Raw genomic sequence first — 60,000 nt, 5'->3', positions numbered from 1 at the left:
ATCACCACCGTTTCCATAGTAAATGTCGTTGCCATGGCGATCCTTGAGATGGGCTGCAACGGTCATCTTTGTTGCTGCGTTGAACGTTGTTCTGTGAAGAAAAGACAGGAACATTATTTATGAGGCTTAGACATTCTGTTTGCTGTACAAGGCACAATATTGCACTCCATTCCTAGTTGTAAGGCTACCCCCTCTCCCCATCTCTCTCCTCCCTCCATCGCTCTCTCTCTCTCTCTCTCTCTCTCTCTCTCTCTCTCATATATATACTACCCCATCAACACACACGTATGATAAGTCGCGAGCTCGTTCGTTACGCATGTTCCAACCCGAGAACTTGATTCTAATCAAAACGGAACTCACCAGAATAGCAAAGAAACTGAATACAAGTATTCCAGATCATAATCTAAACAACTATGCACAACTGAGCATATACGTCGTGATCATGGCAAGACAGAACGGCATTTGTCCGTGCAATGAATGAAAGTCCTGACAGGATTCCCGTCATGTTACATCATGAACTGGCCAATAAATGTGTCAATAAAATATTGAAGTCGTGATTCCACGCTAAAGGCAAAATAAACAAGTAAGTAATGTATGGGTTAAATCGTACGTCATGTATCAATTATCAATAATATCTTTAGCAAATCTTTAGCAAGTTCATTCATGAACAGAGAACAAAGTCAAGGGCTTGTAATCTCACCTTGTTCTAGAAATCCTAGTTCCACAGAGTACTCAAGCCTTTACTGTTTTATACTTATCTAAAAGGAAAACGAGACACCACAAAGAGGACGACAGGCAGATAGAATGAGAGAGTCAGACAGACAGACTGAGAGACAGATAGAGGGAGAGAGAGATACTGAGAGAGACAGATACTGAGAGACCGAAAGACAGAGAGAGAGAGAGACGCTGAAAGACACACAGAGAGAAAGGGGGAGAGACACACACACACACACACACACACAGAGAGAGAGAGAGAGAGAGAGAGAGAGAGAGAGAGAGAGAGAGAGAGAGAGAGAGAAAATTGAATCAGAATGACCAACAAACCAACTGACCTGTACATAAAGTCAGAAGGGTACATTAGGCATTACCCACACACACACACACACACACACCACCACCACCACCACCACCACCCCAGTCGAAGGACCATACACTCACTAAAAAAATACAACAACAACAAAAACAACAACAGTTAAACGAATTTATTTCTATTTGGTAGCTTTCAAATTTTGGAATCTTCATTCGTTGGCGTGACAAAACGAAATTACTCACCGCAAAGTCTTTGTCCTGTCTGCCTCAGTAGGAGTCAGGACAGAGAGCCCTGGTGCCCTGAATGAGAGTGAAGGGACGACTGGGCGAAACTGGTGAAACTGATTCGAGAGGTAAACAGTCACACTGGTAACTGGTGCCTCTGTGCCGTTGCAGCAAACAATATGCACTGACCTGCATTGTTTGGGTGGTTGCAGCAATGCTTTTTATCATCGCATAAGTGTTTTATCAGTGGTGAGGGTCAGAGATCACTGGGACGAGTTGTAAAGTGTTCTTCTTGGTGAGCATACGGTTTACATATCATGCACACACACACATGCTTACACGCACAAACACACATAGACATAAGGCACAGACACAGACACACACACACACACACACACACACACACACACACACACACATGCACATGCACATGCACATGCAAACACATAGACACACACACTACTCACAGTGGAGTAGAATGGAGTGGTACCGAGTATGCCAAGAAAGCGAGAAATTTGAGCGAGAAATACTCGCCAATATTTACTCCCCATTCACTTGACTTTGGCTGGTGGTCTGGACGCTAGTCATTCGGGTGAGATGGTAACCAAAGTCCCGTGTGTAGGATGCTCTTAGCGTACCTAAAGACCCCGCTCACTGCAATGAAAGGGTTGTCCCTGGCAAAATTCTACAGAAATACGCCACTTTCATGGGCAATCATATATCCTTGCAAGCAGAAACACAGAGAGGCAAGGCCTTCAAGACTAACTTGTGATATGCACTTAATCCAACAAAGGAATAAAGGGGGAAAGGATTTATCAAAAAAAAGAAGGATAATCTGGCAAACACACACACACACACACACACACACACACAGAGAGAGAGAGAGAGAGAGAGAGAGAGAGAGAGTTAGCAATGGTCAGAGTTGCCTTCCTTCGTGCATGCAGAATGCGACGTGATGGAACTGAAATTGTGCTTGGAAAATCGATTTTTTGTATTTGTATGATTGTTGGAGACATTTATGCAGTGATTATTTTTTCTTTTTGTTTGTTTGTTTTTGTTTTTTACCTGTGCACAAATATATGCAGTGAGTTTTTTTCTTTTTGTTTGCTTGTTTTTGTTTTTTTGTTTTTTTTACTTGTGCACAAATCTCTCTGAATAAAAACTCAGCTGCCTTCTTCGCTTTCTGTCAAATATATGTCATCACGAATTATTGAGTGAATAAGGCACACTGTAATCCAAGATGTCCGCCTCCATCGATTAGTGTGGGGTCAAGTACAATTTATGTAATGCTTAATCTGATTAATGTAGTAACATCTATAAAATATTCGTATGCAGTAAGCACGTCGATATTGTTGTAAGCATCATTCTTAAATGTAAATAGTGCAAGACCTTCCCACTGAGTATAAAACACAAAAGCCTTTTTATGCCTTGAGTCGTGTTTTAAAATGTTATGTTTTTGATGAGTGAGATCGGTAATAAGAAAATTATCTCCCTTGTTAAGAATTAGTTTTCATCCTATAAGTATAACGTCCTATTAACAAGCACATTCAAAGATGCGTGTGTAAATGTAACTTCCACACTGAGCAAATGAAGTTTCCTTTTCAGCAGTAAACATATTAATGAACTGCTATTGTTCTGTGTGTCACATAAAAAATGATAAGTTTTGTGTATGAAAAAAGAAAAATGTAACTTTTTTGTGAAAATATCTAAATCTATCTAGTGCCCTTCCCACAGATGCAATATGATTATGGGTAGAATGTATGGAAAGAACTGATCATTTGCAATTGTTGTGCCAAACTGATGTCATTGGTGTCGAAGCAATGATTATTTGCGTCATGATACATATATATTGATGGAGGAGGGTTAGGGGGTGCACGGGAGGGGTAGTACCTCTAGAGGGGGGGGGGGGGCTTGTCACGCTCTTCCGGGAGTGGTTCGTCCTCTGTTGGTCCCCACCAGCACCCATCTCTCACCTATGGGTCCTAGAAGCTGCTAGCATGCGGCAGCGCTCAACCCCCGGGCAACGGCTTTGACAGGTTGGCTAAACTAGGTGAGGGTAGCTGACGGGTCTCAAACCCTCGGTGAGTTAGGGCTTGTCTACCCAAGCATGTGAAGACTGGATCCGGCGGACTCTGCGGAAGAAACCTTCATGGTTCAACGGAGAGGAAGGCGGTTGCAGCAAAGCACTGTGGAGTGCTGAGGGCAGGATGAGGCACATAGGACATCCTGGTCATCCACTGCATCCGTTTCCATCTCCAGTCGTCTTGACCTCGTCTTGCCACTGGATACAGACGGTCTCGGACAAGAGAGTGAGGTCGACGGTGCGCAACTCCTCCTCACTATAAACAAAGTCATCGCGCAAGTCATCAGTCATCCTTCATCCCATACCATCATTTTCCCAAAGCCCTGTGGCGACAGGCGAGCGACGAAGCGACAGGTGTGGGTACATTGGCAGTCGTAGCTGCGGACCTGCACACAGGCGGCTAAGGCCATAGGGTCGTTTTTCACCGACTGGAGCAGCGGTGGAGATCGGCAGCCCCCTGAGCGACTGAGCAGCCCTTTTCAGGACAGCACTGCTCACCTCCATGGCATGAGGAAGGGGCTAGAAAAGGTGCCCTAAACATTGCCTGCTCCACACCACCCTAGTCAGCATACCGCGTCTGACGGGGACCCTACTCAAGCGGTCGACACACAAAGGAAAGAAAGAAGAAAACAAGGAGCACCCCATTGACCATTGCCACATGGAACGTGCGTACGCTTCTGGACAGAGGCGACTCAGACAGACCACAGAGACGCACAGCACTCATTGCGAGTGAACTAGCCAGGTACACCATCGACATCGCTGCCTTAAGTGAGACCAGACTGGCAGAAGAAGGCGAACTCTGTGAGCGAGGCGCAGGCTACACCTTTTGGAGCGGTCGCGGACCTGAAGAGAGACGTGAGGCTGGAGATGGCTTTGCAGTGAAGACAACCCTCGTTGGCAAGCTGGCTGGCCCCCCGAAAGGAGTGAACGATCGCCTGATGACGATGAAACTCCCTATATGCAACGGGAAGAAGTTTACCACCATTGTCAGCGCCTACGCGCCCACCATGACCAACCCGGATGAGACCAAGGACAAGTTCTACGAGGACCTGAACGCTGTCATCACCACAGTTCCCAACGCAGACAAGCTCATCATTCTTGGTGACTTTAACGCGAAAGTTGGTTGTGACAGCACCTCCTGGGAAGGCGTGATTGGGAAGCATGGGGTGGTAACTGTAACAGCAATGGCCGGCTACTTCTCCAGACATGTGCCGAGCATGACCTTCTTATCACAAACACCCTCTTCTGCCTCCCTACCCGTAACAGGACGTCATGGATGCATCCTCGCTCTGGGCATTGGCATCTCATCGACTTTGTCATCGTCAGGAAGAGGGACAGGCAGGACGTACGAGTCACGAGGGCCATGTGCGGCACTGAGTGCTGGACAGACCACCGCCTTATCGTCTCCAAGCTCAACCTCCGCATCCAGCCCAAGAGACGGCCTCAGGGCATGAAAGCACTCAAAAGCCTGAATGTCAACAAGCTGGAGCTAGGCAACATCAAGCAGAGCTTTGCTGACACCCTGGAGGAACGCCTTGAGTCCACCGTGCTGGACAACCAGAATGTGGAGGCAGCATGGGGCGCACTGCATGAGACGGTGTACAACACTGCCATGGAGTGCCTGGGGCCTTCTGCCAGGAAGCACAAAGACTGGTTTGATGAGAACTGCACTGAGATCAAGCAGCTGCTAGAAGACAAACGCCAAGCCTACAGAGCCCACATTGAAGATCCCAAGTCACAGTCAAAGAAAGACATACTCAAGAGCGCACGCAGCACCATCCAGCTGAAGCTGCGGCAGATGCAGGATTCCTGGTTGAGCAACAAAGCTGATGAGATCCAGGGCTTTGCAGACAGGAACGACATGAAGAACTTCTATAACGGCCTGAAAGAAGTCTACGGTCCCACCACCTCCGGATCTGCTCCACTCCTCAGTGCTGATGGTTCTACCCTGATCACTGACAAGGACGGGATCCTTGAGAGATGGGCTGAACACTTTGACAGCGTACTGAACCGCCCCTCCACCATCAATGATGAAGCCATCGACCGACTCCCCCAGGTGCCAGTCAGTGAGTCGTTGGATGCCATTCCAACTTTGGAGGAGACCCAGAAAGCTATCCGTCTGCTATCCAATGGCAAAGTCCCTGGCTCAGACTCCATTCCAGCTGAGGTCTACAAAGGTGGTATGGCGCTGACTGAGAAGCTTCATCAGCTGTTCCAGCTCATCTGGCAGCATGAGGCAGTTCCACAAGACTTCAAAGACGCTTCCATCATACACCTGTACAAGCACAAAGGAAGTCGTCAGGCCTGTGACAACCATCGTGGAATATCCCTGCTGTCCGTCGCAGGCAAGACTCTGGCCAGAGTGCTACTCAACCGTCTCATAGCGCACTTTGAGCAAGGTCTCCTACCAGAGAGCCAGTGTGGCTTCCGGAAAGAACGTGGGACTATCGACATGGTGTTTGCTGCCAGGCAGCTCCAGGAGAAGTGTCAGGAACAGAACGCCGACCTTTACTCCACGTATGTCGATCTGACCAAGGCCTTCGATACTGTTAGCAGAGATGGCCTTTGGAGAATCATGGCGAAGTACGGGTGTCCCAGAAAGTTCATCACCATCATACGGCAACTACACGATGGGATGCTGGCCCGAATCCAAGACAACGGAGAGACTTCAGAACCATTCCCTGTCTCCAATGGAGTCAAGCAAGGGTGTGTTCTTGCCCCCACCCTGTTCAGTCTCATGTTTTCAGCCATGCTGACAGATGCCTTCAGAGACGCTGACGTAGGCATTGGCATCAGGTACCGCACAGATGGCTCACTCTTTAACCTCAGGAGGCTTCAAGCAAAAACCAAGGTGAGGACAGACACCGTCAACGACTTCCTGTTTGCTGATGACTGCGCTCTCAACGCTGCCTCCGAAGTTGACATGCAACACAGTGTCGACAAGTTCTCAGCACAAAGAAGACTGAGGTGATGCACCAGCCAGCTCCAGGAAAGCCTTACGTTGAACCAAACATCTTCATCAACGGGCAGCGACTGAACGCGGTGGACAAGTTCACATACCTGGGCAGTACACTCTCTCGCACAGTTGTCATCGACGACGAGGTGAATGCCAGACTCGCCAAAGCCAGCGCTGACTTCGGCAGACTCCATAAGAACGTTTGGAACAGGAGAGGCATCACCCTGGAGACGAAGCTCAAAGTATACGAGGCCATAGTTCTCACCACACTGCTCTATGGATGTGAATCATGGACGGTCTACAAACGCCACGCCAAAAAGCTGAACCACTTCCACACCACCAGCCTCACAAAACTTCTCGGCAAGAGAAGATCCCTGACACAGAGGTGCTCACTCGTGCAAACTTGCCCAGCATTTACACCATCTTTATGCAGGCCCAGCTGCGCTGGGCAGGCCATGTAGTTCGCATGCCAGACCACCGGTTCACCAAGAAACTGCTGTACGGCGAACTCCAACATGGCAAACGCTCCCATGGAGGCCAAAAGAAGCGCTTCAAAGACACTCTGAAAGCTTCTCTGAAGGCCTTCAACATCAGCCACGACACATGGGAGCTGAATGCATTGGACAGACCAAAGTGGCGTTCAGCTGTCCACAAAGGCGCCAAATTCTGTGAGTCCAACAGAATCGCTGCAGCAGAGCAACGCAGACAGGCCAGGAAAAGCAGTGCCAGCAAGTCCCCGACAGCTGCCACCATCCCCTGTCCACACTGCGTCAGAACCTTTCGGGTGCGGATTGGCCTGATCAGTCATCTGCGCACCCACAGAGCCCAACCCACCCACCCCCAGGATGACTAGATGGTCCTCGTCGATCCCAACGGACGAACCACACATTGATGGAGTCTCCCGTCGGTCCGACGGATGAGTAGGCAGGCAGGCTTATCTATAGGTGTGTGTCCTCATATGGGAGAAGAGACCGATTCTGGATGCGCAGCACTTCCCACTGGTGTTGCAAGGGAAAACGTCTCCCTGCTTCCTCCACTCACGCTTCTCTTGTTTTCAAACGTCTTTATGCCACTAGAGCACAGGATTCTCCAGCGACAGCGGTCAACGGCATCAGTTTCCCAGGAAGCGATGTCTATGTCACGGGCTTTGAGGTTTGTCTTCAAGGTGTCCTTGAAACGCTTGCAGGGTCTTCCAAGTTCACGGTGGCCTTCCTTCAGCTGGCCATACAAAAGCATCTTCGGGATCCTGCTGTCTGTCATGCGGACAACGTGTCCTGTCCAGCGTAGCTGACACTGGATCAGCAGGCTTTCGATGCTGGGCAGGCCGCTCCTCTCTAGGACCTGGAGGTTGGAGACCCTGTCTTGCCACTTTATGCCCAGGATCTTTCGTAGGCATCTCTGGTGAAACTGCTCAAGTTGTTGAATGTGACGGCGATACGTCGTCCATGTTTCACAGCAGTACAACAAGGTGGTCAGCACAACAGCTCTGTAGGTTTTCATCTTGGTGCTGAGCCTGATGCCTTTGTTGTTCCACAGCCTGTTGTTGAGTCTGCCAAAGACGGAGCTGGCCTTGGCGATGCGCAGCGTCACTTCTGCACCAAGGGCTCCGTTGCTGCATAGGGTGCTGCCCAGGTAGCAAAACTTGTCGACTGACTTGATCTCTGTGTCACTGATCTTGATTGCAGGTGGGGGGAGGCACTGGCATTCTGTGAGCTAGCCGGTTGGTACATAGACTCGGTCTTGCTGAGGCTGGTGGTGAGTGCAAAGCGCCTGCAGGAGGCTGAGAACATGTCCATAATGAACTGCATGTCCTCATGGGTGTGTGCTGCAAGCGCACAGTCATCAGCGAAGAGGAACTCTCTCATCAGTGCCTCAAACACCCTGGACCTGGCATGGACTCGCCGCAAGTTGAAAAGTTTGCCATCTGTGCGAAACTGAATGTAGATGCCCCGGTCACAGTCTTGGAAGGCGTCAATCAGCATGGCAGAGTAGAGAATGGAGAACAGTGTGGGTGCCAAGACGCAGCCCTGCTTCACTCCATTTACCACAGGGAACGGATCTTACATGTCAGTATTTTCCTGTACTCTCGCTTGCATGCCATCGTGGAAAGATGCAACCAGCTGGATTAGGCTCTCTGGGCAGCCGAACTTTAGGAGGATCTTCCACAGACCATGGCGGTTCACCGTGTCAAAGGCCTACAAAGACCATGTGGAGCTCCTTGTTCTGCTCACGGCACTTCTCTTGCATCTGGCGTACAGCAAACACCATGTCACATGTTCCCCTGCCTGAGCGGAAGCCGCACTGTGCTTCAGGGATGACTGTGTTGGAGACATGGTCAACCAGTCTGTTCAGTATGATGCGGGCGAAGATCTTGCCGGCGATGCAGAGGAGAGAGATTCCACGGTGGTTATCGCAGGATGTTTTGTCTCCCTTCCGTTTGTAAATGTGGACAATAGAAGCATCCTTGAAATCCTGGGGGACCTCTTTCCCAGATAGACAGGAACAGGGCGGTCAGTTTGTCTGTAAGCACCTCGCCTCCATACTTGTAGATGTCAGCCTGGATTCCATCCGCTCCTGGTGCTTTTCCTGACGTTGTCAGCTTCAGGGTCTTCTGGGTCTCGACCTTGGTGGGAGGGGCAGCTAGCGAGTCATTGACTGGTAGCTGTGGGAGGGCTGCAATTGCCTCGTCAGATACGGACGAGTCCCTGTTGAGGGGGGTGTTGAAGTGCTCTACCCAGCGGGCAAGGATGTCTTTCTTGTCTGTCAGGAGGGTGGTCTGGTCCGAGGCTCTGACAGGGGTTGGTCCTGTGACTCTCGGCCCATACACAGCTTGGAGACCATCATGGAAGGTCTTCATGTCGTGAGCATCAGCAGCGGACTGAAGTTCTTCGGACTTTCTATCCCACCAGGTGTTCTTCATCTCATGCAGCCTCTTCTGTACGAGTTGCTTGGTTTGCAAGAACTGGTTCTCCTTCCTCTGGCAGTCTTTATCGGAAATGTGATCCTGATGCCGTATATGCAGTGTGTTCAGGAGCTTGGAGATTCCAGGGTCGTTCTCGTCAAACCAGTCTTTGTGGCTCCTCTGTACAAAGCCGAGTGTGTCAGCTGCTGCTGTGTACACAGCATCTCTAAAGGTGCTCCATACCTCTTCTACATCAGTTGATGCAGGAATTTCTTGGAGAGCTACTTGGATTTGCTGCTGCAGCACGTCCTTGGTGATAGGGAGGCGGTGGATGTTCAGCTTCCTAGGGGGTTTCTGCCTGGCTGGTTGGAGCTTGCGTGCAAGTCTGATGTTCATCTTGCTGCGCACCAGGCGATGGTCCGACCAACAGACTGCTCCTCTCATGCAGCGTGTAGTTGAAACATCACCTCTGTCCCTCTGCCGGACAATCACATAGTCCAGCATGTGCCATTGCTTGGAGCGGGGTTGCATCCATGTGTTCTTGTTCTTGTTCTTGTCCGCTTGTTGGAAGAGGATGTTGGCGATGGTCAGTCCATGCTGCGCACAGAGCGAGGGCAAAAGCAGTCCGTTGGAGTTGCACTTGCCAGTGCCGTGCTGTCCTAGGACTTTTGGCCACGAGGAGAAGTCCACGCCGATGCGGGCATATATAAAGGCAACCACCATTGGGACCATTATGTTTACACACATGTGCACAAGCATCCACTCACGCGTGCTGACACATAATGACACAATCATGCACGCACACACACATAAGCACACGTTCAGGCACATACACAGATACTAACAGTCAAACTCAGTAGAAATATAATATTTCACTTTCTCGAAAAAAAGGATATGAAAACGACGCACCGGTATGGGGGAAAAAACCAAAGGAAAAAAAACAATGGTGTAGTTTTATAACGAAGGTACAAACAGTTGTCAGAGGGAAATTATGGTATCAAAACATTTCAGATAACCTAGTATTAGCACTGGAGAGGGTTTATGTAGTTTCTGTTCAAAATGATAATTATGTAAATGAACAAATGCTCATAAAAAATGGCTGACGTTAGTTCTATTTCGTAGAGATCGATGACTGTTTATTACTTTGTGCATGCTATATGTGTAAATGGTATTCGAGTAATAATGAAATCATTGAACAAAAAGAAAATAGCCTAATCAAATATCGTACAGATTTTAAATATTATGTCCTTTTTACTTCTTTTTGTTGTTGCGTTTGTGACAAACCTGAACTGTGAGGGCTACACAGATGATTGGCACAGGTAGAATAGTTGTTTTACATCAGAACTAATAAAGCACCCTTTTAGACAGAAGAACACATTTTCTCAAGTCAGTTCGTTCGTGAAAACACACAGTAAATGAAAAAAATCACATGCAAATCAAATGTAAAAGGGTCAAAAGAATATGACACTCTGCCTCTGGTAATACAAATGCAGGCGGTCTCGTAAAACCCTCGAAAATATGTGTGTTTATACTATGCAAGGTTTGTAGCCTATGCTCGTACACATATCAGAACAAGAAGCAACCTGAGCTCTTGAAATCTCAAACAAAAAGAATTGTTCTGCAGGTGACGTCATTCGAAGAAGAAGGGGAGCTTACTCTCTGACATCCGTTTCTTGAAGACAGCGTCAAGTTGTTCACTCTGTGCCACCGTGAACCAGTTCTTCCAGTCTGCGATCTCCCCTGTGGAGTGGACCATACAGATGGCATTGAGAGAGACAGAGAGAGAGAGAGAGAGAGAGAGAGAGAGGAGGGGGTGCATACAGAAAGGAAAAAGATTCAATGCAAGTATGAGGACGGGGTGGACCTGTCACGTGCAAGATTCAGGGCTGCGCCGTCTGTCACCGTGAGACCATACGATGAGTCAAAAGATGACCTAGAAGATTATTTGAGACATTTCGAGCAAGCATAACGTCGTCAATGAAGTCGTGGAAAATTTTTTATTTCAGTCGCTCCAGCAACCTCTTCATTATGGATGTACAGCTTGCACCTGCGTTCATGAGTCCGAACGGCATGGTTCGCCACTGAAACTGACCTGAGAGAGTGGAAAAGGCGGTCCTGAGGCAGTCCTCTTTCCTGACAAGAATCTGCCAGTAACCCTTTGTGTGCACCATGTTTTCCACACCAAACAGGTTCAGAAGTTAATTCATTGCTACAACGACAGAATAGGGCAGGGCTGCATAACACGTCACATAGTCTCTCACCAGATGCACATTGAATATATTTCTATAGTCATATAACCTCTACATCTAACCCGAGCTTTTATACATTTAAATGTGATCATGATACATTTTAGCAGATTTCAACAAACAAAAACATTGTTTAAGAGGTTAGACCAAAGCATGGATATGTTTTTAAAATCTATCAACGCGACATGCAATTTACAGTCGAGAGAAAAGTGTTCTGTATAAAAGCTGTCAAAGTAAATGTATTACCTCTTGTAGAATACCTACGCGTAATTTCTGTCTGATATTCGTCAATAAAATTATTTTTCTTCAACCCGTTCGTGCCATCTATGGTTTATGATAACGTATGTAAACGTACTGCTTACATAACAAAAACAACTCATCTGTAGTTATTGGGGTTGTTCATATCACCTTTTTATGAAGAGGCAGTGGAATACATTCTGCCCAGTCATCAGAATAAACTCCTCTGTCAAAAAGAGAATTGAAAAAGTCACCAAAGAATTCGAAATCGACTCTGTTTTACATGTATACTACAGTTCTCCAATAATGCCATCTTGCCATGCAGCTTTACGATATATATATATATATATATATATATATATATATATATATATATATATATATATATATATTCAAGCAATACCTCTTCTTTTGCAAGAGAGAGGGTGGGAGAGAAACACAGACACAGTGAGGGAGAGAGAGAGAGATACAACAGAGAGATGCAGTCGTATATCACCCTTCCATTCTTTCAGAATAGCGTCACTGTATCTGTGGTGAAAAGAGTTATCTAACCTTTCCGGTAAAGTCCGCCTGACTCTTTCTTCCACATCTTCTCTCCGTGGACCTCTGGGTTCTGAGGTTCTTTCGCTGCCTTCAGTTTGGAGAACTTACAGGCTTCAGCGATTTGTTCACATAGTTGTCTGCCCCTGTTGAGGCCCAGGAACTGGTCTATCTTCATGATCTGTCCCACAGGATCCTGCAACAGGCACAGCTTTAGTTCAGAGGGTGCGGACAGATCCGTATACGCTACACCACGTCAGCTGAAAAAGGTGCAGTTGCCTGACCTTCACGTGACCCAACGCGCCGATCAGGCCTTGAGAGCCTATCCTAGGTACGAAAAAAAGAGAGAAAAAATACAATACATTGTCTGGAACTTCCGACCATTTTACCCCAGGAAAAAATAACTGAATTTTCAAAGAGAACCTATAGACCCACGTCTATGAATTTCACCTCTCCTTATGCATGGAAGTATGGTTCTCGACGCTGATCTACATTCTGTATATGGTTCATGTTTCACTCAAGGGATTCATCATTTTTGGTTGTACTTCTTCACTGCCTGCCAGTCCATAAATATCATCAGAACACGGAGATTTGTGATGGTACATCCTCCGATGTTGATGATGCCAAAGTTGTCTTCAAGGGCATCAATCGTTATACATTCCAGGAAAATGTTGAAGAATGTAGGAGATAGAATCCTACCTTGACGGACCCAACTGACGTGTGGAACCAATCGTTGACGGTTTCTCGAACTTTGTGAAATATGTAACTGATTTAAATCATTGGATTTTTTTGTATTATTATTATATGTTTTTAAGTATTACCTTGAATACTAGTGTTAAGTATTGTGATATGAGATGTGTGATGTTTCGATTTCGTCGTGTGTGTGTGTGTGTGTGTGTTGTGTGTGTGTGTGTGTGTGTGTGTGTGTGTGTGTGTGTGTGTGTGTGTGTGTGTGTGAATTGATTTTTGAGTGTTTATTACATGTCTATGCAGTTATTCTTTTGCGTTTTCGTTTGAGTGTTTAACTTCATGTTTTACGCATCGGTTTTCACATTGTGCAGCGTGACTGTGATTATTTCACACACACACACACACACACACACACACACACACACACACACACACACATATATATATATATATATATATATATATATATATATATATTGTGTGTGTGTATGTATATGTGTGTTGAATTATCATCATCATAATCATCATCATCATTCTTAGCTCGGACACTGTCCGAACAGAATGATATCCCTTGAACTAGTGCTGTCGATAGAAAAAATAAATGAAAGCAGCGCAGCCACGATTTGAAGTTGTGTGCTTTTATCTTCCCAAGAGTTATTGATAGTACTTATTTGTTGTTTGGTATCCACGGTTGCCACCCGCAACCGTCTATTGGCCAAAATTTCACTTTTTCAGTGTTTATCACGTACATATTTGGTGTTTCATAAATGTCTCCAACTTACGAATGATATACGACTGAAGACTTTTTCAAAGAATTGTCGACCTTATTTATTGATCAGTTTACTGACTCATTTCCTGTGAGATACACAGCACTGAGTCATTTCCTGTGAGATATACAGCACTGACTCATTTCCTGTGAGATACACAGCACTGAGTCATTTCCTGTGAGATATACAGCACTGAGTCATTTCTTGTTTCCTTGTCCTGCTAAAACTGTAATCCGGAGAATAAACTGATCTCGCAATCAAAAGTTTATCGGTAAATTTATGTCAGTGGTAAACTATGCTGTTTATTACTAACAATACGGCCATGTCTGGCACTCACATCTTCTTATCAGACTCGCACTTTTTGGGATTGCCGAATTTGAACATCTGACACTAATGTAAAATTAATGGGAATTAGACGAAACAACAAGTTTCCATAGCTAAGGAAATCTGAAATGCATACATTTACTAAATAGCTTTCACGAAATAAAAGCAAATAGTTCTCAGAACACAAAGTTGTAGTCTTATACAAAATTCTGACGATTTCCTTTTCAAATCACCCTCAAACTGAATAGCCACCTTTCGCAGGAAACTCTCCTTTTTTTTTCTTTGTCTCACATATTTCCAAATCAAACTAAAGGAGTTCTTGTAGACATTTATTTATTTTCCACGTGTGTTCTTCACGTTTATCATCTTTCTCCTTTGAATGAGGCGGTTCAGCCCACTTGTCAAACCAGCACATCATCCATCACAGCATCACAGTCTTTACCCTCTTCATCAGCTCATAGCAGGAGAAGAAGATATCATCCGGATGATCGCTCTTTGCTTTCTCCCAGTCCAACACGTGATCAAACCAGTCCCCGTACCAGTCTGGAAACACACACACACACACACACACACACACACACACACACACACACACACACACACATATATATATATATATATATATATATATATATATATATATATACCGATAGTTTTGATATAACCAGATTTGTGAGGTGGTGGCTTAACTCCCGAACCGTGACAGTCCACTGATGGCGGCTGCCCGGAGTCAGTTTCTAGAATTTCAATCCAAGTTCCAGCTGTCAATATTTTTCTCTCAGTAGTAAGTATAATTCTTGTTCAAATGTTATGAATGATCTTTTTTTTGAATGATAATCAAATCAAAAACACTGTATTCGTCAAGATCTTTACTCGCCTGGGACGGTCTGTTAAAGACTGGATTTAAACAGACTGATAAAAGAATATTTTGTCAGAGGTGATGTGTCTTCAATCAGTTATGCACCTTTTACAGTTTTCTTACTGAAGCTTACTTTGTCGAGACATAAACTTTAATTCTTTCAAATCTGTCACAAGTTATCATTGGAACATGGATACAGATGGTTTGACGAGTTTGAAGCTGAAGGGTTTCAGCTAAAAGTAAAAACAGCATGGTCTAAAATACCCCACACTCTACAAAAGATACTGTCTTCTTCCAAAACCACCATCGCAACTCCCACCACACCCAACAATACACTCCATTTTACCACCGTTGACCTGCCATTATCATTAACTTGATGATGATAGTACTGGCATGATTCATGAGGCAACAGTATAAGAATACCTAGTGATAGTGATGGCAGAAGCAACACTCAAAGGAATATCAGGAGCAGACTCAACAGTAGATGTAACAGAATCAACAGTCAGGGAGAAACATATGTAAAGATCAGAAGTGCCAGCAGCAGTAATAGTAATAAAATTGTACTGGATTGGACTGCATTGTATTGCAAAACACAAGACCACACTGCACACCATTCAATAGTATTGTGTTGTATATTATTCCATTACATCGTATTCAACTTAAAGTGAATTAATATGTGTGATATTCGGGCTGTTTCCCCCAGGGATGAGGACATGAGTATAGCACTAACATTTCCGCATGTGTAACTCTGTTTTATTTTGTAGCATTTTCAATACACATCCCATGTGAAAGACTACCATCCGTACCATTATTCACAACGTAGTAAAGATAGCAATAAGGGGCTGGAGGTGGGGGTGTTAGAAAGGTGTAGTTTTCACGTGACTGGAAACCTAAACTACTAAGTACTGTCCACCAACACTCACATCCATTTTCGATCATGAGATCGAAGAAGTGGGACCACGTGCCCTCATAGGATGGTATGATTTGTATGCCACGGGCGATGTTGTAGAGAGACACCCAACAGTCCTTGGGGTTTCGGTAACAGTAGATGACCTTCACCTTCTTCTCTCTTGCTTGCTGGGGTAGATGGTGATACCTGACACATATAAGGACCCATCATCCATCCATCCATCCACTGATCCACATATTCATTCATCGACCCATCTGTCCATCCACGATAACAGTGTTAATCGATGCGGGATGCATCTATCCAAAAGATAGGTAGATATGTGTGGATACACACACACACACACACACACACACACACACACACACACACACACACACACACACATATATATATATATATATATATATATATGTATGTATATACATGGGTTATTTTACATTTTTAGTCACAACGGATTTATATGAACAGGACGCATCATACTAATTCCAGCTCATGCATTCATCATCCTCGTGCATGTGCGTGAATATCACTGTGGTTTATCCTACTGTTGTTTGTTTAGAAGGTTAGTTTAACATGTACATTTCAGTAATCATTTTACTGCCTGCCTTTGTAAAGCTGTGCAGTCCATGGAGTAAGTCACTGGTGTGCTAAGTTATTCATCCGTTTCCTGGGTTGCACATGCACACACAGAACCATGTTTTCCATGTGGCCAGATTGGCGTAATGTGGAACAATGTTCGTTAATCATGGCCAACGAATCTGACTGCATAGCTTGATAAAGAAAAAGACCAAACAGATCCGACAGGTATATGAACGACTGGTTCTCTCTTATTTTTCAGCTGTTGATATTGTATAGCATCGGAGAGCAGTACTGATTTGAATTACAAGTCACCACTGCCTACATGCCAAGAAATCAAGAAAATTTCATCCTTTTACCCAATTTGGGGCATGAAAAATGGACATTAACAACAGATACATTGCTTTAATTAAAAAAAACAACAACAACATTAAAAGCCAACTGAGCAAATTCAATTGGTGATTTAACAAACAGTAATGCAATTTCTTAACAGTCATCCTGTTTCATTAAATTGGTTATGATGACATGAATGAAAGAACATCTCACATATCAATTTTTCCCTTTTGGTTCTTTTACATTTGATGGATTTGGATTACTAGTCACCACTGCTTACTCGCCAAGAAATCCAGAAAATTAAATCCTCTGACCCCTGATGTGGCATGGAGGATAGGCGGAAACAACACATACATTGATTTAGCTTTAGAAATAATAAGTCAACTAAGCACATTCCTTTTGTCATTTAATGTACTTTTTAGGAATAAATCTTTTTCCTGGATCACCAAATTTTAGACATTCCATAACAAAATGAACCCCATCTCCAATCACACCCATTTTCAGGGGAATCTAGTGCCTGTCAACTTCATTTGGTACTTTAAACTGAAGTGAAGGTGTGACGCATACATTGATCGGTGAAAAATAGTTGTATATTTCTCTTTTCCAAAGCCAATTTGAAATATTCATAAAATAAACATTTACTGCTATACTCTTGTGATTCACGCCAATTTCGAAAAAAAGCACCTTGCATTCCTTGTCTGGCACATTGGCATAACTATTTTTCATTTACACATGATTGCGATTTCCAGTCAAAATACAATCGTGTATTAACCAAAAGGCTTTTAATACAGTTAAAGGGTGAAAATCCCTTTTCATATACAAATCGTGCAAAATGGTGCACATTTTATTGGAGTATATTTCTGATGCCAGTCACAGTAAGTGTAGGGCCAGTCAAGGAGGCAGAGTCCTTCATGTACCGAGTCTTTGTAAAATGGTTTTCCTTACCATGACAATTTTGTCAGTCCATCGTGTTTTTCTGTTTTCCTCTACGTCTCACTCCCTCAACAGTTCCTTGTAGGATTGTTTTACCGAGGCCATTGGATCTTGCTGTGTGACCATACCAGCTTAGCCTTCTTTTCTGAACTGATGTCAGCAAATTATCATGAGGTCCTATGTGCTGCTTGATGGTTCGGCACACCTGTTTATTGGTTATGCGGTCATTTATGTGATCAATGTATCTAAGGGCTAGCATCTTGCGATAGCATCTGATTTCCAGGGCTTGAATTCTTCTTTTTCATATCCACCATGAGGGTCCATGCCTCACATGCAATTAGAAAGATGTTTCAATTAGAAAGATGTTTCACGAAACGTTTGCTGTCCTTCCATATAGGGTTCAGTCTGGACAGTGCTGATTTTGTATTTGCTACCGTTGACAGGATTTCTGGTGTGCACCATCCATTTCTGATGATGGATCCCGGTTAGGTAAATTTGAACAGTTCATTACTCCTGTCGCTTGACAGTTAAATCAGCGGTGATGGTGGTGTTGTAGTTGGTCATCAACTAGTTCTTTTCGGTGCTGATTTTCATGCTATAACTTGTCGATGCTTTATCCAGTCTTTTAACAAAGTAGACGAGTTTCTGCTCACAACCTGTCAAGCCGTCGATGTCGTTTGCTCAGTGAAAGCCTAATTTTGAAGAACATCTGGGCCTCTAGAGAAATCACCATGGCCACCAAAAAGGCAATGTCAAATCAGTCCTGCCCACGAATGATAACCACGTCGATGTAGTAGGAGATGCAAACCTTCATTAATGAAAACCCGTTTTAGTTTAAGCATTCAATGATGGGACAAAAAAAAGAGTCTTTGTGGTTCAGGGCGGGACAGGTCCCAGTCAGCAGATCCTGGGGAAGGGGAGGAGCTGGACTGGACACTCCTGTAGAAAGTCAATATCCAGCAACATCCACCAGGCTCTTACGTTCAACCCTTAGGGGAAATGAAAGAGAAGATTGCCCAGAAACAGCTGGAGGCCAGACAGTAAGTCGGAGCTGAATAGGGGATCAATTGAGCAGAAGCAGAAAGGACGACCTAGAGTCGAGTCTGATGGAATATCGCTGATGGCTTGTGCTCCTACAGGGGAGAAGAGCCTACGTAGTAAGTGCGACACTTTACGTTGTCTTTGTTTTTCTTCTATTGATTTGTGCTACACTTAATGACACCACGCTGCACCCTCCTGCTTACCTCAGATGGGTGGCGTAGGCCTGTGGCCCCTCAGGTCTGGACAGCTTTTCAAATTCTGTCCACTCAAAATGGTCCTGCTCCATTCGACCCACATAGTCCGTGTTATTATGCAACAGCATGTAAAGGATCTGGTGATGCCAGATTGTACCTGAAACAAATCCATATGTCAAGGGAATGTGATGTGGACAAAGTGGGAGTGAGGATGTGATGAAGTTTTCCAGACTGAAGTTACTGCCTACCACCTTTTCGTTGTCTTTTTAGTTGTCTGTTTGAAATATAGTATCTTTAAAATACTTTTGTTGTACTTTCAAAAAACGAACCTGAAGACCATTGATTATTATCAGCCTAGCCAGAACTTATGTTTCTGACTAAGAGCCCCATCCTCAGCAGGCACCACCATCAGAAAAAACAAAAAAAAAACAAACAAACAAAAAACAAAACCAAAGAAAACAACAAAAAACCCGTTGGCAATGAGACTTAACACGAACAAAAATGTAGAATAAGGCGATTGTCTTTGTTTGCTTAGTACTCATCTGTTTGATGCTTCCATGAAGCCATCTACGTAGATTATGATATGAGGAAGAAATTCTTGTTTCTCAAATTTCAACAAAGATAACATGCATTCAAAAATGGATACAGGAAAGGAATAATATATATATATATATATATATATATATATGAATATATATATATCTGTAATTACCTCTATCTACATTTATAACTTTGTATTTTTCTGTTTACCAAACATTATATATAAAAGCAAATAACTAGTACTGGAGGAAATAAGGGAATGTAGGGAACTCTTTCGCCGTCAGTAGTGACTTTGTGTACATACTTGAAGTGAAAAAATATGTGTATATATATCAAGCAATTGATATATATATATATATATATATATATATATATATAGAGAGAGAGAGAGAGAGAGAGAGAGAGAGAGAGAACCAAATGCCTAATACTGAGGGAAACCAATGGATGGTAAAGAAATCTCTCGCTTGTAGTCAGTTTGAAAATGACTTTGTGTATATGTTTGAAATGAAAACAAAAGTGTGTGTGTGTGTGTGTGTGTGTGTGTGTGTGTGTGTGTGTGTGTGTTTGCGCGTGCGTGCGTGCGTGTGTGTATATATGTGTGTGCGTGCATGTGTGTGTGCAACTGTCTGTCTGTCTGATTGTCAGTCTGTCTGTCTATTTGCCTGTTAGTCTGTGTGTGAATTTAAACTCATAGAAGACAGCAACAAGCGTCCTTAAATTCGTCACGAAAGTATAAACAAACAAACAAAAAAATGTCATGCCAAATACGATTCAGCTTTCGTCTCCTCTACACTAGTCCTTTATCTGAGCAGTGGCAGTGACCCCTTTTCACATGATATATGGCTGAAAGACTTAACGTATAATGGAACATGCTGTCAACATGAAGGTTAGCAGATTATCTATATGTCAGTCTGTCTCAGCACTTATCTTTGTTTCTATCGGCTTGTGCTTTTTCCGTCTATAATATTTGTTCGTATTAAATCCTATTTTTTATGATAATGATTGCGGGTAGTTACATTCACGTTATTGGAAAGAAAAGAGAGAAAATCAAAATAACATCAAAACAAAAGCGTTTGACAATATACGCCTGCGATGTCTACATGTAGAGGCAAAAATAACTGAATAAAAAAGAAAACAAAACAAAACATATGTAAATCAAACTAACCAAGCAAAACACACCAGTATAAACGACCGTGAATATTTTCATACAGACAACTACCAGGATAGTAAGCTTTTCTTTTCTTTTCTTTTTTTTTTTCGCCATGGTGATAATCATAAGAACTTATCTGAATCAAAGTCTGACAGAGTAGTCGCTTTGCTTTGCTGTCATTTCGTTTCCACGTCATTCTTGCATTCTGTGGGGTTTTTTGTTGTTTGTTTGCTTGTTTTTTGTTGTTGTTTTTTGTGGTGGTGATCAAATTTTCAAGGGAAGGTAAATGTTGCATGCACATTTCGATTTTACGCCTGTACATTTTGAAATGGAGTATCTAAAAGCAAACACTGTGTGTGTGTGTGTGTGTGTGTGTGTTATGTGTTAATGTGCGCGTGTGTGTGCATTTGCAGGCGAACGAGTTCATATGTATGTACGTGTGTGTGATAATGCACGTGCACGTGTGCGCGTATGAGTGTTTGTGTGTGTGTGTCTGCGTGCGTGCGTGCGTGCGTGTGTGTGTGTGTGTGTGTGTGTGTGTGTGTGTGTGTGTGTGTGTGTGTGTGTGTGTGTGTGTGTGAACATTAGTGTAGACATTAGAATGGAATATAGAAAAGAATATGTCTTATTACAAAGTGTACCGGGGTCACAAGGAATATTGTGGGGGACAGTACATAACAAGATACGAACATAAATCGAAAATCATACACAAACATAGATACAGTAGAAATAAGATACATACAAGTGCATATCAATATAAAAACGTGTGCATACTCACGCTTGCAGGCACTGCACACACACACATGAACGCACGCACGCACGCACACACACACACACACACACACACACACACACACACACACACACACGTTTGAACAGAAGCTGCATATTACATGTGGATGGGGCTGATGACTAGATATTCAGGTAGATGGTTGTAGCGGGAAAATGTAAGCGAAATCGCAACCACTGCAATGTAGGCAGTACACATGATGAATCACAGAATAGAGATCGGGATGGGGAGGAAAAGGACAAGAAAGATTGAGAGCAGAATGAAAATGATGATCAGAAGATCTCACCACTTCTAGGAAATGACGCAAGAATGACATCATCATCCCGCAGTTCCATATGACGTATCTTCTTCAGGTGTTCCCTGTAGTCCTTAATGTGCGTGGATGGGATGAACCATGTATCACCGCCGTTTCCATAGTAAATGTCGTTGCCATGGCGATCCTTGAGATGGGCTGCGACGGTCATCTTTGTTGCTGCGTTGAACGTTGTTCTGTGAAGAAAAGACAGGAGCTTTATTCATGAGGCTTAGACATTCTGTTTGTTGTACAAGGCACAATATTGCACTCCAATCCTATTTGCAAGGCTACCCCCTCTCCCCTTCTTATCTAAAAGGAAAACGAGACACCACAAAGAGGACGACAGGCAGATAGAATGAGAGAGTCAGACAGACAGACTGAGAGACCGACAGACAGAGATATATATATATATATATACTGAGAGAGAGAGATACTGAGAGAGACCAAGAGACAGAGAGAGAGAGAGAGAGAGAGAGAGAGAGAGAGAGAGAGAGAGAGAGAAAATTGAATCAGAATGACCAACAAACCAACTGACCTGTAGATATAGTCAGAAGGGTACATTAGGCATTACCCCCCCCACACACACACACACACACACACACACCACCACCACCACCACCACCACCACCACCCCAGTCGAAGGACCATACACTCACTAAAAAAAATACAACAACAAAAACAACAACAGTTAAACGAATTTATTTCTATTTGGTAGCTTTCAAATTTTGGAATCTTCATTCGTTGGCGTGACAAAACGAAATTACTCACCGCAAAGTCTTTGTCCTGTCTGCCTCAGTAGGAGTCAGGACAGAGAGCCCTGGTGCCCTGAATGAGAGTGAAGGGACGACTGGGCGAAACTGGTGAAACTGATTCGAGAGGTAAACAGTCACACTGGTAACTGGTGCCTCTGTGCCGTTGCAGCAAACAATATGCACTGACCTGCATTGTTTGGGTGGTTGCAGCAATGCATTTTATCATCGCATAAGTGTTTTATCAGTGGTGAGGGTCAGAGTTCACTGGGACGAGTTGAAAAGTGTTCTCCTTGGTGAGCATGTGGTTCACATATCATGCACACACACACACATGCTTACACGCACAAACACACATAGACATAAGGCACAGACACAGACAGACAGACAGACAGACAGACACACACACACACACACACACACACACACACACACATGCACATGCACATGCACATGCAAACACATAGACACACACACTACTCACAGTGGAGTAGAATGGAGTGGTAACGAGTATGCCAAGAAAGCGAGAAATTTGAGCGAGAAATACTCGCCAATATTTACTCCCCATCCACTTGACTTTGGCTGGTGGTCTGGACGCTAGTCATTCGGGTGAGATGGTAACCAAAGTCCCGTGTGTAGGATGCTCTTAGCGTACCTAAAGACCCCGCTCACTGCAATGAAAGGGTTGTCCCTGGCAAAATTCTACAGAAATACGCCACTTTCATGGGCAATCATATATCCTTGCAAGCAGAAACACAGAGAGGCAAGGCCTTCAAGACTAACTTGTGATATGCACTTAATCCAACAAAGGAATAAAGGGGGAAAGGATTTATCAAAAAAAAGAAGGATAATCTGGCAAACACACACACACACACACACACACACACACACACACACACACACACACACACACACACACACACACACACACAGAGAGAGAGAGAGAGAGAGAGAGAGAGAGAGTTAGCAATGGTCAGAGTTGCCTTCCTTCGTGCATGCAGAATGCGACGTGATGGAACTGAAATTGTGCTTGGAAAATCGATTTTTTGTATTTGTATGATTGTTGGAGACATTTATGCAGTGATTATTTTTTCTTTTTGTTTGTTTGTTTTTGTTTTTGTTTTTTACCTGTGCACAAATATATGCAGTGAGTTTTTTTCTTTTTGTTTGTTTGTTTTTGTTTTTTTGTTTTTTTTACTTGTGCACAAATCTCTCTGAATAAAAACTCAGCTGCCTTCTTCGCTTTCTGTCAAATATATGTCATCACGAATTATTGAGTGAATAAGGCACACTGTAATCCAAGATGTCCGCCTCCATCGATTAGTGTGGGGTCAAGTACAATTTATGTAATGCTTAATCTGATTAATGTAGTAACATCTATAAAATATTCGTATGCAGTAAGCACGTCGATATTGTTGTAAGCATCATTCTTAAATGTAAATAGTGCAAGACCTTCCCACTGAGTATAAAACACAAAAGCCTTTTTATGCCTTGAGTCGTGTTTTAAAATGTTATGTTTTTGATGAGTGAGATCTGTAATAAGAAAATTATCTCCCTTGTTAAGAATTAGTTTTCATCCTATAAGTATAACGTCCTATTAACAAGCACATTCAAAGATGCGTGTGTAAATGTAACTTCCACACTGAGCAAATGAAGTTTCCTTTTCAGCAGTAAACATATTAATGAACTGCTATTGTTCTGTGTGTCACATAAAAAATGATAAGTTTTGTGTATGAAAAAAGAAAAATGTAACTTTTTTGTGAAAATATCTAAATCTATCTAGTGCCCTTCCCACAGATGCGATATGATTATGGGTAGAATGTATGGAAAGAACTGATCATTTGCAATTGTTGTGCCAAACTGATGTCATTGGTGTCGAAGCAATGATTATTTGCGTCATGATACATATATATTGATGGATGAGGGTTAGGGGGTGCACGGGAGGGGTAGTACCTCTAGGGGGGGGGGGGGGGGGGCTTGTCACGCTCTTCCGGGAGTGGTTCGTCCTCTGTTGGTCCCCACCGGCACCCAGCTCTCACCTATGGGTCCTAGAAGCTGCTAGCATGCGGCAGCGCCCAACCCCCGGGCAACGGCTTTGACAGGTTGGCTAAACTAGGTGAGGGTAGCCGACGGGTCTCAAACCCTCGGTGAGTTAGGGCTTGTCTACCCAAGCATGTGAAGACTGGATCCGGCGGACTCTGCGGAAGAAACCTTCATGGTTCAACGGAGAGGAAGGCGGTTGCAGCAGAGCACTGTGGAGTGCTGAGGGCAGGATGAGGCACATAGGACATCCTGGTCATCCACTGCATCCGTTTCCATCTCCAGTCGTCTTGACCTCGTCTTGCCACTGGATACAGACGGTCTCGGACAAGAGAGTGAGGTCGACGGTGCGCAACTCCTCCTCACTATAAACAAAGTCATCGCGCAAGTCATCAGTCATCCTTCATCCCATACCATCATTTTCCCCAAGCCCTGTGGCGACAGGCGAGCGACGAAGCGACAGGTGTGGGTACACTGGCAGTCGTAGCCGCGGACCTGCACACAGGCGGCTCAGGCCATAGGGTCGTTTTTCACCGACTGGAGCAGCGGTGGAGATCGGCAGCCCCCTGAGCGACTGAGCAGCCCTCTTCAGGACAGCACTGCTCACCTCCATGGCATGAGGAAGGGGCTAGAAAAGGTGCCCTAAACATTGCCTGCTCCACACCACCCTAGTCAGCATACCGCGGCTGACGGGGACCCTACTCAAGCGGTCGACACACAAAGGAAAGAAAGAAGAAAACAAGGAGCACCCCATTGACCATTGCCACATGGAACGTGCGTACGCTTCTGGACAGAGGCGACTCAGACAGACCACAGAGACGCACAGCACTCATTGCGAGTGAACTAGCCAGGTACAACATCGACATCGCTGCCTTAAGTGAGACCAGACTGGCAGAAGAAGGCGAACTCTGTGAGCGAGGCGCAGGCTACACCTTCTTTTGGAGTGGTCGCGGACCTGAAGAGAGACGTGAGGCTGGAGTTGGCTTTGCAGTGAAGACAACCCTCGTTGGCAAGCTGGCTGGCCCCCCGAAAGGAGTGAACGATCGCCTGATGACGATGAAACTCCCTATATGCAACGGGAAGAAGTTTACCACCATTGTCAGCGCCTACGCGCCCACCATGACCAACCCGGATGAGATCAAGGACAAGTTCTACGAGGACCTGAACGCTGTCATCACCACTGTTCCCAACGCAGACAAGCTCATCATTCTTGGTGACTTTAACGCGAGAGTTGGTTGTGACAGCACCTCCTGGGAAGGCGTGATTGGGAAGCATGGGGTTGGTAACTGTAACAGCAATGGCCAACTACTTCTCCAGACATGTGCCGAGCACGACCTTCTTATCACAAACACCCTCTTCTGCCTCCCTACCCGTAACAGGACGTCATGGATGCATCCTCGCTCTGGGCATTGGCATCTCATCGACTTTGTCATCGTCAGGAAGAGGGACAGGCAGGACGTACGAGTCACGAGGGCCATGTGCGGCGCCGAGTGCTGGACAGACCACCGCCTTATCGTCTCCAAGCTCAACCTCCGCATCCAGCCCAAGAGACGGCCTCAGGGCATGAAAGCACTCAAACGCCTGAATGTCAACAAGCTGGAGCTAGGCAACATCAAGCAGAGCTTTGCTGACACCCTGGAGGAACGCCTTGAGTCCACCGTGCTGGACAACCAGAATGTGGAGGCAGCATGGGGCGCACTGCATGAGACGGTGTACAACACTGCCATGGAGTGCCTGGGGCCTTCTGCCAGGAAGCACAAAGACTGGTTTGATGAGAACTGCACTGAGATCAAGCAGCTGCTAGAAGACAAACGCCAAGCCTACAGAGCCCACATTGAAGATCCCAAGTCACAGTCAAAGAAAGACATACTGAAGAGCGCACGCAGCACCATCCAGCTGAAGCTGCGGCAGATGCAGGATTCCTGGTTGAGCAACAAAGCTGATGAGATCCAGGGCTTTGCAGACAGGAACGACATGAAGAACTTCTATAACGGCCTGAAAGAAGTCTACGGTCCCACCACCTCCGGATCTGCTCCACTCCTCAGTGCTGATGGTTCTACCCTGATCACTGACAAGGACGGGATCCTTGAGAGATGGGCTGAACACTTTGACAGCGTACTGAACCGCCCCTCCACCATCAATGATGAAGCCATCGACCGACTCCCCCAGGTGCCAGTCAGTGAGTCGTTGGATGCCATTCCAACTTTGGAGGAGACCCAGAAAGCTATCCGTCTGCTATCCAATGGCAAAGCCCCTGGCTCAGACTCCATTCCAGCTGAGGTCTACAAAGAAGGTGGTATGGCGCTGACTGAGAAGCTTCATCAGCTGTTCCAGCTCATCTGGCAGCATGAGGCAGTTCCACAGGACTTCAAAGACGCTTCCATCATACACCTGTACAAGCGCAAAGGAAATCGTCAGGCCTGTGACAACCATCGTGGAATATCCCTGCTGTCCGTCGCAGGCAAGACTCTGGCCAGAGTGCTACTCAACCGTCTCATAGCGCACCTTGAGCAAGGTCTCCTACCAGAGAGCCAGTGTGGCTTCCGGAAAGAACGCGGGACTATCGACATGGTGTTTGCTGCCAGGCAGCTCCAGGAGAAGTGTCAGGAACAGAACGCCGACCTTTACTCCACCTATGTCGATCTGACCAAGGCCTTCGATACTGTTAGCAGAGATGGCCTTTGGAGAATCATGGCGAAGTACGGGTGTCCCAGAAAGTTCATCACCATCATACGGCAACTACACGATGGGATGCTGGCCCGAGTCCAAGACAACGGAGAGACTTCAGAACCATTCCCTGTCTCCAACGGAGTCAAGCAAGGGTGTGTTCTTGCCCCCACCCTGTTCAGTCTCATGTTTTCAGCCATGCTGACAGATGCCTTCAGAGACGCTGACGTAGGCATTGGCATCAGGTACCGCACAGATGGCTCACTCTTCAACCTCAGGAGGCTTCAAGCAAAAACCAAGGTGAGGACAGACACCGTCAACGACTTCCTGTTTGCTGATGACTGCGCTCTCAACGCTGCCTCCGAAGCTGACATGCAACACAGTGTCGACAAGTTCTCTGCTGCCTGTGACAACTTTGGCCTCACAATCAGCACAAAGAAGACTGAGGTGATGCACCAGCCAGCTCCAGGAAAGCCTTACGTTGAACCAAACATCTTCATCAACGGGCAACGACTGAACGCGGTGGACAAGTTCACATACCTGGGCAGTACACTCTCTCGCACAGTTGTCATCGACGACGAGGTGAATGCCAGACTCGCCAAAGCCAGCGCTGCCTTCGGCAGACTCCATAAGAACGTTTGGAACAGGAGAGGCATCACCCTGGAGACGAAGCTCAAAGTATACAAGGCCATAGTTCTCACCACACTGCTCTATGGATGTGAATCATGGACGGTCTACAAACGCCACGCCAAAAAGCTGAACCACTTCCACACCACCAGCCTCAGAAAACTTCTCGGCATAAAGTGGCAAGAGAAGATCCCTGACACAGAGGTGCTCACTCGTGCAAACTTGCCCAGCATCTACACCATCTTGATGCAGGCCCAGCTGCGCTGGGCAGGCCATGTAGTTCGCATGCCAGACCACCGGCTCCCCAAGAAACTGCTGTACGGCGAACTCCAACATGGCAAGCGCTCCCATGGAGGCCAAAAGAAGCGCTTCAAAGACACTCTGAAAGCTTCTCTGAAGGCCTTCAACATCAGCCACGACACATGGGAGCTGAATGCAATGGACAGACCAAAGTGGCGTTCAGCTGTCCACAAAGGCGCCAAATCCTGTGAGGCCAACAGAATCGCTGCAGCAGAGCAACGCAGACAGGCCAGGAAAAGCAGTGCCAGCAAGTCCCCGACAGCCGCCACCATCCCCTGTCCACACTGCGTCAGAACCTTCCGGGCGCGGATTGGCCTGACCAGTCATCTGCGCACCCACAGAGCCCAACCCACCCACCCCCAGGATGACTAGATGGTCCTCGTCGATCCCGACGGACGAAACATTTCCAAGGCAGAAGTTGCAGCCCTTAACAGAATCGTAAAAAACTGCCACCAAGATTACCGGGGCTGATCTGCCTTCTCTATTGATGATGGAGTCTCCTGTCGGTCCGACGGATGAGTAGGCAGGCAGGCTTATCTGTCGGTGTGTGTCCTCATATGGGAAAAGAGGCCGATTCTGGATGCGCAGCACTTCCCACAGGTGTTGCAAGGGAAAACGTCTCCAGAAGTTGAGCCCTGCTTCCTTCGCTCACGCTTCTCCTTAATGGCCAACGTCTTTATGCCACTAGAGCACAGCATCTTCCAGCGACAGCGGTCAAGGGCATCAGTTTCCCAGGAAGCGATGTCTATGTCACAGGCTTTGAGGTTTGTCTTCAATGTGTCCTTGCAGGGTCTTCCAAGTTTACGGTGGCCTTCCTTCAGCTGGCCATACAAAAGCATCTTCGGGATCCTGCTGTCTGTCATGTGGACAACGTGTCCTGTCCAGCGTAGCTGGCACTGGATCAGCAGGCTTTCGATGCTTGGCAGGCCGCTCCTCTCTAGGACCTGGAGGTTGGAGACCCTGTCTTGCCACTTTATGCCGAGGATCTTTCGTAGGCATCTCTGGTGAAACTGCTCAAGTTGTTGAATGTGACGGCGATACGTCGTCCATGTTTCACAGCAGTACAACAAGGTGGTCAGCACAACAGCTCTGTAGGTTTTCATCTTGGTGCTGAGCCTGATGCCTTTGTTGTTCCACAGCCTGTTGTTGAGTCTGCCAAAGGCGGAGCTGGCCTTGGCGATGCGCAGCGTCACTTCTGCATCAAGGGCTCCGTTGCTGCATAGGGTGCTGCCCAGGTAGCAAAACTTGTCGACTGACTTGATCTCTGTGTCATTGATCTTGATTGCAGGTGGGGGGGAGGCACTGGCGTTCTGTGAGCTAGCCGGTTGGTACATGGACTCGGTCTTGCTGAGGCTGATGGTGAGTCCAAAGCGCCTGCAGGAGGTTGAGAACCTGTCCATAATGAACTGCATGTCCTCATGGGTGTGTGCAGCAAGCGCGCAGTCATCAGCGAAGAGGAACTCTCTCATCAGTGCCTCAAACACCCTGGACCTGGCATGGAGTCGCCGCAAGTTGAAAAGTTTGCCATCTGTGCGAAACTGAATGTAGATGCCCCGGTCACAGTCTTGGAAGGCGTCAATCAGCATGGCAGAGAAGAGAATGGAGAACAGTGTGGGTGCCAAGACGCAGCCCTGCTTCACTCCATTTACCACAGGGAACGGATCTGACATGTCAGTATTTTCCTGTACTCTCGCTTGCATGCCATCGTGGAAAGACGCAATCAGCTGGATTAGGCTCTCTGGGCAGCCGAACTTTAGGAGGATCTTCCACAGACCATGGCGGTTCACCGTGTCAAAGGCCTTAGTCAGGTCTACAAAGACCATGTGGAGCTCCTTGTTCTGCTCACGGCACTTCTCTTGCATCTGGCGTACAGCAAACACCATGTCACATGTTCCCCTGCCTGAGCGGAAGCCGCACTGTGCTTCAGGGATGACTGTGTTGGAGACATGGTCAACCAGTCTGTTCAGTATGATGCGGGCGAAGATCTTGCCGGCGATGCAGAGGAGAGAGATTCCACGGTGGTTATCGCAGGATGTTTTGTCTCCCTTCCGTTTGTAAATGTGGACAATAGAAGCATCCTTGAAATCCTGGGGGACCTCCCTCTCTCCCAGATAGACTGGAACAGGGCGGTCAGCTTGTCTGTCAGCACCTCGCCTCCATACTTGTAGATGTCAGCCTGGATTCCATCCGCTCCTGGTGCTTTTCCTGACGTTGTCAGCTTCAGGGCCTTCTGGGTCTCGACCTTGGTGGGAGGGGCAGCTAGCGAGTCATTGACTGGTAGCTGTGGGAGGGCTGCAATTGCCTCGTCAGATACGGACGAGTCCCTGTTGAGGAGGGTGTTGAAGTGCTCTGCCCAGCGGGCAAGGATGTCTTTCTTGTCTGTCAGGAGGGTGGTCTGGTCCGAGGCTCGGACAGGGGTTGATCCTGTGACTCTCGGCCCATACACAGCTCGGAGACCATCATGGAAGGTCTTCATGTCGTGAGCATCAGCAGCGGACTGAAGCTCTTCGGACTTTCTATCCCACCAGGTGTTCTTCATCTCATGCAGCCTCTTCTGTACGAGTTGCTTGGTTTGCAAGAACTGGTTCTCCTTCCTCTGGCAGTCTTTATCGGAAATGTGATCCTGATGCCGTATATGCAGTGTGTTCAGGAGCTTGGAGATTCCAGAGTCGTTCTCGTCAAACCAGTCTTTGTGGCTCCTCTGTACAAAGCCGAGTGTGTCAGCTGCTGCTGTGTACACAGCATCTCTAAAGGTGCTCCATACCTCTTCTACATCAGTTGATGCAGGAATTTCTTGGAGAGCTACTTGGATTTGCTGCTGCAGCACGTCCTTGGTGATAGGGAGGCGGTGGATGTTCAGCTTCCTAGGGGGTTTCTGCCTGGCTGGTTGGAGCTTGCGTGCAAGTCTGATGTTCATCTTGCTGCGCACCAGGCGATGGTCCGACCAACAGACTGCTCCTCTCATGCAGCGTGTAGTTGAAACATCACCTCTGTCCCTCTGCCGGACAATCACATAGTCCAGCATGTGCCATTGCTTGGAGCGAGGGTGCATCCATGTGTTCTTGTTCTTGTTCTTGTCCGCTTGTTGGAAGAGGATGTTGGCGATGGTCAGTCCATGCTGCGCACAGAGCGAGGGCAAAAGCAGTCCGTTGGAGTTGCACTTGCCAGTTCCGTGCTGTCCTAGGACTTTTGTCCACGCCGATGCGGGCATATATAAAGGCAACCACCATTGGGACCATTATGTTTACACACATGTGCACAAGCCTCCTACGCACGCGTGCTGACACATAATGACACAATCATGCACGCATACACACATAAGCACACGATCAGGCACATACACAGATACTGACAGTCAAACTCAGTAGAAATATAATATTTCACTTTCTCGAAAAAAAGGATATGAAAACGACGCACCGGTATGGGGGAAAAAAACCAAAGGAAAAAAACAATGGTGTAGTTTTATAACGAAGGTACAAACAGTTGTCAGAGGGAAATTATGGTATCAAAACATTTCAGATAACCTAGTATTAGCACTGGAGATGGTTTTTGTAGTTTCTGTTCAAAATGATAATTATGTAAATGAACAAATGCTCATAAAAAATGGCTGACGTTAGTTCTATTTCGTAGAGATCGATGACTGTTTATTACTTTGTGCATGCTATATGTGTAAATGATATTCGAGTAATAATGAAATCATTGAACAAAAAGAAAATAGCCTAATCAAATATCGTACAGATTTTAAATATTATGTCCTTTTTACTTCTTTTTGTTGTTGCGTTTGTGACAAACCTGAACTGTGAGGGCTACACAGATGATTGGCACAGGTAGAATAGTTGTTTTACATCAGAACTAATAAAGCACCCTTTTAGACAGAAGAACACATTTTCTCAAGTCAGTTCGTTCGTGAAAACACACAGTAAATGAAAAAAAATCACATGCAAATCAAATGTAAAAGGGTCAAAAGAATATGACACTCTGCCTCTGGTAATATAAATGCAGGCGGTCTCGTAAAACCCTCGAAAATATGTGTGTTTATACCATACAAGGTTTGTAGCCTATGCTCGTACACATATCAGAACAAGAAGCAACCTGAGCTCTTGAAATCTCAAACAAAATGAATTGTTCTGCAGGTGATTCATTCGAAGAAGAAGGGGAGCTTACTCTCTGACATCCGTTTCTTGAAGACAGCGTCAAGTTGTTCACTCTGTGCCACCGTGAACCAGTTCTTCCAGTCTGCGATCTCCCCTGTGGAGTGACAGTACAGATGGCATTGAGAGAGACAGAGAGAGAGAGAGAGAGAGAGAGAGAGAGAGAGAGAGAGAGAGAGAGAGAGAGAGAGAGGAGGGGTGCATACAGAAAGGAAGAAGATTCAATGCAAGTATGAGGACGGGGTGGACCTGTCACGTGCAAGATTCAGGGCTGCGCCGTCATTCACCTTGAGACCATACGATGAGTCAAAAGATGACCTAGAAGATTATTTGAGACATTTCGAGCAAGCATAACGTCGTCAATGAAGTCGTGGAAAAATTTTTATTTCAGTCGCTCCAGCAACCTCTTCATTATGGATGTACAGCTTGCACCTGCGTTCATGATTCCGAACGGCATGGTTCGCCACTGAAACTGACCTGAGGGAGTGGAAAAGGCGGTCCTGAGGCAGTCCTCTTTCCTGACAAGAATCTGCCAGTAACCCTTTGTGTGCACCATGTTTTCCACACCAAACAGGTTCAGAAGTTAATTCATTGCTACAACGACAGAATAGGGCAGGGCTGCATAACACGTCACATAGTCTCTCACCAGATGCACATTGAATATATTTCTATAGTCATAACCTCTACATCTAACCCGAGATTTTATACATTTAAATGTGATCATTATACATTTTAGCAGATTTCAACAAACAAAAACATTGTTTAAGAGGTTAGGCCAAAGCATGGATATGTTTTTAAAATCTATCAACGCGACATGCAATTTACAGTCGAGAGAAAAGTGTTCTGTATAAAAGCTGTCAAAGTAAATGTATTACCTCTTGTAGAATACCTACGCGTAATTTCTGTTTGATATTCGTCAATAAAATTATTTTTCTTCAACCCGTTCGTGCCATCTATGGTTTATGATAAACGTATGTAAACGTACTGCTTACATAACAAAAACAACTCATCTGTAGTTATTGGGGTTGTTCATATCACCTTTTTATGAAGAGGCAGTGGAATACATTCTGCCCAGTCATCAGAATAAACTCCTCTGTCAAAAAGAGAATTGAAAAAAGTCACCAAAGAATTCGAAATCGACTCTGTTTTACATGTATACTACAGTTCTCCAATAATGCCATCTTGCCATGCAGCTTTACGATATATATATATATATATATATATATATATATATATATATATATATATATATATATATATATATATTCAAGCAATACCTCTTCTTTTGCAAGAGAGAGGGTGGGAGAGAAACACAGACACAGTGAGGGAGAGAGAGAGAGATACAACAGAGAGATGCAGTCGTATATCACCCTTCCATTCTTTCAGAATAGCGTCACTGTATCTGTGGTGAAAAGAGTTATCTAACCTTTCCGGTAAAGTCCGCCTGACTCTTTCTTCCACATCTTCTCTCCGTAGATCTCTGGGTTCTGAGGTTCTTTCGCTGCCTTCAGTTTGGAGAACTTACAGGCTTCAGCGATTTGTTCACACAGTTGTCTGCCCCTGTTGAGGCCCAGGAACTGGTCTATCTTCATGATCTGTCCCACAGGATCCTGCAACAGGCACAGCTTTAGTTCAGAGGGTGCGGACAGATCCGTATACGCTACACCACGTCAGCTGAAAAAGGTGCAGTTGCCTGACCTTCACGTGACCCAACGCGCCGATCAGGCCTTGAGAGCCTATCCTAGGTACGAAAAAAAAGAGAAAAAATACAATACATTGTCTGGAACTTCCGACCATTTTACCCCAGGAAAAAATAACTGAATTTTCAAAGAGAACCTATAGACCCACGTCTATGAATTTCACCTCTCCTTATGCATGGAAGTATGGTTCTCGACGCTGATCTACATTCTGTATATGGTTCATGTTTCACTCAAGGGATTCATCATTTTTGGTTGTACTTCTTCACTGCCTGCCAGTCCATACATATCATCAGAACACGGAGATTTGTGACGGTACATCCTCCGATGTTGATGATGCCAAAGTTGTCTTCAAGGGCATCAATCGTTATACATTCCAGGAAAATGTTGAAGAATGTAGGAGATAGAATCCTACCTTGACGGACCCAACTGACGTGTGGAACCAATCGTTGACGGTTTCTCGAACTTTGTGAAATATGTAACTGATTTAAATCATTGGAATTTTTTGTATTATTATGATATGTTTTTAAGTATTACCTTGAATACTAGTGTTAAGTATTGTGATATGAGATGTGTGATGTTTCGATTTCGTCGTGTGTGTGTGTGTGTGTGTGTTGTGTGTGTGTGTGTGTGTGTGTGTGTGTGTGTGTGTGTGTGTGTGAATTGATTTTTGAGTGTTTATTACATGTCTATGCAGTTATTCTTTTGCGTTTTCGTTTGAGTGTTTAACTTCATGTTTTACGCATCGGTTTTCACATTGTGCAGCGTGACTGTGATTATTTCACACACACACACACACACACACACACACACACACACACACACACACACACACACACACATATATATATATATATATATATATATATATTGTGTGTGTATGTATATGTGTGTTGAATTATCATCATCATAATCATCATCATCATTCTTAGCTCGGACACTGTCCGAACAGAATGATATCCCTTGAACTCGTGCTGTCGATAGAAAAAATAAATGAAAGCAGCGCAGCCACGATTTGAAGTTGTGTGCTTTTATCTTCCCAAGAGTTATTGATAGTACTTATTTGTTGTTTGGTATCCACGGTTGCCACCCGCAACCGTCTATTGGCCAAAATTTCACTTTTTCAGTGTTTATCACGTACATATTTGGTGTTTCATAAATGTCTCCAACTTACGAATGATATACGACTTAAGACTTTTTCAAAGAATTGTCGACCTTATTTATTGATCAGTTTACTGACTCATTTTCTGTGAGATATACAGCACTGACTCATTTCCTGTGAGATACACAGCACTGAGTCATTTCCTGTGAGATATACAGCACTGAGTCATTTCTTGTTTCCTTGTCCTGCTAAAACTGTAATCCGGAGAATAAACTGATCTCGCAATCAAAAGTTTATCGGTAAATTTCTGTGAGTGGTAAACTATGCTGTTTATTACTAACAATACGGCCATGTCTGGCACTCACATCTTCTTATCAGACTCGCACTTTTTGGGATTGCCGAATTTGAACATCTGACACTAATGTAAAATTAATGGGAATTAGACGAAACAACAAGTTTCCATAGCTAAGGAAATCTGAAATGCATACATTTACTAAGTAGCTTTCACGAAATAAAAGCAAATAGTTCTCAGAACACAAAGTTGTAGTCTTATACAAAATTCTGACGATTTCCTTTTTAAATCACCCTCAAACTGAATAGTCACCTTTCGCAGGAAACTCTCCTTTTTTTTTCTTTGTCTCACATATTTCCAAATCAAACTAAAGGAGTTCTTGTAGACATTTATTTATTTTCCACGTGTGTTCTTCACGTTTATCATCTTTCTCCTTTGAATGAGGCGGTTCAGCCCACTTGTCAAACCAGCACATCATCCATCACAGCATCACAGTCTTTACCCTCTTCATCAGCCCATAGCAGGAGAAGAAGATATCATCCGGATGATCGCTCTTTGCTTTCTCCCAGTCCAACACGTGATCAAACCAGTCCCCGTACCAGTCTGAAAACACACACACACACACACACACACACACACACACATACACACACACACACACACACACACACACACACACACACACACATATATATATATATATATATATATATATATATATGTGTGTGTGTGTGTGTATGTATGTATACATACCGATAGTTTTGATATAACCAGATTTGTGAGGTGGTGGCTTAACTCCCGAACCGTGACAGTCCACTGATGGCGGCTGCCCGGAGTCAGTTTCTAGAATTTCAATCCAAGTTCCAGCTGTCAATATTTTTCTCTCAGTAGTAAGTATAATTCTTGTTCAAATGTTATGAATGATTTTTTTTTTTGAATGATAATCAAATCAAAAACACTGTATTCGTCAAGATCTTTACTCGCCTGGGACGGTCTGTTAAAGACTGGATTTAAACAGACTGATAAAAAAATATTTTGTCAGAGGTGATGTGTCTTCAATCAGTTATGCACCTTTTACAGTTTTCTTACTGAAGCTTACTTTGTCGAGACATAAACTTTAATTCTTTCAAATCTGTCACAAGTTATCATTGGAACATGGATACAGATGGTTTGACGAGTTTGAAACTTAACGGTTTCAGCTAAAAGTAAAAACAGCATGGTCTAAAATACCCCACACTCTACAAAAGATACTGTCTTCTTCCAAAACCACCATCGCAACTCCCACCACACCCAACAATACACTCCATTTTACCACCGTTGACCTGCCATTATCATTAACTTGATGATGATAGTACTGGCATGATTCATGAGGCAACAGTATAAGAATACCTAGTGATAGTGATGGCAGAAGCAACACTCAAAGGAATATCAGGAGCAGACTCAACAGTAGATGTAACAGAATCAACAGTCAGGGAGAAACATATGTAAAGATCAGAAGTGCCAGCAGCAGTAATAGTAATAAAATTGTACTGGATTGGACTGCATTGTATTGCAAAACACAAGACCACACTGCACACCATTCAATAGTATTGTGTTGTATATTATTCCATTACATCGCATTCAACTTAAAGTGAATTAATATGTGTGATATTCGGGCTGTTTCCCCCAGGGATGAGGACATGAGTATAGCACTAACATTTCCGCATGTGTAACTCTGTTTTATTTTGTAGCATTTTCAATACACATCCCATGTGAAAGACTACCATCCGTACCATTATTCACAACGTAGTAAAGATAGCAATAAGGGGCTGGAGGTGGGGGTGTTAGAAAGGTGTAGTTTTCACGTGACTGGAAACCTAAACTACTAAGTACTGTCCACCAACACTCACATCCATTTTCGATCATGAGATCGAAGAAGTGGGACCACGTGCCCTCATAGGATGGTATGATTTGTATGCCACGGACGATGTTGTAGAGAGACACCCAACAGTCCTTGGGGTTTCGGTAACAGTAGATGACCTTCACCTTCTTCTCTCTTGCTTGCTGGGGTAGATGGTGATACCTGACACATATAAGGACCCATCATCCATCCATCCATCCACTGATCCACATATTCATTCATCGACCCATCTGTCCATCCACGATAACAGTGTTAATCGATGCGGGATGCATCTATCCAAAAGATAGGTAGATATGTGTGGATACACACACACATACATACACACACACACACACACACACACACACACACACACACACACACACACACACACACACACACATATATATATATATATATATATATATATATATATATATATATATATATATACATGGGTTATTTTACATTTTTAGTCACAACGGATTTATATGAGCAGGACGCATCATACTAATTCCAGCTCATGCATTCATCATCCTCGTGCATGTGCGTGAATATCACTGTGGTTTATCCTACTGTTGTTTGTTTAGAAGGTTAGTTTAACATGTACATTTCAGTAATCATTTTACTGCCTGCCTTTGTAAAGCTGTGCAGTCCATGGAGTAAGTCACTGGTGTGCTAAGTTATTCATCCGTTTCCTGGGTTGCATATGCACACACAGAACCATGTTTTCCATGTGGCCAGATTGGCGTAATGTGGAACAATGTTCGTTAATCATGGCCAACGAATCTGACTGCATAGCTTGATAAAGAAAAAGACCAAACAGATCCGACAGGTATATGAACGACTGGTTCTCTCTTATTTTTCAGCTGTTGATATTGTATAGCATCGGAGAGCAGTACTGATTTGAATTACAAGTCACCACTGCCTACATGCCAAGAAATCAAGAAAATTTCATCCTTTTACCCAATTTGGGGCATGAAAAATGGACATTAACAACAGATGCATTGCTTTAATTTTAAAAAAAAACCCAAAAAACATTAAAAGCCAACTGAGCAAATTCAATTGGTGATTTAACAAACAGTAATGCAATTTCTGAACAGTCATCCTGTTTCATTAAATTGGTTATGATGACATGACTGAAAGAACATCTCACATATCAATTTTTCCCTTTTGGTTCTTTTACATTTAGTGGGTTTGGATTGCTAGTCACCACTGCTTACTCGCCAAGAAATCCAGAAAATTAAATCCTCTGACCCCTGATGTGGCATGGAGGATAGGCGGAAACAGCACATACATTGATTTAGCTTTATAAACAGTAAGTCAACTGAGCACAGTCCTTTTGTTATTTAATGTACTTTTTAGGAATAAATCTTTTTCCGGGATCACCAAATTTTAGACATTCCATAACAAAATGAACCCCATCTCCAATCACACCCATTTTCAGGGGAATCTAGTGCCTGCCAACTTCATTTAGTAATTTAAACTGAAGTGAAGGTGTGACGCATACATTGATCGGTGAAAAATAGATGTATATTTCTCTTTTCCAAAGCCAATTTGAAATATTCATAGAATAAATATTTACTGGTATACTCTTCACGATTCACGCCAATTTCGAAAAAAAGCACCTTGCATTCCTTGTCTGGCACATTGGCATAACTATTTTTCATTGACACATGATTGCGATTTCCAGTCAAAATACAATCGTGTATTAACCAAAAGGCTTTTAATACAGTTAAAGGGTGAAAATCCCTTTTTATATACAAATCGTACAAAATGGTGCACATTTTATTGGAGTATATTTCTGATGCCAGTCACAGTAAGTGTAGGGCCAGTCAAGGAGGCAGAGTCCTTCATGTACCGAGTCTCTGTAAAATGGTTTTCCTTACCATTGTGCAATGTTGTCAGTCCATCGTGTTTTTCTGATTTCCTCTACGTCTCACTCCCTCAACAGTTCCTTGTAGGATTGTTTTTGCGAGGCCATTGGATCTTGCTGTGTGGCCATACCAGCTTAGCCATCTTTTCTGAACTGATGTCAGCAGATCATCATGAGGTCTTATGTGCTGCTTGATGGTTCGGCACACATGTTTATTGGTTATGCGGTCAGTTATGTGATCAATGTATCTGATGGGTAGCATCTTGCGATAGCATCTAATTTCCAGGGCTTGAATTCTTCTTTTTCATATCCACCGTGAGGGTCCATGCCTCATATGCAATTAGAAAGATGTTTCAATTAGAAAGATGTTTCACGAAAAGTTTGCTGTCCTTCCATATAGGGTTTAGTCTGGACTGTGCTGATTTTGTCTTTGCTACCGTCGACAGGATTTCTGGTGTGCACCATCCATTTCTGATGATGGATCCCGGTTAGGTAAACTGTTGAACAGTTCATTACTCCTGTCGCTTGACAGTTAAATCAGCGGTGATGGTGGTGTTGTAGTTGGTCATCAACTTGTTCTTTTCGGCGCTGATTTTCATGCTGCTTGTCGATGTTTCATTCAATCTTTTAACAAAGTAGGCGAGTTTCTACTCATTACCTGTCAAGCCGTCGATGTCGTTTCCCAAGTGAAGGTTCGTGATGTTTTGTTTTTCTCCAATGCTGACTGTGCCGACATGATCAAGCCTTATAATGCTGAAGAACATCTGGGCCTCCAGGGAAATCACCACGGCCACAAAGGTGTCAATGTCAAATCGGTCCTGCCCCATGGCTCATTAATTAACACCCGTTTTAGGTAGTTTTAGCATTCAGTGGTGGGACAAAAAAAGTCTTTGTGGTTCAGGGCGGGACAGGTCCCAGTCAGCAGATCCTGGGGAAGGGGAGGGGCTGGACTGGACACTCCTGTAAAAAGTCAATATCCAGCAACATCCACCAGGCTCTTACGTTCAACCCTTAGGGGAAATGAAAGAGAAGATTGCCCAGAAACAGCTGGAGGCCAGACAGTAAGTCGGAGCTGAATAGGGGATCAATTGAGTAGAAGCAGAAAGGACGACCTAGAGTCGAGTCTGATGGAATATCGCTGATGGCTTGTGCTCCGACAGGGGAGAAGAGCCTACGTATTAAGTGCGACACTTTATGTTGTCTTTGTTTTTCTTCTATTGATTTGTGCTACACGCTGCACCCTCCTGCTTACCTCAGATGGGTGGCGTAGGTCTGTGGCCCCTCAGGTCTGGGCAGCTTTTCAAATTCTGACCACTCAAAATGGTCCTGCTCCATTCGACCCACATAGTCCGTGGTATTATGCAACAGCATGTAAAGGATCTGGTGATGCCAGAAGGTACCTGAAACAAATCCATATGACAAGGGAATGTGGTGTGGACAAAGTGGCTTTTCGTTGTCTTTCTAGATGTTTGAAAATTAGTACCTTCAAAGTACTTTTATAACACTTTCAAAAACCAATCCTGAAGAAACTATTGATTTCTGTCACGTGTTTCTGACTGTGAGCCCCATCCTCAGCAGGCACCATCATCAGAAAAAAACCCAAAACGTGGGCAATGAGACATCACACAAACAAATAGGAAGAATAAGGCGATTGTCTTCGCTTGCTTAGAAATTATGTTTGATTCTTCCGTGAACGCATCCACGTAAATTGTGATATGAAGGTAAACTATTCTTTTTTTTCTCAAATTTCAACAAAGATAACATGCATTCAAAAATGGATATAGGAAAGGAATATATATATATATATATATATATATATATATATATATATATATATATAATTATATATCTGTAATTAACTCTATCTACATTAAAAACTGTGTATTTTCTGTTCACCAAACATTATGTATAAAACCAAATAACTAGTACTGTGGGAAACCAGGGAATGTAGGGAACTCTTTCGCCGTCAGCAATGTACTTGCTTGAAGTGAAAAAAGTATGTATATTTATCAAACAATTGCGTGTGTGTGTGTGTGTGTGTGTGTGTGTGTGTGTGTGTGTGTGTGTGTGTGTGTGTGTGTGTGTGTGTGTGTGTGTGTGTGTGCGTGTGTGTGTGCGTGTGTGTGTGTGTGTGTGTGAATTAGTGTAGGCATGTGTGGTAAAATGTAAGCGAAATCGCAACCACTGCAATGTAGGCCGTATACATGATGAATCGCAGAATTAGTTCGGGAGGTGGAGGAAAAAGAAAAGAAAGGTTGAGAGCAGAATGAAAATGATGATCAGAAGATCTCACCACTTCTAGGAAACGACGCAAGAATGACATCATCATCCCACAGTTCCATATGACGTATCTTCTTCAGGTGTTCCCTGTAGTCCTGAATGTGCAGGGATGGGGCGAACCATGTATCACCACCGTTTCCATAGTAAATGTCGTTGCCATGGCGATCCTTGAGTTGGGCTGCTACGATCATCTTTGCTGCTGAATGTTTTTTTCGGAGAAGACAAAATATTTCCGAGGTTTAAACATTTTGATTATTGTAGCAGGCCCTTTGTCCCAATACAAAATTTCACACCATTCATATTTTAGAATATCCCCATCTCTATTTCACTCCCTCTCCCTCCATACCTCTCCCTTTCTCTCTTGTCTCCCCCAACCACACACACACACACACACACACGCACGCACGCACGCACGCACGCACGCACACCCACGCGCACACGCACAAACACACACGCATGTACAGATGAAAACTCATTCGTTACATATACTCGAACTCGTGCGCATAATTCACATCAAAACAGAAATCGTCAGATTTGCAAATCAACCAAATACAAAGGCTCAATCGCCCAGTGTTTAAAGCAATTGAAAGTCAATCTGAGGGTCCCGGGTTTGAATCACGGAAGCTGTGCCTGGTGGGTAAAGGGTGGGGAATTTTTGCGATCTCCCACGTCAATATATGTGCAGCCTGCTTGTGCCTAAACCCCCTTCGTGTGTATATGCAAACAGATGATCAAATACGTACGTTAAAGATCATGTATTCCATGTCAACGTTCGGTGGGTTATGGAAACAAGAACATACCCAGCATGTACAACCCCGAAAACGGAGTATGGCTACCTACATGGTGGCGATAAAAATGGTCATACACGTAAAAGCCCACTCGTGTACAAACAAGTGAACGTGGGAGTTGCAGCCCAAGAACGAGGAAGAAGAAGAATCAAATACATGTATTCGAGATTAATATCAAAACAAACTATACACAACTGCACACATACGCTGTGATGATGGCAAAGTAAAATGCCATTTGTCCATGCAATAAATGAAAGTCCTGACAGGATTCCCGTCATCTTGTGTCATGATTTTCAGGGTAACATCAGAAGGGTGCTGGATGAATCGAGATAGAATGTATTTTTGCTGCAGATCTGAATACGTATTGCTTAAACTCTTTTTAGAATGCACGCATATTTTCTGCACCTTGATTTTCCTAAACGAAATGCAATCCAAGTTTGCACATGGTATCTCGTACACGTCTTACCGTTTCACTTTACCTTTACCTTGTTTTATATTGTTTTATACACATTCTGAAGAGGGGGAGACAGAGTGATAGACAGACAGATAGAGAGAGAGAGACAGAGACAGAGGCAGAGACAGAGGCAGAAAGAGTGATAGAGATATCTACACACAGAGAGGAAGACATATAATTATATCAGAATAACAAACAAACTTGTACAAAAATCAGTTGCGTAAACCAAGAGTTATTCTCTCCAAGTCTACAAAAGGACTATACTTACACTGGAAAAAAAAGTTGATAAGATCTATTTCTGTTGGCATATTACGGAAATTTGCATCTTCTTTTGATGTGATGAAAGGAAACTACTCACCGCAGTCTCTGTTCTCAGTGTCAGCAGGTCTCCGAAGAGCAACAGTGGACTGAAGAGCAAAGGGACCGGGCACAAGTGGTGAAAACCGAGAAGTAACAAACACAGTCACTCTCATGTGGCGTCTTTATACTGCTGCAGTGAGAGATAAAATGTAAATGTGTCATGGCCAGCGTTGTGGAGGTGGGTACACGTACTTTGGGTTTTGTCCCCAAAACATGTGTGACTTGTTGCACAGGTCACAGTTCACAGTTATATTCAATGGACAAGTTGTAGACTGTTTCCCTCGAGTGAAAAACGACATCCATGCATTTAATTCAAAACAAAAAAAGTTTCCCTTTACTTCCTTATGCTTAGCAAACCTATTTTGTAAGTTGCAAATGAGAAGATGTAAGATGGAATAGGAGGAGGGGAAGGTCAGAGATAATTGTAGTTTAGCTGACATTGTGAATTAGTTAGCATCAACTGGGAAGGTGAACAGGTTGTTTTGTTTTTCAGCCTATGGCTCCTACCCTGAGTTCAGTGTGTCATGGGCTCAAAGGGAAAATTTTTGGACTACACACTCGAGAGTCAACTACTTCACAGTGTCTCACTATGAATGCAGAAGCTGATACACATCCAGCGATCCTCATTCAAACAACATGAGCCAGTACTATGGTCAAATCCCTTGTTCCTGCTGTCCATCAATGTTGTTGTTCGTACATTGTCGTCAATCAGGATCCCAGCATGGCTAACTGGACGTGGAGTCCAAAGATGGACTGGAATGACGTAGCACATGTTGTGCAGACATCATCATCAGTTTGTGCACTGGCTGCGCAAAGCTTGCAGAGTTCCCTCACACGCTGTGCCTCAGGAGTTCTCCTTGGTATGGAAACCATTGACGATGAGGTGTGGTTCGTCCGTCGGGACCGACGACGACCATCTAGTCATCCTGGGGGTGGGTGGGCTGGGCTCTGTGGGTGCGCAGATGACTGGTCAGGCCGATCCGCGCCCGGAAGGTTCTGATGCAGTGTGGACAGGGGATGGTGGCGGCTGTCGGGGACTTGCTGGCACTGCTTTTCCAGGCCTGTCTGCGTTGCTCTGCTGCAGCGATTCTGTTGGCCTCACAGGATGTGGCGCCACTTTGGTCTGTCCATTGCATTCAGCTCCCATGTGTCGTGGCTGATGTTGAAGGCCTTCAGAGAAGCTTTCAGAGTGTCTTTGAAGCGCTTCTTTTGGCCTCCATGGGAGCGCTTGCCATGTTGGAGTTCGCCGTACAGCAGTTTCTTGGGGAGCCGGTGGTCTGGCATGCGAACTACATGGCCTGCCCAGCGCAAGATGGTGTAGATGCTGGGCAAGTTTGCACGAGTGAGCGCCTCTGTGTCAGGAATCTTCTCTTGCCACTTTATGCCGAGAAGTTTTCTGAGGCTTGTGGTGTGGAAGTGGTTCAGCTTTTTGGCGTGGCGTTTGCAGACCGTCCATGATTCACATCCATAGAGCAGTGTGGTGAGAACTATGGCCTTGTATACTTTGAGCTTCGTCTCCAGGGTGATGCCTCTCCTGTTCCAAACGTTCTTATGGAGTCTGCCGAAGGCAGCGCTGGCTTTGGCGAGTCTGGCATTCACCTCGTCGTCGATGACAACTGTGCGAGAGAGTGTACTGCCCAGGTGTGTGAACTTGTCCACCGCATTCAGTCGTTGCCCGTTGATGAAGATGTTTGGTTCAACGTAAGGCTTTCCTGGCGATGAGGTAGTGTGATGCTAAATGGTCCTGTGCGAGGATTTCCCTAGCAGTGATGTCAACGTCAAGAGACATCAGTGAGTCCTTCAGAGTGTCATTGAAATGCTTTTTCAGTCCTCCAATAGCAAGCTTTCCTTCTGACAGTTCGCCATAGAGGAGTTTGTATTTTGTCCTCCTATTTGATCCTCAAGATCGTTCGATGATAGATCATGTGGAAGTGGTTGAGCCGCCAATTGTCCTTGTACTGCTGCTGTTCAGGATGATAGGAAGCAATGATGACTAAAAAATTTAATTCTCGACTCTAAGCTTTGTTTGCAAGCTGATCCCTCAACATTTCCATAAATGGTTTTCAGACCTGACTTAGGAAATCTTACAGTATCAGCTCGAGTTGATAGTGCTTGAGAGAAGATGTTGTCCTGATATGCTGTGAACACGAGGCAATACCACAGTTAAACCCTTTGTTCCTGCTATCCACATGTATGCAATGAGTGGCAGGTAATGCGAGCAGGAACCCAGAAGCATTGACACGTGTCATGCATACACACATGGGAGCACGTGGACTGTTGGTCAGTGTAGTGGAGAGACAGTATGGTGCACAGACACACAGGCACAAAGACATACAAGCACACACAGATACAGATGCACACACACACACACACACACACACACACACACACACACACACACGCACACGCACACATGTATGCACGCACTCATGTATGCAAGCACACGCGCTCGCACGTTAACACACACACACACACCTGCACGGCAAACAGTGAGAGAGACAGACAGACACAAATTCAGACTCAGGTTCAGATTATTTATTCAAATTTAGACCAGAGGCTCAGATGAATATGGAAACTGACAGGTGCCCTGAATTAAAAAAAAAAAGTAATGAAAACAAACGAACAAAAAACAACAACAGCAACCAACCCCCGCACCCCCCAAAATAAAGAAAAGAAAAAAAAGGATACTAGCCCAAAATGTAAACTAATAGCTGATTTGAAGCCTTCAGATTATTTGTGCATAATACACATGTAAACAAAACAATCACAAGTCTGTATTGCAGGTAGTGTATAGATGATTGTGAAAGGGGTAGTGGGCGGGGGAGAGGGGGGGGGTTGTTGTTGTTCTTTTTCTTGTCCCGGACTTTCTTGGGTCGACCACCGTTTTATTTTGTATATAAATTCATTATGACAATTCAGAATAGATGGAAAAGAAAAGAAAAAAAAATCTGAATACAGTGAACATTAACAATGACAGATGTAAGTCATTATACTTGGATATATATATAGTCCATTACACAAATCAACTGAAAACGAGACAATAATCATGACCAATACCCGGCGTTCCATAACTATGTCATTGTAATCAATAGCAATAATGGAATAAATCACTTATACAAGAAAAAGCATACAACTTTTCATTTACTGAATCAGGGAAAGAAAAGAAAGAAGAAAAAAAGACTCAAGACAATAACATGGAAGGAAGTTGTATAAATTATACAATAACGTGTACAAAAGTTAAAATCAATAATAAAGAGAGTCAGGTGGTTGGCCTGGTAAACAGGCAGACAGACAGACACATATGGACATGCAGACACCCCCCCTCCAACCCCCAACCCCTATCTACCAACCCTATCTTGCTCTTCCCAAAAAAGTCCAATGAATGGGAGTTTTTCTTCTTCTTTTTTTTTTTTTATTTTTTTTTACATAACAGATGGTGACAGCATTTATCATGACTTCTGTGGATTAGCATAAAAACATTAATGGATAATACAGAGCATTGAGAGTGTCCCCAACCTTGATTTACTTGTCATGTATAAAAGTATACAAATAATAATCCCCAGTAGGTCACTGCTCTTTCGCCACACTGGTTCGTGTTATTATTTATGAGAAGATCGCTGAATAAATGAAGCAGGTGTCTTTTCACATTACTGATAGTACAGTTTCATTTTAGCATTTCTCTGTTACTGATGTTGAAGCGGAATCATGATCAGAGGAAAAGGCTTGGTCTGTTGACTCGCTGGTTGCTCCTGGTCCCGCCATGTTGTCTTCTCGCGATTGAAAAGCAAACCGCGACGGAGTTTCTTGAACTGAATTTTGAGCGCTGGCTGCTTTCATGTTTTTTTTCGGTGCGTTGTTGTTGCCTCTTGTTTTGTCACCACCGCTTGCTGATTCGGCGAACGATGTTTCCGATGCACTGTAGCCCGATATAGAACTTGACTGGATGTTTTTTTGTCTGCGCTTCCGTCCCATCGATCCAATTTCAAAGTGATTTGTCCTCGATTTTGACTTAAATGTTCGTTAATCAAGATAAATTTTATATCAAAATGCGCGTGGGGGGTAACAGTTGTCGACACTGTTAATCAAAACGCGCTATTTTTTGTTGATCGGCGATAATTAACAAATAAAAGCCTTAATTAGCCCGGACTGCTGAAGAAACATCCGCTCTCGACAGTTAACAGTATTCACCCCGCCAGGAATAAGTTATTTTACATTACAACTAACAAAGCATCATTTCACACAGTCGAGTATATATGCATGCTACATTTGTATTGTCATCACGTAAAAAGACTATCAAATTGTTCAGACAAGGACGTGCATAGCGGATCAAAAGACAGCAAAAATCACATGCACATTAAAGGTAAAGTATCTAACGAACAAAATTTGCAGAGAGGCTTCTGGTAATATAAAAATTAAAAATGGCTTGTAGAACCCCCCCATGTATTGCAGGTGACGTCATTCGAAGAAGAAGGGGAGCTTACTCTCCGACATCCGTTTCTTGAAGACAGCGTCAAGTTGTTCACTCTGTGCCACCGTGAACCAGTTCTTCCAGTCTGCGATCTCCCCTGTGGAGTGACAATACAGATGGGAATTTACAGAACCTGTCTGTCTATCGGCCTCTCGTCCTGTCTCCCTCTTTTTCTATTATATGTAAGTAAGTATGCAAGTATTTGTATTTAGTAAGGACATATGAATGTATCTGACTACCAAGTTAAAAAAAAAAAATTAAAAAAAAAAAAAAAAACTTTGGTGAAGTGGTTAGCGCATAGCGTCATGGGTTTACGGCAAGGAGGACGCGTGTTCAATTCCCAGCGAAGGTGGGTTTTCTGGCCCGCGGCCGGCTCTTTCCTGGGGTTGAGTGTGACTTGGACCACACAATCGAGTATCATCCACTTCTTGGAAGCATCTTTTGGTTTGTTGCTCAAATTTCCTGACTAACACTGCATGTGTATGCATCTCTCGTTCCCGGTTAACGCCAGGATATCTTTATGACAGGGAGCGTATAGTACAGCCCTGTCCCAAACTTAAATGAACGCTCATAGTAACATTGTCTTATTCGTCCTCCTCCATCGTTATTAATTAAATCGAAATGTCCCATATTCTCTGCTCTTTCATGCCCTACTCTCGTGGTGACCTCAATTTCGATCCCCCTTCACTTCCGTGCTTGGAGTGAGTACTGTCAAGGTCTTTGGGGTCGGTCGGTTCAAGGGGGACTGACGTTGGAGGATTGTGGTTGTGGTTTCCATTCCAAGAGGGTCGCTCACTCAGTCTGGCTATGCGACTTAGCTATTATTGTCATCAGTAGGGGGTTTGTAGGTGGTGTTCTGAGTATGTTTAATCAAAACAGGCACTACTGAATACCATCGAAGTGACTCAGTAGCAGTGCAGGGTCTCCTCCGGTGTGTGGCTTCCTGGTGACTTAACACTGATAGTTCCCTGTGGACTGCCGACGCTGGGACTGCAAAAGAACCCTGGTGTGGCTGTGTGGGAGGACTCGGACTCAGAGTGAGCGGCGTGGAGTAGTGCCACTAAAATGGTGTAGATGATGGGATAGCAAAAAGAATTACAAAGAACAACAAATTATTTTAGTAAACTATAATCATCATTATATAATGAGGAAGAAAAATACATTCTGCCCAGTCTTCAGAATGAATTCCTGTAAATATATATATATATATATATATATATATATATATATATTTAAGTGATTTACCCCCTATCCAAAATTGAGTCTGTTTTGCATGCAATCTTTCAACAGTTCTCCAATAATGCCATCTGTCCCTGCAGCTTTTCGATTTTTTGAAAATCATCTGAAAGCAAGCAATACCTCTTTTTACTGAGTTAGAGAGAGAGAGAGACAGAGACAGATAGGCAGATACAATGGGAGACATCAACAGTGAGATACAATCACAGAACACCCTTTCACACAGTATCACTGCATCAGTAATTGAGAGTTGTCTGACCTTTCCGATACAATCCGGCATTTCCTTTCTTCCACGCCTCCTCTCCGTGGATCTCTGGGTTCTGAAGTTCTTTCGCTGCCTTCAGTTTGGAGAACTCACAGGCTTCAGCGATTTGTTCACACAGTTGTCTGCCCCTGTTGAGACCCAGGAACTGGTCTATCTTCATGATCTGTCCCACAGGATCCTGTAACAGGCGGCAGAGGGTGGTTTAGATTACTCCTCTTGGATTGGTACCGTCAACGAAAGAAGCAGGAATTGAATTGTGTTCCAACACAATGATCTCCCTTAAACTGTCTGTGGGAAAATCAGTGAAGTCAAAGCAGACGCAAGTGCCATTATTTTACCAAGAGCAACATCACTTATTTGTTGCTTGACATCGAAGATTCTGCTCACTCCCCACGTCCCCACATCGGAGCTGTGAAGTGGTCAAATTTTCACTTTTTTGAGTTTTGTATTTTTACAAATTCTACTAGTCATAACCTCATCTACCATTTTGATGATATATGTATTTAAGAGAGACAGTGATAACATGTAACAAGTTCTATCAGATTGTTGACTCCGTCCATTAAATTGATCCAGAGATCCGAAAAATTTCTTGTTCTGTTAAAACAGCCAGCCAGAGATGAAGTTGGTCTCACATTCAGAGCTACGAAGCCATCTTTTTGTGCGTGGTTTGCTGTTTATGGCCCTTTCAGAATGGTCAACACTGGCACTCTCATCTTCTCATACGACTGGCACTAATAGGGTGTGTCAGAGCTGACCGACTACCACTCATGTTCAATCCAAGGCAGCTAGATGAAAAGGAAAAGAAAAATAACTTGGTTTTCATTGCTTAGAATATTTGAATTGATACATTTGCCAAAAGCACCTTTCACAACATTGAACTAAATAGTTTCTGAAACACAAAGTAATAGTGTTATAAACATTGTTTTTCTTTCAAAACTGGATAGTGAGTTTGGGTAGGCAACCCTCGATGTTTCTGTGCGCCTCAACTATTTCCTAATCAAACTGGAGGAGGGTGTTACTTTGTTCCAGAGGACTTTCCGGTCTTCTCCATTAGAGTGTTTGACCCTCATTCTGTATATCTCTTTGAAGAAGGTGGTACAGCACCATCCATAATTGAAAAGAGATTATTTTCCATGCTGTTCGTGGGATGATAATTCTATGCGTTTAATGGTATAAACCCATTCGAAAGAAAGGTGACTGTTTGCACATCTCGCACATTGTAGGATTTCCAGACGGTGTTTGAGACATTTAATGAAACGGATTCATTTGATAATTCAGATAAAAACAACTGAAAAGAAAGGACAACAATTAAACTACAGTGAAAACTAAACTGTCACTGTCCAGCTCGCCTTATAATACTTAATTCTGGATTAAAAACTGACGTCTGCAAGGACTATAATCTCTCTGCGGGTTTTTAATTTTGAATATACCTAAGGCCAGTGGTCAGATTCTGAATCAAAACAGATATATCTTTCAGGGTATATATGAAGTTCCTTTTGGTTAAATGATTTGAATCAACACACCAACCATTAAAACATTACCATATTTACCCTCTTCATCAGCTCATAGCAGGAGAAGAAGATATCATCCGGATGATCGCTCTTTGCTTTCTCCCAGTCCAACACGTGATCAAACCAGTTCCCGTGCCAGTCTGAAAACACACACACACACACACACACACACACACACACACACACACACACACACACACACAAACACACACACACACACACACACACACACACACACACACACACGCGCGCGCGCGCACGCATGCATGCATGCACACACATCTAATAAAGGCTTTAAAATTATTAGAACTGCGAGATGATGGCTCCGCTCACAAAGTGTCAAAGTTCACTAACGGCGTGTGTGTGAATTAAGAAGTTTCTGGAATTTCAGCGGAGCTCCAAGTATCATCATTCTCTTCCACGTCATATGGTTCATTCACGTTTAACAAAATGGAATGACTATCAAATTCAAATGTTGTATTTGCCTTTGGTGTATACACTCCTGGGGTAGTCGATTAAAGACTAGATTGAAACAGACTGATAAAAGTTGATGTACCATCAGTCAGTCATGACCCTTTAACAGTTTGGATGCTGGGGCTTTTGAAATATAAAAAAAGATAGACTTGTCACACAAATCGTTATTGGAACATATTAGAGAGTTTGATACTGAAGAGTTTCAGTTTGAAGTATAAACAGTATTGTCTAGAATATATCTCACGTTCTACATAGTCTTTCTATTGGACCTTATTATCTATAAGTTATGATATTTCTCAGTTGATGGTTTCATGATAGCCAACAAGGCCACTCCCACCATATATATATATATATATATATATATATATATATATATATATCACAACCACCACAGTCACTTTACAAACGTTGACCTGTCCATCGTTTTTATATTGATGGTGGTAGTAGTGGCATTAGTAATTAAGCAATGGTATGAATAAATCAAGTAATGGTGATTGTTCTGATAGCAGCACCAGAAGGGATATCAGGAGCGGATCCAGCAGTAGATGAAATGAAATAACTGGCCAGGAAGAAGCCATCAGACACGACAGCAGCATTTGCAGTAACAATGCTGTATTGAATTGAATCATACTTATGGTACTGGACAAGACCACACTGCATTCCGTTGTATTGATTGAAAATGTATTACAAATAATTGCATTGCTTCATATTGTTCATAACATTTGTGACGTCTCAGCGTTGAAATCGGGTTGTATGTACACGGGTGAGCACGATGCTTGAGTACAGCACGTGCAAGTGTGCTTTGTTTTCGTATCCTTTTTCAACAAAGAATTTGTACAAATATAGTGTCGTTCATTGTTCATTTCCTCACGTGACACGCATGTTGGGACCTCAGAAATATTTCAGGTATAAACTTAAAGACTACCATCCGCACCAGTGTTCAAGGTGTATTATACGTGGGCTGAGGGAACTGGGGGATGCAGTAGAGGAGGGTGTGGCTTTCACATGATTCGAAACCAGGACCATACAGTACTGTCCACCAACACTCACATCCTGTGTCCATCATGAGTTCAAAGAAGTGGGACCACGTGCCGTCATAGGATGGCAGGAATCTCGATGCCATTGACGAGGTGGTAGAACGACACCCAGCAGTCCTTGGGATTCCGGTAACAGTAGATGACCTTCACCTTCTTCTCTCTTGCCTGCTGGGGTAGATTGTGATACCTGTCAAACATAAAATAGTCATCAGTCCGTCCTTTCGTCCACAAATAATTCATCTGTTCAACAATGAATGAATCCATGAGTTTTCATCACACAATAATTTGATATACATACATACACACATGTTGTTCGTCCATCGGAGCCGAAGATGCAAACTACTTGATATAATGTTTGTTTGTTTGTATGTATGTATGTATGTATGTCAGTCAGTCGTGTCCGACAAAGATCACCAAGCCAACAGGGGAGACAAGTACTATCCCGGCTATCAGGACTAGAATTTAATTACGGTCTTGACCAAATTACTTCCCCTCCCCAATCTCTCAGCCATGAGAGTTTTGTGACAGCCGGCGTTGGGATTGCATACGCATACATAAATAGATGCATACATACACAGAAAGGTACAAAGACATGTGCTGTGCTGGTCGTGCCACAACATTGCCAATTCATGGTTTCATATTCTCCATAATTCATTTCAATGACATGTGGATTATGTTGCTGTAATTTGTTTAGAAAGTTTATACAAAGTGTACATTTCAGCCACGTTATTCGTGACCTTACTGTCTGCTTTGTTAAGCTGTGCAGTACATGCATGGTGTATTAGTGCGTACTGCTGTTTATTATGGTTGTGTCCTGAATTGTACAGGCATGCACGTAGACATTGGGTGGCTTTCCCGTTTAATGTGGCCAGACTTGTGAAATGTGCAACAATGTTTCATAGTCATGCACAACGAATCTGTTGTGTTTCTTAATCTTCTTTCCTTGGTTTGTGCAACATGTTACGTCATACCACACTCTCTTTATTACCTCAGATGGGTGACGCAGATCTGTGCCCCTCCAGGTCTGGGCAGCTTTTCTAATTCTATCCAGTCCAAATTATCTTGTTCCATTCGACCCAAATAGTCCGTGGTATTATGCAACAGCATGTAAAGGATCTCGTGATGCCAGAAAGTACCTGAAACAAGTCAACATCAAAGGAATTTGGTGCGGACAAAGTGGGAATGAGGATGTGAAGATGCTTTCCAGACTGAATTCATTGCCTGCTGCCTGTCTTTGTAGATGCTGGACTTTGAAATCCTTCAGGATTGAAAGTCTCATCCTAAAGAAACCATTGTTTTTTTGTCAGTCTAGCTTGGACATATGTTTCAGAGTTCGAGTCCAAAACAGATGTCAATGAGACCCAACACAAATAAGCATTAAGAACATGATGATTGCCTTTGTTAACTGGGAACTCATGTCTGTTTGAACAAATGAAAAAAGTATTTAAAGCAGTTAAACATAAATTTTGAAGAATCTAAAATGAACAACAAAATCTGTGCACACTTGCGGATCTAAAAAATGTGTGCAGGAAAGGGAGACCAGTCGTGGCTGGCACTAGGGTCTTCATGAAGTGGGTAGTTTGACTGAGGTTCATACACACACACACACACACACTTAATGATGTTGTCAATTTCATTGAGGTTCAAACACACACACACACACACACACACACACACACACACACACACACACATGCAAATATATGTATTTTTATGGTGTGTGTGTGTGTGTGTGTGTGTGTGTGTGTGTGTGTGTGTGACTGAATTCAAACCCTTGGAAGACAGCAGATATGGTCTTCACACTGTTCACCAAAGAAAAAGAGACATTTGTCATGCTTGACACGACTCGACTGTTATCTCCTGTACACACGTGCGGTTATCTCTCTGTGAAAGTAGAGCTGCTCGCCTTGGGGGTCACCCTCATCTGTCTGCAAGGGTGGTGGTTTTACTATCAAGTGGATTTTGCAAGGGGCATCTCTCTTGTTCAGTTGTCTGTGTTCTTCTCTTTCTGTGCACTAGTCCATGTTTAATTTGTCCACTTATCTGTGTTTTTACTATTTTTTTAATTATTTTATGAAGTGCTGGATAAGTATGCTTGTTGTTGATGCTATATTATCATTATGATTATTACTGTGATTATGATTATGATGATAATGATGATGATCATTATAATTATTATTATTGTTATTATCATTATTCTTATCATCATGAATTATCATCATCTTCATCATTATTATATTAATTAAAAGGGGATGGTGATGAAGAAATGGACAAAGAGGACAAGGAGGCGGGTGTCTCACCACTTCTAGGGAATGACGTAAGAATGACATCACCATCCCGCAGTTCCAAATGACGTATCTTTTTCAGGCGTTCCCTGAAGTCCTCATTGCGAGGTAACGGGGATAACCAAATCCCGTCAGCGTTTCCAAAGTACAAGTCGTTGCCATGGCGATCCTTGAGCACTGCTCGGATCATCTTCGCCCTGAAAAGACAAGACCAACTCTTTATTTCCAATTGTAAATGTAGGCCTTGCCGATACGCATTTGACTTATATCGGGTGTCCCCCAAAAAGTGAACCGCTTTTTGACAAGTATTTTCTCAGTCAAAGAAAAGCCGAATCCATTGAACATTTTCACACAGTTACCTTAGGGTATCATCAACAAGTCTGCAAAATATCTGAAAATTCGGACGCAAATTATGCGAGGATTGTCAAATTCAAAACAGCATGTCAAAAAATCCAGCGGCAGAGCTGTGCAATGTGGCCTTCATCATGTTCATGCCAGCTGCCAGGTGTTGGCATTTGTCAATCAATGTCAGTCTAAAAATAGCCTGTCTGGGTGTCAAGTCTATTGGGGTTTTTTTTTATTGTCGCCTGTATCCAAAATCAGTTCTGTCCAAAGTTTCAGTTTGGAAGGATCAACTATGCCTTTGAGTGAAAGTGCTAAGTTACCATTGAAAACTGTTTCAAGGAGAAAGACTGGGGTGGAAGCAGGATCGTAAAGGAATTTCCAGGCAAGTAGTGGAGTCATGTCACTGTAAACAGACTTATCGCTAAAATACGCACTACAGGGTCAGTAGCATGTAAAATTGGCAGTGGGAGACCCAAGACTGCATGTTCCGAGGAGAACAAGGACCGTGTTGAGGAACTGATTCAATCCCAGGAGGAGACCCCAGGGACCCACAAATGTTTTAGAGAAGTTGCAAGCGATTTACAAGTGAGCAAGTCTTCTGTGCAAAGAATGGCGAAAGAATTTTAAGTGCTACTGACCCTGTAGTGCATATTTTTAGCGATAAGTCTGTTTACAGTGACATGACTCCACTCCTTGCCTGGAAATTCCTCTACGATCCTTCTTCCACCCCAGCCTTTCTCCTTGATACTTGTCAAAAAGCGGTTCACGTTTTTGGGACACCCGATATATATGAATCCGTGATATGTCTACTCATCATTTCTGTTCAATACCCTTTAGTAAAGAAGAACATGAAAGCGGGAAAAAAATAACCAAAATAAGTGAGGGTTAACAACTCATAAACCATCATTGAATAGTAAACTTTTCAAAAGAATTGTGTAGTCACATTTCTTCTAATTGTTGTTCGGAGTATTGTATTGTCTTAAGACCTGAAGTAAACAGTGTATGTAAAGTGGGTTTTTTTTCCCAAGCCCTGAAATGATTAGCACGTTCGGTTTATGCAAAGCTCCGTTTTTACAGCAGATGTGGTTTGGAGTATTTGGATCGTCCGAACTTTTTAAACTTTTTGACACCCCCTTGAAACTTCAAATCAAATCTTACATATGTATTACGTCAAAAACACAAACATAATCTGATTAGGTACACCATAGATTAAAACTTGCAAACAAACTGTTGATAAACTGATGATACTGTTGGTAGGTAATCCCTACCCCACCCTACACCCACCCACATGTTTTAAGAGAACTAATTGTTCAACTTAAATATGAACACGCAAATAAATCCATATACATCAGTAAAGCACACACACACACACACACACACACACACACACACACACACACACACACACACACACACATGGACACACGCACAATATATCATGCCAATAAATGGATATTAAAGTCTAGGTGTTATATATATATATATATAATATATATATATATATATATAGAGAGAGAGAGAGAGAGAGAGAGAGAGAGAGACATTTAAAACACTCATCTCAGAATCGCTTCAGTAATACCTACTCCTGCACACACACAGCTTCCTCTTTGGCTTATTGGCCCACAAGGTCAAATCATACAAGTAACATAGTGGCGAGGGCTTTATATTCATCCATTTATTTCTGTAATCTTGCAGTGTCATGACATGATGAAGAATCGTGGGGTTGTACGAAGGCCAGGCTTCCTCGGATCAAAATGTGTATCGCTGCATGCTGGCGTCAAGCCAGCTTTTTACCTCATTTCGAACAGACGGAAATTTGAATGTAACAAATGCAATGTTTTACACACACACACACACACACACACACACACACACAGAGAGAGAGAGAGAGAGAGAGAGAGAGAGAGATTCACTCACTCACACTCACACATATTCGTGTATTCCCACACAAACCTTTCTCTCTCAATCCGCCTCTCTCTCTCTCTCCTTCTCTCTGTCTGTCCCTCTCTCTTTGTTTTTATTCCACTGTCAAGGGCTGGATGAAAAAAGCACCTTTTGCCTGCTTTGTATCCACGACAACAAGCAAGTCACTCATTCAGATCAGTGTCTCCTACCCCTCTCTTTACCCTCCCTACCCTCCCTCCGTCTCCCTCTGTCTCGTTCAATCGTAATATCTATAATTTAAATTTTACATTGAATGTGCACCTGTATGAAGATGCCAAATAGCAGGTTGTATTCAAGCAGGGTAAATTTTGTTCACTTACTACAGACTCGCCAAGTCATGTTCTACTAGGGTAAGATTTGTTCAATCAGTGCAGACTGGCCAGGAGATGTCAAATTTAGGGTATTTTTTTCAGTTAGTGCGGATTGGGCAAGAGATGTCAAATCAGGGTAAGTTTTGTTCAATCAGTGTGGACTGGCCAAGTGTTGTTCACTTGGAGCTGACTAGCCAAGTGAGGTCCAAACAGGAAATGTGTTGTTCACTCAGTGCGGACTGCCCTCTTATTAAGCTTTCATGTTCTTTGGCACCAAAGCTGATGTTTCGAGGCGTATATACTCCACTAGAGTATCAAGCGTCAGTCATTCAGCCGATAACCCACGGCATCACTGCAGATCCATGTGATAAAGCTGACCTTGTTCCTTTATCTGCTGTAAAATTGGTGACCAACATGCACCTGAAAAAACATCAGCAGTTTGTTGAACTCTGCATGAACATATCTATTGACATACAAATGTTGGAGAACAATAACAGTCGTGGCTAAAACTAGCAAAAGACACCTAAGGACTGGACTGATGATAACACACAAACAACCTTGCTATCTTTCGTTACTGGGTCAGTTGCACACACGAACTCACGGTATACTGGTACCCGCTAATTTCTGTCTTTTTTTATTTTTTATTTTTTTTACTCACTTGCGTTAACAAAGTGAGTCTATGTTTTAACCCGGTGTTCGGTTGTCTCTGTGTGTGTGGTAAACTTTAACATTTTCTCTGCAAATACTTTGTCAGTTGACACCAAATTAGGCATAAAAATAGGAAAAATTCAGTGCTTTCAAGTCATCTTGTTTAAAACAATATTGCACCTTTGGGATGGGCACAAAAAAATTAAAAGAAGCCAAATTATATGGAAACTGCATTTACTGTTATCTCTCTCTCTCTCTCTCTCTCTCTCTCTCTCTCTCTCTAAACTTGGCACTTTGATCTGATATTCTGACACAACAGCAAGAGCAGTCATTTTTATCATTTTTTGTTCAAACAGGAACTTCTTTTGCTAAGCATGGAAGTTATATTTATTTTGCATATCTTTGGTACAGATAGTAAAAAAAAAGGGAAATTAATCTGTAACTAATGCTAGGGGACTTAATTTGCTTTAAACTGATCTTTCTTATCTTAAACATTACATTTTGAAATTATGCTCAATACATGAAAAGCTTGTGTGTTTTACTCTCAGTGTACAGGGCTTTCACTATGTTGTTTAGCCCAAGTGGTCTTTTTCGGAAAATACTAAAATCAATACGACGAGTGGACTTTATAGATCTATTGACTGAGCCCTGAAGGTCATGGGCAAAAATCAATTGCGTACACATATTTATACACATTCAAAGTGCGTGCTCATATTCTTCGCGAACGCGAACGACGCCATTTTATTTCAAGTTGTTGACCTGCCCGTTCAATCCTATACTCAATCGACAATACACGATAACATGTGATGGAAAGTTGGAGAAGGAGACCGTTAAATATTTATTCAGAGAAAGATTTGTGAACGCCTCATCACTTGCTGGATTATGCCCCCAAATGCCATAAAAATATCCACAGAATCAGCCGGAATTCACAGTGAAAAATAATAAACCATGAGAGTTAATACCCTTGAATTGATGAAACGTAAAAATTTCCAGTCTTGACTTTTCTCAAAATGAAGTCCTCTTCACTTCATACGACGTTTAGATGTACTTGTACTTGGCTCTACATGTTATTAGTTTAACAAAATACTCAATTTTCATATCAACTTTAAAACTATAAAACTAGAATGAACATAAAAGAGAAATTGAATTGATCGTGTCAACCGGGTGTAACTAAACTTGTACATCTACTAGATCTAGATCCAGAGAAAACGGCTAAATGTTGCAGTGTGATTGCGGCGATAGCCACGTCTCCTTTAGCCACGTCTGCTTTACCATGGACTTAAAAGAATTTTTCATTGCCCTTAAAGATTTTTTTAATGCCCAAGATACACCATAATAATATGATTTAAACAGCGTTCTCACTGTGAATACTGCAATCGATTTATCGCCCTTTAAAAAAGCATGTTTAAATATTATATTTTTGAACGTCAGCTAAGGAGCCACGATAGTGTAATGGGTAAGACAGTTTCTTCTCACCCTAACACTTGGGGTTCGAATCTGCCGTCAGGACTTTTTTTTTCTTTTTCTTTTAACCCGAAGCTTTATAATAACAAATACAGAACACATTTTAACGATTAGATTTTTTTTAAAGTGTATTACAAGTGAGTCTTGAAGGCCTTGCCTCTCTTGTTTATCTTTATTTTCTTAAAATCTCTTTTCTTTTTTGTAGCCTCAGTTGCATGCAAGTCCGTGGAGCACATGTTTCCTCTTTCTGTTTGTTTCTTTCTTCTGTTTTTTTTTGAAAGTGCTCAACATGAGGCTTTCTTCATTGGCAGAGAAAAACAAACTAAAAAAAAACAAACAAAAAAGAAATAAAAATAAAGAAAAAAACAAAAAACGCTTACAAACACGCACACTCGTCAAACACACACACACACACACACACACACACACACACACACACACAGGCGCCACATAGGCACCCCGCTCCTCCTTTCTCCCCCCCTCCCCCCTACAAACACGAAGAAAGAAAACAAATACACAAGACAAATGCCCAACCCACACCTAGACGCCTGAGTCTCCTCCCCCTCACACACGCTCACACGCGCACCGTTGCAGGCTATTTTGTGTCTTTATGTAACCGTTACGATGGACAATTCATGCGTTCTTTAATGTTTGACGCATGTTTGAAGTGTCTGGGTTTTTCCCTGTCCTGGAGTGTGTTGCACAATGTTGCTTGTGTCTCTTTCTCTTATTCCCCAAGGTCATCTTTGTTTAGTTTGCATGTGGTTGTTTTATTATGTGTGCTTGCCTGAGCGAGCATGCAGTTTGTGCGCGTGCAAGCGAACCAAGTTGTGTCCCACACTACTGCAGCATTTAATCTTATTTCGTTCTTTGTGAACGTAATCACAATGTATAACATATTGTTAATGAAGCCTTCTGCCACCAAAAGTTCTGTCATTTCCTTCTCAAAAAATAAACTGTAATGGTGAAGCAGAATTAGGTTTTTTGTAAATATTAATACACATTTTTGGCTCACATGTGTAAACAATGTGATCCTATGTAATAACCCATCTTCAGTTGTCTGTGTGTGTGTGTGTGTGTGTGTGTGTGTGTGTGTGTGTGTGTGTGTGTGTGTGTGTGTGTGTGTGTGT

General features: G+C 43.4%; 4 protein-coding genes across 5 annotated transcripts in view; all 4 read right to left on the bottom strand.

Moving 5' to 3' along the window:
- The window catches only part of LOC143295003 (sulfotransferase 1B1-like), a 13,032-nt gene extending 11,599 nt beyond the window's left edge, over nt 1-1,433 (bottom strand). The window contains exons 1-2 of the mRNA XM_076606536.1: nt 1,273-1,433; nt 1-91 (exon numbers count right to left, since the gene is read on the bottom strand). The exon at nt 1-91 is cut by the window's left edge and continues 112 nt beyond it. Coding sequence (XP_076462651.1) covers nt 1-66 — 66 coding nt within the window. The 5' untranslated portion in view covers nt 67-91; nt 1,273-1,433. The remainder of the gene's footprint in view (nt 92-1,272) is intronic.
- Nucleotides 1,434-10,105: 8,672 nt separating this feature from the next.
- On the bottom strand, nt 10,106-22,710 carry LOC143295002 (sulfotransferase 1B1-like). Its single transcript, XM_076606535.1, has 7 exons — nt 22,389-22,710; nt 21,612-21,814; nt 18,855-19,002; nt 15,782-15,954; nt 14,442-14,542; nt 12,231-12,414; nt 10,106-10,935 (listed from the first exon to the last, which is right to left on the bottom strand). The coding sequence occupies exons 2-7, from the start codon at nt 21,787-21,789 to the stop codon at nt 10,826-10,828; spliced, it is 894 nt and encodes a 297-aa protein (XP_076462650.1). The 5' UTR covers nt 21,790-21,814; nt 22,389-22,710; the 3' UTR covers nt 10,106-10,825.
- Nucleotides 22,711-31,403: 8,693 nt separating this feature from the next.
- LOC143295000 (sulfotransferase 1B1-like) lies at nt 31,404-42,995 on the bottom strand. Its single transcript, XM_076606534.1, has 7 exons — nt 42,881-42,995; nt 41,294-41,479; nt 40,253-40,400; nt 37,135-37,307; nt 35,748-35,848; nt 33,581-33,764; nt 31,404-32,251 (listed from the first exon to the last, which is right to left on the bottom strand). Exons 1-7 carry the CDS (start codon nt 42,993-42,995, stop codon nt 32,142-32,144), a joined length of 1,017 nt encoding a protein of 338 aa, XP_076462649.1. The 3' UTR covers nt 31,404-32,141.
- A 2,695-nt stretch (nt 42,996-45,690) lies between these two features.
- Nucleotides 45,691-56,127, bottom strand: LOC143294999 (sulfotransferase 1B1-like). 2 transcript variants are annotated; one of them, XM_076606532.1, is made up of 5 exons: nt 52,862-52,996; nt 51,887-52,060; nt 50,402-50,502; nt 48,846-49,029; nt 45,691-47,447 (listed from the first exon to the last, which is right to left on the bottom strand). In XM_076606532.1, the coding sequence occupies exons 2-5, from the start codon at nt 51,957-51,959 to the stop codon at nt 47,338-47,340; spliced, it is 468 nt and encodes a 155-aa protein (XP_076462647.1). In that variant the 5' UTR covers nt 51,960-52,060; nt 52,862-52,996; the 3' UTR covers nt 45,691-47,337. The 2 variants fall into 2 exon arrangements, with proteins under 2 accessions (XP_076462647.1, XP_076462648.1); XM_076606533.1 differs by lacking the exons at nt 45,691-47,447; nt 48,846-49,029 and adding exons at nt 54,174-54,355; nt 56,087-56,127 and having other exon boundaries at nt 52,862-53,009.
- Nucleotides 56,128-60,000: the final 3,873 nt, after the last annotated feature.

This window comes from Babylonia areolata, chromosome 20 (genome assembly GCF_041734735.1).
Source record: "Babylonia areolata isolate BAREFJ2019XMU chromosome 20, ASM4173473v1, whole genome shotgun sequence".
NCBI classification, from domain to species: Eukaryota; Metazoa; Mollusca; class Gastropoda; order Neogastropoda; family Buccinidae; genus Babylonia; species Babylonia areolata.
This window is presented reverse-complemented; position numbering and strand designations above follow the sequence as displayed.

Excerpts from the sequence above, each read along its gene's own strand:
- LOC143295002 (XM_076606535.1), bottom strand. The coding sequence starts at position 21,789 with ATGACCGTCGCAGCCCATCTCAAGGATCGCCATGGCAACGACATTTAC. Across the intron at positions 19,003-21,611 it reads TGCGTCATTTCCTAGAAGTG|GTACAATCTGGCATCACCAG; the intron begins GTGAGATCTTCT and ends GATTTGTTTCAG. Across the intron at positions 10,936-12,230 it reads AGGCGGACTTTACCGGAAAG|GGGAGATCGCAGACTGGAAG; the intron begins GTTAGATAACTC and ends TCCACTCCACAG.
- LOC143295000 (XM_076606534.1), bottom strand. The coding sequence starts at position 42,995 with ATGAGAGTGACTGTGTTTGTTACTTCTCGGTTTTCACCACTTGTGCCC. Across the intron at positions 40,401-41,293 it reads TGCGTCGTTTCCTAGAAGTG|GTACCTTCTGGCATCACCAG; the intron begins GTGAGATCTTCT and ends GATTTGTTTCAG. Across the intron at positions 32,252-33,580 it reads AGGCGGACTTTACCGGAAAG|GGGAGATCGCAGACTGGAAG; the intron begins GTTAGATAACTC and ends GTCACTCCACAG.
- LOC143294999 (XM_076606532.1), bottom strand. The coding sequence starts at position 51,959 with ATGGCATCGAGATTCCTGCCATCCTATGACGGCACGTGGTCCCACTTC. Across the intron at positions 49,030-50,401 it reads GCTATGAGCTGATGAAGAGG|GATCCTGTGGGACAGATCAT; the intron begins GTAAATATGGTA and ends CGCCTGTTACAG. Across the intron at positions 47,448-48,845 it reads TGCCGGATTGTATCGGAAAG|GGGAGATCGCAGACTGGAAG; the intron begins GTCAGACAACTC and ends GTCACTCCACAG.